General features: G+C 40.1%; 1 protein-coding gene across 3 annotated transcripts; it reads left to right on the forward strand.

The window, feature by feature from the left end:
* Positions 1–16,375: 16,375 nt before the first annotated feature.
* Positions 16,376–59,192, forward strand: KCNJ15 (potassium inwardly rectifying channel subfamily J member 15). 3 transcript variants are annotated; one of them, XM_032200409.1, is made up of 2 exons: positions 16,376–16,427; positions 57,159–59,192. In XM_032200409.1, the coding sequence occupies exon 2, from the start codon at positions 57,175–57,177 to the stop codon at positions 58,300–58,302; it is 1,128 nt and encodes a 375-aa protein (XP_032056300.1). In that variant the 5' UTR covers positions 16,376–16,427; positions 57,159–57,174; the 3' UTR covers positions 58,303–59,192. The 3 variants fall into 3 exon arrangements, with proteins under 3 accessions (XP_032056300.1, XP_032056310.1, XP_032056292.1); XM_032200419.1 differs by lacking the exon at positions 16,376–16,427 and adding an exon at positions 22,176–22,264; XM_032200401.1 differs by lacking the exon at positions 16,376–16,427 and adding an exon at positions 56,746–56,784.
* Positions 59,193–72,089: the final 12,897 nt, after the last annotated feature.

Here is a 72,089-nt window from a genome sequence, read left to right on the forward strand (position 1 = left end):
GGTAAACAGTGCTATCCAAGCACTCTGGGTAAACTGTCTTAAATTACTGCTTTTGCTTTGATATAAGTAACCTTTTCTCTCTGACAAGAACTCTGTCAGTGATTCCAACAGCAGTTCAGATCCTGTCAAGCCTGGAGCAGTAAGCAAAGCAGCAGCTGGGTGGTTTACATAATATTTTTATTCTCAGTCTTCTTCAAGTACATAAATACACTGAGAAGAGAGCACAGTCAATTGATCTTATTTATCAGGTAGAAAAGCAATTTGTAATGAGCAGGGAATTCAGGGGGAGGAGGAATATGAGACTATTGAAAATGATTGTAAGTTTTACTTCACTTGAGTCAGGTTTGATAAGAGCGTTATCAGAGTACTGTTGATAAATGCCACTGGCTTCAAAGTCATGTTCTGTTTCCTGCAACTAAGAAATGGAAGTTATATTTTTAAATCTGAACAATGTTGTCTGCATACAGATGTGTGGCTGATGGAGTCTGTTGATTCTTTACTTACCCCATCTGGTTAGCCCTTACTGTCCTAGTCAGTTGCAGTACAACTGCACAGGTATAATTCAGTATGGAAAGAAACAGTGTTAGTTCCTCATCTGTGGTATGGCAATTTTTCAAGCCTCTATTTCATATAGCTGTGTACAAAGTCATGGAACTGCATCAACATGTGCTGGCATTGTGTAGGACAGCTTCTGGGCCATATTCTGACCTCTGTCATACTGCAATGAGAAATAAGTATACTGGGACATGCAAATGGTCCTGTTGATACTTCTGTGTTTTTTCTGGTCACTGCAGAGTGTATTTGTGCATAGAAGATATACATTATATGCATGCCCTTGTGCCTGTGTAGTTCTTCCATAATAAATTCTTAAGAATGGATGCAAAGAATACCCTTATCCTCCAGCTACAGGTCAGTGCAGAAGGAGGGAGTATTTGTGGAAATGATGGGTTCTTCTGCCTCTAGATGATTTGACTAAAAAGGTAAGAGAAAAAGGTCATTAAACAAAATACGAATCTTTCAACTCCACAAGATTACACAGACTTTTGTGCTTCCTATAGAAAGAGAAATCAGTGGCTTGCTTTTAGAATAAAAATAATAGAAATACTTCATCTGTTTGACCACTACCAAGCAAGCAGAGCAGAGGGGGATATTGGGAGGTCCAGATGCCACTTTCCTTTCCCTGTTCTGCATACCATGTGTCATTTCAGGTAGTGTTTACTATGACAGAAATGGAATAGCAGTGCTTTAAGACCCTCTTCTCACCAGAAATCCTCAGGAACCTCAGCCCTGTAGCTTCTAAACAGGAATTTCTCTAGATCATACCCAGTAGCTGAAGTTCTTAATAAAACCTCACCTCTGTATGTATATCTGTATGATGAATTATAAACATTTCATGATAAAATATGCCACCCTTTTTCTTATTGCATAGAAGTCTGCTCCTGGTAAGAACAGCAGACTCCCAGTTTTGTTGTTGCTTTTTCCAAATTCTAGTAAACCAATGGAAATTTAAGCTGCGAACTGTACATCCAACAGCACAGCAGATCCAGGTGATTAATTATTCTGTTGGTGCTAGATAATGAGGAGGGACAGCTGTTTTAAATACAATATAGCTATTACAGCATGTCTGGCCAGCTAGCCAGATTTGCAAATCTCAGAGGGAAATACATTGGAAGCTGCTAAGGTGAGTTGGGTATAGCTCTGTCTATACTTACCTATAATGAACTGTCAAATAGTCTGTGTGCTACAGCATATAAAATTCATTTCCCTTTACAACAGCCTGCTAGCCAGAATTTAATCTTTAATTGGAAGGTAATTATAAATCATTATAATTGTAAGGAAATTATACTAGAAGTTCAGGCTACACATGAAAACAATCCCTTTGAATCCACCTTGAGTGTCACTCCTACTACATACTTATGTCTTCTCACAACCCCTTCTACAATATCAAATCTGTCTGGTGTATTTTATTTAGATTACTGGCCATGTTCTTTTTATAGATGCTGGATTGCTACTAATAAACTACTAATAAAAAATTTTTGAGCAAACTTGCTCTGTGTAGAACCATACATGCCATGGTTCCATACATGGATCATGGATCCGTAAGTGAAGATGAGTAAGTCTTGATTTACCAGGGTGTCGTGGTTCCGCTCGAGTGGGCAGCCGAGCTCCACCACAGCCGCTCTCTCACTCCCCCTCCTCAAAGAGGAATGGGGAGAAAATATGTGAAAAGGGCTCAAGGATTGAGATAAGGACGAGAAAATCACGCAATAATTATTGTAACGGGCAAAACAGACTCGGCATAAGGAGATAGTAAGATTTATTGCCTACAACTAACAAGCGAGAGAAGTGAGAAAACAAAGGAAAAAAAAACCAAAAGCACCTTCCCCCCCCATCCACCCTCTTCCACCTCCTCCCCCCGAGCGGCGCAGGGGAACGGGGAATGGGGGTTATGGTCAGTCTACAGCACTTCTTCTCTGCCGCTCCTTCTCGGTCACTCTCGTCCCCTGTGCTGTGGGGTCCCACCCACGGGATGCAGTCCTTGATGAACTGATCCGGCGTGGGCTTCCCACAGGCAGCAGCTCTTCCAGAACTGCTCCAGATATGGGTCCGTACCACGGGGTCCATCCCTCAGGAGAAAACTGCTCCAACCTGGCTCCCCTACGGGCAGCAGCTCCTGCCAGATCACCTGCTCCTGCGTGGTCTCCTCTCCACGGGCTACAGGTCCGGCCCGGAATCTGCTCCGGCAGGGGTCTTCCACAGGCGGCAGCCTCCGTCGGTGCAGGGCCACCTGCTCCACCGTGGTCTCCTCCACGGGCTGCAGCGTGGAACCCTGCTCCACCGTGGTACTCCATGGGCTGCAGGGGGACATCCTGCTTCACCATGGTCCTCACCACAGGCCGCAGGGGACTTCTGCTCCGGCGCCTGGAGCACCTCTCCCCCTCCTTCTACACTGACCTTGGTGCAAGGCTGTTCTCCCACTCCCTTGACTCTCCCGGCTGCTGTGTGGCACAGCGTTTTTTCCCTGTCTTAAATATGCTCTCACAGAGGCGCAAAACAACATCGCTTATTGGCTCAGATCTGGAAAACAATGGGGCCCTTCCCAAACATGGGGCAGCTTCTAGATCTTTCTCACAGAAACCACCCCTATGGCTCCCTGTTACCAAAACCTTGCCACGTAAACCCACTACACAGGGCAGCTTGAAACTAATCATGTTCTGTGTTTGGTGAATTCACTTTGCCCAGTTTATTTTGACATAAAGTAGGCATCTGACTCTACCAACCAGAGGGGAGGTAACTATGCCTTAATAGAAACGGTTCCCTGAGGAACAGAGCAATGACGAATATGAGTCAGGAGCTGTCTTGCAGCATAGTGCCCAAACCTTCCCTTTGCAATAATGCATGACACCCCTTCATGTACTTTGGTTTCTTAGAAAGCAGTAGCTGCTCAATGTGACTTTGATCTCTGTGGTTAACCAGACACAAGTGTAAACCTTTCTAAACCCAGCACCCTGCTTCCCAATCACATATATTTATTTTTTTCTTTCTCCCATGGGTTGGTAGTGCTCTGGGCATTGGAAGACAAAAGAAAGATTAAACTGGGTCAAGCCCTTTTTTCAGCATTGCATATGATTTATTTGACCACAGCACCTGTGAAGACATGCCTACCTCTTCACTAGACCAAGCCCTTAGTGTGGGAATTTAGAGAGAATACTTGATTCTCTTTGTTTAGACAACTGTGACCAGATGGATGTCTAATGCTTGCATCTTAAAAACATGGGCCTTTGCTGTATGACATATTTCAGTTAGCTGTACAGCTTTTTAACACAGACTGAAAATACATGGATATTCAGGGGATTATAACACTTGTTTGCAAACCTAGAGCAAATCTATCAGAGCTTTCATCCAAACATCTATGGGTTTAGCATCAATTACTTCAGAAGTAATGAATAAGCAGCAAATAAAAGACAGCCCCATTACATAGACAGAAATAATCTTTTGGCAATACAAGTGGATTTGGGAGTAGTACCATAAATATGCTGGACCAGATCATTAGATTAGAGATGGTTCTTTACAGAACAATGCAGAAGGTTGAATATTGAATGGTCTTGTTTACAGTCTTCCTTCCAGAAGCTTATGACTCATTTTGGAGGGAAATAGATTAATCTTAGAGCAACAAGAAACAGAATGTTGAATTACTAACAGTGCCTGTTTCACCTTAGGTAAAGATATTTCGTAATTCAGAGATGGGGATTAGCACAGGGATTAGCATTCTTTTAAGAGGTATAATCAGGTGTGGTTTATTTATTTTCTTTTACTATGAATCATCAGCTATGTCTTTCTCCTTCTCCATTTAGATCACTAAATTAGGTGGAGTGGGTTTCCCCCTGGAGTTCTCTGTCCACATTGCCTCTGGAAAGAGCCCAGGTCACCAATTTACGCTGTTAGAAGGATATTTTAGGTACCATAAATCTCAGCATGATATGGACTGAGAGGAGAAATTATTAGCTTTTGTTGCTTACACTCTGTTAGGATGCAGATACATCTAAATGATCCACCTTTTCAAAATGTCCCTCCTGTCTGTGCTCTATTCTGTAAATGAAGACTTGATGATTAGCACCAATGCAAACTAGGTGTATGTTGTGTTGAATTCTACTTTTTAGTCTCATTTCCTGGCATGTGAACACATAGGTGAGCTCTAAAACAAATGATACCATAAAAAGAAGCAGATGCTTCAGAAATGATGGCCTTAATCTTTATTTGTTCTCTACTTCTACTGTTTCCAGATAGCTAAATTGGAATTTCTCAAGTGTCTTGAAATCCTGAAAACACATGCTGCAGTCACATTGTTTCATTTAAATTTTCACATAATCTTTAGATTTCTGTTACTTATCTTCCTGTCTGTTAGTTATATCTGATAGCTTCAACCAGCTGTCCCCAGTGCTGGCAAATATACTAAATAAGTTATATGCCTTATTTTAGCAAGCTCCCTTGTTTGTAGCTTATGTACCTCATGCAAAATACTTTGTTATGGTCCTAATACTGTGAGATTTAATCAGGAGTTGGTCTAAGAAGGGTTGTAGCATGGATGGAGCAGCACATGCTGGGAAGGACAGCCAGAATTTCTAAATTCTTTACTCCTGATTTATATCACATTGGACAAGCTCCTTAATAAAAGGCACAATGTGTTAATTTTAGGGGTCAGCCTGCTATCAGACTGCTCTTTGGAAGGAACATTTGGGATTTTGCTTGAGAAACAGTGAGCTTATCATCAGGATCTTAGTGTCCTGAGGTTTGTATTTGTCCACCCTTGCTTTTCAGATCCAGGATTTGGGTCAGGAGCTTTTAGTGTCTGCATCTTTACCTTCATCTGTAGAGTAGAATAAGTAGGATATAGGAATCTGTTTCTTTCCAGGTGAATGTGAGATGGAATACAAATCTATCTCATTTCTGGAATTTGTTCAACAAGAAAGTGAAACTGAAATGTGTGTTTAAGGAGAAACCACTGTGAATATAGAAGCAGCAGAAGAAGGAAGGTAATAACTGAGGGTGTACACATACAACTTGCCAGAACCATGCCCCTAGTCTCTATTTCAGTGGTCCCAAAGCCCTGCTTGCGTTCTTCCGTTCTCAGGACAGGAGATCCTAAGAAATCAAGTGAGTTCACACAACTCCTGCATTGGTGTATGAGGTTAGTATTTTCCACCATTTGTAAAGTCGACAAGATTTCAAAGGTGTTCTGGTTGTTTAAGTACCTAGAAGTTCAGACATTCATTTTCTCTTATACATTCCCTGAACACTTTCATCTACAAAATATGATAAAAATGTAACATCTCAATGCCCTCTGTTTCCAATTATGTGGAAAAAAGCATAACTCTTAGGGAGAAACTTCAACATTTCATTCCTGGACATAATGTGAATCTACAATTGAGTGAAAATGAAAATTAAAGACAGGTTTTTTTTTCTTTTTCAACTGGTTGTAATAATCATTCATCTATGAAAGTACCATTCAACACTAAGTTACTGTAAAAGTTATCTGGTAATGAAAACTTTATTTCTTTATATGTGTATTTTTTAATATCTGAGATAGTTGACTGTCATAAGAAGTCTCACTTTGGAGTAAATGTAATATTCATATTAATTTCTAAATATATATATATATCTTAAAAATGCTATTTGACTTTTAAATCAATATGTTATTTTGCAGGAGCACAGCCTCACGGCCTTACTGATTAATCCAGATTTGCCCACTTGTTAAAAGCAACATTTAAAATAATTAAATAGCTTACTGTTTCTCCATTTTTTTTCCCAATGTATTATTTGCACTTCTTTAAACAATGAAGATTAAGTGGAAACCTTAAGTAATAAGTATTATTCATTGTCCCTCTGTCTAAAGCTGAAATTGTCACCCTGAGTTTTCACTCTCCAGGCTGTGATTTAGCATGTCATTTAAGTATGTTGCTAACAACATACTTTAAAAATATGCACTAAATTATTAGTTTATTTAAATTATTATATCCTCACTAACTCTGGGCTCCATGTGGGAGGGACTATTGAAGAATTCTAACAAGTTCTCATCAAAGAAAATTACAAACTTATTCTAATTTCAATTTATATATAAATAATGGTAGAAGAATAAGGAAAGTGAGGTTGATCCTTCACCACCTAGGAAAATCACAAATTCTTCATCATTCAGACGCAATTTTTCTAAAACCATTGGCTGGCTATAAGTTTTGATGAAATTGTGACATGCAGCCCAGATAAAAGGGGTGAGAAAAAACTGAAAAGTATTACTTGAGAATTTTTAGTGTGTGTGTGTGGGGGGGAAGTGACAAAAACTCTCAACAGGTGTTCAGTCCATTAAAAAAAAAAAGCACTTAATAAATGCTTAAATCAGGGAAGGGAGCTTCCCTATTGATGAGAAATTTTTTGCTAAATTCAGTAACATAAATTCAGCATAGCAGTGGGAGTCCACTGAGCAGTAGAACAAACACTTTGTCTAGTATGCAGACAGTAAACAGAAACACCTCTGAAGACATGACCCTAGTCAATCTTGTCCCCCTCCTAATATCATTAATCTGTTCCTTACTGATTTGGGGAAATACAAGCATTTGTTAAAGAGATTGACATATTCATTCATCAGAACATGCAACTGCCAGACATGCTCTGGGATAAATCTGGTTCACTGAACATCCAGAAGATGGCATAGACGTTGCAAGCCTCATGCAGGGAAGCCTTTAAATGCTGTTACATAGGGGGAAAAATAACTCCACCTAGCTTACCTTGTATGCAGCAAGGCTACCTCAGCAAATACTGGTTTCCAGAGAATAGAGACAAAGTTCTAATAACCAGTTTGTGAGGAAAGGTGTAAGGACCTTGACCAGCAGAGTTATGGGCAGTGACAGGGAGAGGGTGTAGCTTCTTGCAAAGTCTGGAGCCTACAGTCAGCAAGGGGCATCAAATTGCCTGGGTTGGCTGCAAGATGCAGAAGGGGCTACAGCAAAGTTTAAGGTGCCTGTAAATAAAGCACAGAGGTAGGAGGGTCTGCTTGCCTATCTATAGCTTCACAAGGGAAAGGCTTTGAAAAGGAAGGGTATTTCTTTGGATGTTATTAAGATGCTATGAATGTGGATTATGTTTTAATAATGGGTATTATAAAATTAACTTGGATATTATTGAGTGTGTTGCTACTATTCCTCTTGAGTTGGCAAGGACATGGAACAGGTATATATTTTTACCTTTTCTAGTCTCTGATATTCAGCAAAGTAAAAAAAAAAAAATAAATAAAAATAAAAAATCTGAGTGACTCCTGTGGTATTTTTATAAATGTAGAACTAGCATAGAGGCAGAATTACCTATTGCCTATAGATAGACAAAGATAATCTTTGACTAAAAGAACATACAGAATGATAGTAATTATACACAGTAGATTACTGATAACATAATACTGCAGACTGTGACTTGTCACACTTTTGCTGTGCTGTTCAAAATGTAGGAAAACATGGGTCACACATCAAAATTGAAAGCAGTGTTGTTGACAGCTTACAGACAAGAAAGACACTGATGAATCCTAAGACATCCCAAAGTCCTGAAAAGGTCTTGCTTTCTGCCATTGCAGGGTCTGTTCTCACACCAGAAGGACATTCATACTGTGAATGGGGTGGGAAAGTGTTGGAATTAAAAAAAAAAAAATTTGTAGGAAAATTCTGCTTGTTCTAACATGGTCCATTGAGTGGCTCTTGCACATGTAAGAAACATTTCTTTAATAGAACCATCCTGGGGAAAGATATCTGTGAAGACATGACAAGAGGCAATTGTTTTGAAAATTACAACAATTATTAATATGACTAAATTTAACCCCCCCTTTTTTTTTTTTTTTTTGAAAACCGTGTTAAGAATTAATCTGAATCATCAGGGAAAAGGTGCAATTTTGTCAACTCTTCCATGCATCATTCTTTGTATTGGACCAGGACTGGACACCCACCTCTGTAGTCCTCAGGTTGAGACATGACTCAGAAACCTTGAAAGAAAGCAAAGATGGAGCTTTCACTTCTCTGAGTAGTAACTGAGACTTCTGTCTCTCATGCTTTTTATGTACAAACATAAGTGTAGCTCCCTGTTTTGTGTAAGAATGGGAGAAATAAGTAAATGAGACATGGGTTAGTAAGTAAGAGACTGGACTACAAAACTGGAAAACTGCTTTCTGCTTTGATACCAGTGGCTGTATAGGAGCACAGACCAGTCACCCAGAGCTGGAGTCATACAGCAAGACAAGTACAGCAAACTTAAGGTTTTCCCAAAGACCCTTTGGGAAGAGTCCATTTCCTTCCCAATGTAATTTGGGAAATTGAAGACCACTCTTAGAAAAACTGTCATTTCTTACATAAATACTCCCGTGCTACTTCAAGATCTTGAGAAGTCTTGACAGCTCTGTGTACTTATCCCATGGCTAAGCTCTGTTGGCATTCACAAGTGGGCTGTTTCCCTGCTCATCTCACTTGTGAATTCCTTGATCCCACAGGCCTTCCTACTGCACCCCTCTCATACTGGGCTCCAGCTAGTATGTGGCTGCCAAGAAGGAACTCCTTTTGTAGCCAATAGCTCAAGGTCACCCACAATGAAACATTTCATTTGGGATGGTCCACTGGAAAATTGGAAAACACTAGGAAATTTAAACTTTCGCCACAGAAATAATGTTGTTGTCAGAAAATTACCAACCAGTTTTCCTGACGAATGATAAAGATGCTTAGACCTCAATCTTTGTTATGACCTGTAGCACTTTCTGTGGTAAATAATTAAAAATACTGCTTGGTGGAAGAGAAGCCACTATGTTTAAAGTGAAAACTATAGTTTCTGTGAAGAATAAAAAAGAAAAAAACAGACATCATTCCCCCCTCTCCCCCCAAGCTTTTTAGTAGCATATCTCCTGTTCTGAAATATGATTTCAGAATATGAAAATATGATTTCCTTTTTTTTTTTTTTTAATTTTTTTTTTATTTTATCCAGAATTTTTATGTATAAAAGTCTCCTCAGTACATTATCTTGGAGCTAGTATTAAATTGAAGGCCAATAAATTAAAGAAGTATTTATGAAACAAAGCTTAATTAATGGCCACATCCCAGCAAATCACAGAATGTCTTCCAAGTAAATATATCTGGCCTTATAAAAGTCTTGGGATGAGATATAGCATTCCTTGGCACATTCTGGCTTAGACCAATTTTTGTGTATTTTCTTTGGTGTGTAAAGCTTGATTAACTGAGAGGAGCATGGATCCTCTCAAAAAAGGTCTTTACAACCTTTTTTCTCTAATATCTGTTGGTTGACTTGTTATATTAAAGATTCAACTAAGTGTCACTTTAGAGCTCTCCTTAATCATGCCTTTCAGACAAACTATAGATAAACTACACATATGCAAAATATCTCCATGAAGACATTCAAATAGTTCTGACACGAGCATGGTAGAAGTCTTACAGATTCAAGACAAGAATAACTGTATTTGCTCTGCTTTTTTGACAACAAGTGTACAACTGATTTGCTATAACATGAAGGACAATTGGAAATAACCTTGTGAAGAACCAGGTCTGAAGCACAGTCACAATATCTGTGTAGCGGGGCCTGTCTGGCTATGCCTTTGAAAAAAGGAATGAGGGTATATGAGTTAGAAAAAGAAGCAGTGAGGAAAAATGTAGAGGTAAGTTCTTCCACAGCCTCTGAAAGAAGTTATCGAAGTGCTAAATGTCAGCAAAATGATTTCAGCACCACCGCTAGTACATTTACCACTGAATTGTACAAGCTGAAAGCTTTGGTTTCTTCAATGACCAGAACACACAGAGAAATAAATGGGAATACAGGTCAGCAAGATTTATTTCAGACAGGGGGTTGGCTGTCTATCTGAGGACAAGTTTGAGAATCAGAAGTTCCTGGGGCCAGTCACAATTCCTTCTGTGGTCTGGCTGTGTGAGGGGACATGACACCAACAAGGAACTTGGGCAGGTTTGGTTGCCCAGCCTTTAACTGTCTATTGCCACACTGGCCGTTGGAGCTGTGAGGGTAAATTTGCTGAAGCTTATACAGTACTTTATGCAGCAAATAATTATCACTGCTATCCAGTAGTTTTGTGGAAATGAAAATAACCATGTCAACAGTTAGCTGTTTTGTAACTGAACATTTTTTGCTGAGTTCTTATGCCTCAGTGCTCAGTTAGTTAATCACAAATCACCAGTAGACTTATTTTTTAATGTTATAAAAGTACTTAGTTTTGGCTTTCTGCCTCTCTGTAGACTAGAGATTTCTGTCTGAAATGACACCTCAATTCATTTGCTTCCTGAGACACTTTTTTGCGCTTGTATTTTAATTTCCCCATTGCTTGTAAGACTCACCAGTAAGCACTCTATCCAAAAAGTTTGACACTGATTTCTCCTCAGACTCAGGATCTGAATTTTAACTTTTTTGGAATTTAAACACAACCTCTTCCTCAATCAGTCTTCAAGATTAAAATACTGACTATTAACTCAATGCAGAGTTTTAAAATGCATGCATTATTCCAATCACGTAACACAGATATGGCTTGATACATTTTAAACTTTGGCAAAGCATAAGAATTTTATGTTTAATGCTTGCCAAAATGCTGCATATACTCATCTGATTGAAAGCTGGATGCTGTTTGCCCTTTGAAGTCATTTATTGTTATAAATCAAACCACTGACTCTTGGTTTCTAAACAAAGAAGGAATCACTGATATTCAGCCATTTCCAGTGCAATGGTTGGAATAGCCAGATGATGACCCTGGGAGTCTGTGTATATAGGTTAAGAGTTGGATACTATAGAAGGCAGGCAGCTGAACAAATGGGACTGCAACCTCAAAGGGCAGCAAGCAAGAGAAAGCACAGAGATTGCCCCAGGAGTAGTTCAGAAAGGTAATTCTCTTAGAAAAATGGTCATGGTGGTAAAGGACTAGTCAGGGGGTGCCATCACCCATACTGGCATTTTAGATCAGCTCAGGAGGGTGCTGCCGAAGGCAGTTGTTTTCTCTACTTTTACAGGAGTCTTATGGCACTTGCTCCATGGGCCCACACTAAGGCTAGTTTGAAGTTTAGCTCCCTGACAGTATGGGTAGAGATAGCCAGGTCCATTGCATGGACAATTTAATGCTCTTTATCTGCTCCTGTTTGGCCTTTCTGCTTGTGCAGCCTACTCTGGTGCTATTCCGGGTACACGAAGGATAGAAAGTTCAACCAAAATAAGTCCTTCACTGTCCAGCTGAGGCCTTTTGTGGACTTCCCTTTCCCATAACACACTGTCCCTTCTTAATTTCTGCTTGCTGCTGATGTGAGCAACCTGGCCTGGTGGTGCCCATGCAGTCCTGTGCATGGGTCTATGACTCAGTGTTGGAGCTGCACCCTGCCACCCACTGTGTGTAGCCTCTGACCTAGCCACTTGGGCCTCTGCTAGGAAAAGCAAACCTGGTTTGAGCATGTATTTATTAATACAGTCTTTTGGCTCCCATGAAACACATCTAAATGTGTAGCTCTCATTCCACTTTGACTTGAAGTCTTTGCTGGAAGTAAAAGACTCAGACCTGCAAAACTGACAAAGCTACCCTTAAAATCTTGCTTATGGCAAAAGGAAAGCATACTTTATGTAGAAATAAAATCACAAATTTATTGAAGGCCTAAGAAACTAATCATTACTAGTCCATATTTAATTGTTACAGAAAGAGATACTCAATACAGCTTATAGCCTGTGACTAGCAAAGGCAGTACTGTCATACAGGACTACAGAAGAGTCAGGTGAGCTCAGAGTCTCTTGAAAGTGCTCAGCACTATCTGTGCTAAAAGGTGGGGAAGGAAAAAATCTCCAGTGGTAGTGGATACATGGCCATCTTTCTCTCATGCAACAATGAGAAGAAGCAGGATATGTTAATTCACTGGCATGACAAGGTTTTTTCTTTTTTTTTTTTTCTTTTTTTTTTTTTTTAACAGAGAGAAAATAAAGGGCTTTTGAAGATTATTGGAGCAGCTTGCTAACACCAGGGGAAGAAGGGCTTCAAGCGTCTCTCTTTAAACCCTGCTAGCTTTTCTCATACAAAGATCACTGCGAGTACACAGGGTTTGTGCAGGGCAGCCTCAAGTCTTTAGAGACAGCACAGAGAAATAGCAATAGAGATAGAATAGGTCAGTTGAAAGGGACCTTCAAAGATCATCGAATCCAATTGCCTAACCATTTCAGGGCTAACCTAAAGTTTAAGCATGTTATTGAGGTTATTGTCCAAATGCCTCTTGAACATTGACAGACATGGGGCATCAACCACCTTGCTAGGAAGCTTGTTCCAGTGCTTCCTAATGCACTCACAGGAAAGAAATATTTCCCCCTCACAATAAAGGTATGTTATCTAATGTCCAGTCTGAGCCTCCCCTGGTGCAGCTGTGTGCCATTCCCACATATCCTGTCATTAGTGACCAGGGAGCAAAGACTAGCACCTCCCTCTCTACTTCACCTTCTCAGGGACTTGCTCAAGTTTAATGCTGAATCAATATTTCAACTGGTTGAAAGTCTACAGCTCTTCTTGGAACTTTTTTTTTTTTTCTACAGGAAGCTCCTTTGGCTGGACTGGGTTGACTCACTGATCCCTGAATGCAATTGTGCTTATTTGCAGTCAAAGAATGTAAAAATCACCAGTCAAGAGGGCACAATATGAATGATCATTCATATTGAGTGAGTTACACTAAAATAGAACAGAACCTGTATTAAATTCAGCTTCCTTGGGGGAAAACTAAAAGAGAGGGCTGTGAGATGAAGCTATGGACTACAGGGGCCAGAGGAGGATTCCTTGGTAGGAAATACAGATGAACAGGCCCAGAAATTAATGATTCCCTTCAGAAGAAAAGTCATGAAAATCATACTATTAAGAAGGAACTGACAGAAACTAAAAGGAGGCTCCTGAGTACAGAAGTACTTCTGATTGTCATTCAGGAGTAAAAAGTAATAAGCACAACATGTCACAAATCAAGGTGATTTGACATTTTTGATATCAATGCCTATTTTGATACAGACAGAATTTAGATTAAGATGCAATGGACTTAGGGTCTGTTAAAATGTATTAGAATGGAAGACGGATTATGTTTCTAAAGGCAAAATAGACTGTACTTTGTTGGTGCCATATATAACTATATATACAGTTATAAATACAGAAACTCACCCCTTAGAATGGATGGTAGAAGAGGTAGCAGATGTCTGTCTCACTAAGTTTATTTTTAACCTGTCGATGATGTTTCTTACTTCATGAATTATTGTACTTTCTTATCATGCGAGAACACTGTTCTGTTTTTATTTTTATTTTATTTTTTCCAGTTTACATGATATATCAGGCCTGGCTGAAAAACTTTACTGTACCTATACGGTAAATTATTAGTGCCAGGCTTCTAACAATCAGCTTGTGTGCTCAGGTATGGTACAAGTGTAGTCAGGCCCTTAGAGGGTTCTTCCTTCACACTCCTCTTTGGCAATTGCACACTGAGAAAGGGCAAATAGCTTGCAATCACAAACTGAATTTAAGAATACTTTAAAAACTCCAGTACAGTCACATTAAGGAAAGCTTACGGAGAGTACACAAGTGTAACCTGAAAGAAGAAATCTCCCAAAGCAGTACTGTAGACTGCAGGGAACTTTAGCTGTCTATAAAATAGATGGTAAGTGGAAGAGAAAAAGCTCCAAGTCTGTGAAAATGGCCAGTCAAACCACCCAGGTGACTTTACCTGGGACCCCTCTGGTCCTGCCTTAGGCAGGAAAATAGAAAAGCCAGGCAACTTTATGCAGCCATCACTAAAATATCTTGTTTCATTAGTTACCTTGGACCTTGTCAAAGAGCACCAAGTTCCACAGCCTGGGGATAGCATCTCCTGAGGAAAAACATTGGGCTCTTTTAAGGTTTGCTGGCCTGTGCTTTTACTCTGAGGATCAAACAGCTGCTGATGATCCTGAGTAGCATCCACTTCATGAAATGTAACTGAAATTTTTATTTTATTGGGTCTGCACATGGCACCTGAAATTTCTTCATATTGCCTTGGCATAGAATGTGCGTAGAGTATCCATATCTTGAGATATGGCAGGTTGGAAGGAGCCCAACTGCAGCTTCTGTCCAATACTCCTTCTTTGGAGATAGATGACTATTACTGTGAGCAGAGGGAAAAACCATCTTTACTACCCAGAGCCCTTCCTCCTCCTTTTCACAGTCCACAGCTTTTCACTGAGCCAGATTCACTTCTTTCCTATTTAGCTTCAAGATGGGGAACTATGCCTCTCTGTGTTTCCTACAGCCACCTTCCCCTCCCTCTGGTATGCTATGGCTTAACACTCTTAGTTTCTAATGTACATAAAAGATAGGAACAAACAGGCAAAATTTGTCAGGAATCATAAGCTGTATTTATCCTTCTCACATGGTGGCTGATACTGGCATTGAGATTACAGCTCTGCATTGATTGTCCAGATAAAGAAGACCTACCGGCCTTGAATTCCTTACAAATTACCTCCTGGAAAATGTTACACAATTTAAAATAATCCTAACGGTTTTCTGTATCTCAGGTTCTGAAAGCCCACCATTGATCCAGACAGGAGAATCCCTTAGGCATTGCATATGGGAGGTAAAAAAAGCATAAACATTTTTTAACTAAAGATCTCTAAATCCTTTTTACTTTCCATGTGCTAAAAAGGGTAAAAAGAAAAAAAAGTTTCTTCCTGCCTTGTTTTTTTATGCCCCGGTGTGCAAACACATACATCAGTTACTCCAGGCACAAGTTAAAAGAGGGATTGAAAATACAAAACCTTTAATGGATGTCTAGACTCAGAATCACTCCCAACACCTTAATATTATTGCCCATGTATGGGAACAAGATTGGTATGCCCACATTCATTCAGCAGCACATTCCTCCACATTTTCTCTTATTTGTTTTACTCCACACAAATGAAGCTCTCTAGCCACTTTACAGACATATAATTAGACAATTCCCTACCCTGTAAGGCATTTTATGTGGAGATGTCTCAAAAGACATAGGACTGAGGCATGATTTTTATAGAAAGAAAAAAAAAAAACACACAATTGACCACAAAGAACAAATTAAAGTAATAGTTAAAAAATGAACTGCTAATTCAACCACATTTTCAATGGAAAATTCATATTACAATGAAAACACCAGCATACTTCTTTCTCCATTGTGAGTTTAACTTGGAATGTCACCACGGCTTTAAAACTGGATGAAAAGCAAAGAGTTTTGGAGTGAGAATTTCTAGCATCTGTTTTGCTATGGCAGTGCTACAAGTTAAAAAAAAAAAACCAAAACAAAACAAAACAAAAAAAACTTGTGTTAAAAGATAGCTGAGGATGTTTGGCTCAGCATTCTGACCTTGATCTTCATGTTGATACTACAGAAATACAGAAATCTGATCACTCTATCCTCTACCCTAATACATTTTTTTCTTAGCTCAAGCTGTTCTTTCACACTTTCTAATAATTTCTGGTATTACTGAGAGACATATCCATGCACCCAGTATGACAGTCAGGTCTTGCTTTTTTACAAAAGGTTACAGGATGTATGGTTTGAAAGCTTTCATATTAAATGAAAATTATGCTACAGTTTAAACTGACAATTACAATCCCTAACTCTCTTGCCTAGTGTTAATTCATTCTGAGATAAAGGACTCTTTCAGCACCTTCTGCCACAGTGGTGCTTGCTCACCACTGAATTGAATGACATTCCATTCAGTCCCTATGATAATGGGAAGATCCTGATGGCTTGATTCATGGACGCATCCCACTGAAAGAGCCATTGGAGAGGATTTGTCCCCACAGATTTATAAGAAGCTAGTCAGATCCTCAGTTAACCTCTGGACCTGAAGAAGGATGTCAGAACTGTGAAGGCAATTACTACCTAAAGGTAGGAATTCATCCGAGCTTAATGACTCCCTCAGTGTGCTTTTTCAGGATTTTGCTCATCAAGAACAGTTAAAAAATAACCAGAATACAGTTCATATGTAATAGGAAACTAACTGATGCGTTAAACAATGTTCTTGAGTCAAAGAATATGATAACACGGTGGCTTCCACTGCATCATGGACAGATTTTATATTTGCAGACTGTAGGTTATCTGACAAATAAGGATTGCATCTTTGTCCTTGTGATAAGAGAATCGACTGTTCACATGCTTTCACTCAGGTTTTACTATTGGATTAATGTCTTCCAAAAGACTAACAAGAGTAACTAACAAGTTTTACATAAGAAATGGGTAATTTTTGAAGTGACTGGGGAGCAAACTTATCTGGTGATCCATAATTTCAACTGTTCATACAATACTGATCTGTTTGGATCAACTCATCTGATTGACATCTCTGCTTGTGCACCTGGCTAATGTATTCCTGTGGTAAACAACCAAACAGTGAGTTCCTGCCTAGACTAATCATGCAATAGATAATTTCTGTATCTATGCCACCTCAAGGTTAATATTCATGTCAGTGTGTATTGGAGATACTTATTACACACTGACAAAATCACACTCCCTCACAAGATGAGCTTGTGATGCCTTAATTTATCATATGGTAATTTTCTTTTCAACAGCCAGCTTGTGCAGGAGGGTGGAAGCCCAGGTTTGGTGCTTCCCCAGGCAGACTGCTTTTGCATGGTCTGGGCCTAACCCCAATGGGAGCCTTGCGTGACTGAGGATATCCATTCAGGTGTCCCACCTCTTGGTGGAGAGAAAGTAACAGCTGATAGTTGGTCAAACTATAGGTACCATCTCCAAACAGTGCAAAAGGCTGGACTAGTTCCCACAAAGAAAGCATATCTGTCCTCGGAAGAAGTCTGCAAAAAGGTTCTTTTGAGTGCCTGTGTTCCCAAGGGTTAAATTTTGGATACAGGCTTGCTTTCATAGTTTCCTATTAGCTAGATCTAAGTGGAACATGTTTTGGACACCTAAAGCACACTGTACATGAGGCCATAAATTACACTTTTGAATTTCACTTGAGCCAAACACCTAAAATCTGGTAGTCTGGTGCCGTCCGAGTCCCTTACTGGAGTCACACCTGAATAGAATCATAGAATCATTTAGTTTGGAAGAGATCTTCGAGATCATCTGGTCCAACCATCACTCTACTACTAATATCACCCACTAAGCCATGTCCCTAAGCACCAGGTCCAACATTTCCTTGAACAAACACTCCAGGGACTGTGATGCCACCACCTACCCAGGCAACCCGTTCCAATGCCTAACTACCCTTTCTGAGAAGAAATGTCTCCTAATTTCTAACGTAAACCTTCTCTGGTGCAACATGAGGCCATTCCCTCTAGTTCTATCATTAGTTATCTGTGCAAAGAGGCTCCCCACACCTTCCGTTAAGGTAGTTGTAGAGACACTCATGCAATCCTTGAGAATTGGCAACAGAGCTCTTTATCGCTGGGACATCTTGCAGGTGAACCTGCGGGATGTCCATGGTATTTGGTGGCTCCGAGCTAATGCTTGGGATGAAGGCTGTGCGATGAGTAGGGAGCTCACCGGGCACTCCTGTGATGCTATTGGTGTGCTCGCATGGCAGAGGGCGAAGACATGCTGCGGTAGTCAGAGGTCTGGTCTGGCTGAGGTGGATCCAATTCCATTGGTTCCTCCACATCTTCTGGTGGATCTGGCCCCATGGGCTCCATGGTGTTTGGCAGAAGGATAAGCCATCCCTTGCCTGGAACTGCCCAAATGGGATGCCTTCCATCTGGAATGTTCTCAGGCCAGGGTGCCAAAACAGGGGCTCGCCCAGTTCCATGCCTAGGTCCCATGCTACTGTCCAGTTCATTTCCATGCCTGGGTTTGACACTGCCATCTGTTTTACAGCCATGGCTGGGTCCCACACTGTGTTCTGGATGACAGGCACTTCTCTGCTCCACGCGGCTGTCCAGCTGACGCTCCTGCCTTCGCCCCATGCCACCATTGTGCCAATGGGAAGGCCTCAGCCCCCTGTCGCTGTATGGCTGAGGAGGCAGCCTGTTCCCTGTGTCATTGTGGTGCCACTGGTACTGCCTGTAAGTGTCTGTGGGCTGTGTGCCAGAGGTCCCTTGGGCACTGGTGTCTGTTGTGATGCAGGTGCTACCCCTCTGCCCACGACACTTCTCATTCTCGTTAGGTGTACTCCTTCTCGGTGCTTCCTTGGACTGCATCGCTGTCCTCTCACACTGAGGAGGCCTGTCACTCACCTTGCTGCCACACAAGTTGGCTGTCAAAGTGCCTAGAAGCTCAGCAAATGTGGGCCAGCTGCAGGGGTCCTGAGGGGCCCGGAGCAAAGGTGGGGCAGTGGTGGCCACTGTGACCTCAACAACCTGATGTGGCCCATGCATGGCTAAAGGCAGCTGTGTTGGGAGCAGCCTGGAAGATGCCCTCACGTGCCCTCACCTCCCATCCTGTGCCTTGGGTTTATTTTTAACACTGGTTTTGAGGTAATTTCATTCTATCCTTTATGGAAAAGAACAGAAGCAAGATGTATCTTCAGCTCTAATTCCCATGGGCACTTAATGCATGTGCTTTCTGGTGTAAGCAGGTTGGTGCACACAGAAGTTACCACATACTAGAATTGCTGTTTTGCAATCAAAATAATAATAATAAAGAATAGGATGGTACCTACCTCACAATGCTACTTGTAATAACAGAAAATTACTAAGATACATAAACTCAGTCCTAATATAAGAAATTGGCCATCTGTAATTGCTTACATACTACTATTTTGAATCATCATATAATCGTTAAGGTTGGAAGAGACCTTTAAGATGGCCTAGGAATGACAGGTGCATCCCATCAGGGCCCATAGATTTGTGAGTGTCTAGCTTGCCTAAATAATCTCTAACCCAATCCTCTTCAAATAGGGGAAAGTTTTTTTCTCTCCAGATTTTTTCTCTTGTTTCTTGTCTTGGCATTGAGTGAGGGCTAGCCTTAGCAGTGAAGACTGAAAGAAAGAAGACATTCAGTAACTCTGCCCTCTCCATATTTGCCGTCACCAAGGCACCCACCTCATTTAGCAGCACACACACATTTTTGCTAGTCTTCCTTTTGCTGATGATGAATCTGAAGAAGCCTAAATTTATCTCTTAAATTTATCTCTTAAATTTATCTCTTGCTAAATTTAATTCTAACCAGGTCTTAGGCTTCCTCATTGCATCCCTGCACTCTCTTCCTATATTCCTATATTCCACACAAGTGGTCTGTCCCTTCTTCCACATCATGTATGCTTTCTTCTTCTGTTTAAGTTTTCCCAAGAGCTCCTTGCCCATACACACAGGTCTCCAGTCCTCCTTGCTCAGCTTCTTTCTCTGAGCTTGGAGGAAGTGGTACATGAATATTAGCCAGGTCTCCTGTGCCCCCTTTCCCTCTAGGACCATGTCCCAGGGGATTCCTCCAATTAAGTCCCTGAATAGGTCAAAGTTAGATCTCTTGAAATCCAGGGGTGAAGTCCTACTTTTTGCCCTGCTTCCTCCTTGCAGGATCTTGAACTCCAACGTCTCAGAAATTGCTGCAGCTCATCTGGAGATCAGGGCTTCCTGTTCTTGTCTTGTTGCTTTACCCATGTTGTACTAGACTGTACAACAGGGTGCTGATAAGGGCTGTTCTGAAGTCTCTGACATTAGCAACAAGCACAATAGTGTTTTGGCTGAAATGGAAAAATAGGTGCCTATCTACAAATTAAAGCTAGTCAAATGACTGACTTTTAGCATGGGGCTTTCTTTTCCGAGGAAAACAGTGCAAAGGCAGGTGTTCCCCAAATTTTGTTGTGAGATGTAAGTGTGAGAGACTTAATTTTCCCCATCTCTGCACATTTAGACATTTTTTTTCCTCACAGAGACTGGGCAAAACAATAACTGAGTCATCAAAATCCTGTGTAGAAGATATAACAGAAGGATCACAAAGAGAGATTATCCTTAAGCAGTATCTGTGGTTGCCTTGTGGTGTGATAATCTCCCACCACTCCTTGCCCTCATACCCAGCATTTATTCTAACCTGGATGCCCAGAAGTGATTGCCAGGATGTCTGTGGCATCTTGCTTGCATCTGCCTGGGGAAGATTATCACAAGTGCCAAAGGAGGAAGGAGAAGGAAACCTATATAAACATGTACTGCATGAAATTCTGCAGTTGTCATGCTTTGACTTTGACCTTAGCTCCTATTCATTTCACTCATATCTCCCTAACCATGTCTGAAAGTGGTTTTGCTGCCAAACTCTCTTTTTAAATTTTTATTATTTTTCCTACTGCTGAGATGAAAATCAGCATACATCAATGCAGACACTAATAGGCTTTCATATAGATATTCTGCTTAATGTAACTTGAGGCACAAAATCTTGAAACTTAACCAAATTCCAAATTCTGCTGGCTCTGGCAGACCGCAAGCTCCCTGCCTGTCTTTCCTAGAAGTAGACTCAGTTTCAATAGATTGAAGTTGCAAAGATCATAATTTGGTTAAATTTAACACCTGAAAAACACAGATATTTCACATTTGAGTTTTCAAGTATTACGCACGCCATTGCATTTCCATAGAACTGTAAACACTGATTAGGTGTTTCCAACAAAAACATCCATGCTTATTCATTTTTAGGATCAGCTTTGACTATTGCAGTGTATTGAAAGAAAGGTGAGTGTTCATCTCAGTTCAGATAACTGGGTAGTAGGATACATCTCTGTTGGACAGCCAGTAAGCTCTGAGAGAGTGTACTAGAAGGGCTTGAGTCCAGCATCCTTTTGAGGAACCATGTTCCTGTGTATCTGTGTATATGCAGGTCTGTGCACAGGTGTGGGAGTGGGGAGTTTACTCCAATGTATAAAATTATGGACATTGTATGGATTTATTTTTTTTGTTCTCTTTACTATAATTTCTGTGGTAAATTGTTAGTCCATTTAATTTACAGTACTAATTTACAGAACTCATAAGTAATGCCAATGATATATTTCACTAATCCAGACAGATCAAAAATAAAGAGATACAATGTTCTTGGAATTTTAATATCAAGGATAAAAAAACTAAAACTTTACAAAGAATCAACATTATACACGACTCATTCTTTATGTATTTAATTTATCTGCTTAGTACAGAGGCAGCATCTGTTTTCAGTGAGTTGCAGCTTTTTTTTTTTTTTTTTTTTTCTCCCCAACTCAGCAGCTGGGATAAATGAAATAGTCAAAGACCAATTTAACAGTTTCAGGGCCACAAGTCTGCTGGAATGAGGGAAACAGAGGACAGTTGAGGAGGACAGTGACAGGAGGAATTGTAACCTCCAGATGTCCCCATAATAACTTCCAGGCATACAGTCTCATAATGTGTTATGCATTATGCTCCACAGTAGACTGCTCTATCTCTGACAAGTTTCTCACTGTGCTGCTAATTCTTCTATTACCCCTTCCCTCCCACATGGCTGCAGAGAGGAGATGAGTGAAGGAGAGGTTCGTCTGAACCCACTGCACTTCACCAATGCTGGCAGCTCACAACCAGACATGGGCCACAATGTTACGATAGGAATAAACCTGCCTAGCTCTGCTCTGTAACTGGAGAGCCAAGCATTTTGGCCTCAAGTCACGTTCTTAAGCTTCTCCCTGGATTCCAGCTTCCAAAATACCAAAGTATAAATTCTCTTCTTTCTTCTTTGCTCTCCGGCTCACCACCTCAACCTTCTCCAGCAGCTGAGAGCAAAAAAGCTACAGGAGCAATAGGGAACGAGTCCGGCTAGAAGAAATGACAGAGCTGGGCAGAACAAAGGTGAGATGAGCTTCTCAGCACTCAGCAGCTGACTGCCGATGCAATCAGGAGATGCCTTCAAGAAGAGGAGACCCTGATTGCTGAGTAAGACAAGGAGGAGGGACCAAGAGTAAATGGACTGGTATGGAAAGGTATTTGTGGGTGCATGGCTGAGTGGAGAGAGAGAGGGGCTGGAATGACTGTCAAGGAGTAGTGTAATGAGTTTAAATTTACTTTAGTCTAATTAAGAAAATTGTGTTTTTAATCAACCCAATTTAAATATTCAAGCTTTTACCACACTTGTCCTGACTAGAATTGGTACTATTATGACTGGGATAACCAAGTTTCTCTGTGCAAGTACCCTTTGTAGTCTTGCATTCTCTATTAGAGTGTCTGAACCTTTCTTACACTTAGGTTACTTCATACTGCTAGAGAGATATAAAAACAGATGAATGGAATTGAGAATAACACCCAAGATATTCTTCATTTCCTGCTTTCAATGGCTGTATGACTCTATGGAGCACTTGCTACTGGCTTTCACCTTAGAGGGTGTTATTTGCTTTAGTCATGTCACATTTAAGTGGAGTCAAAGTGTCTGTCTGACTTCCTACAACCCAGTTACTCTACCCATCACATCCACACTATGAACCAGACCCTGAAGGGTGCAGCTGGTCCCCAGCAAGAGGATCCCTCTGCAAGAAGCGGGAACACTTTGGATGAGATGCCATGCATAAATGCAAGATGATAGTGCTGATAGCATTCACTACCTTGTAGTTATGCATTGCAGGGGTCGGAGATGACTGAATGATCTCTGAAACAGTATTTGCAGTAACAGCTTTGCACAAAGAAGTCGCTTAGAGATAAAGTGGCAGTTAATTCAAAACAGAATTTCAGACTTAACTTTGCCTTTTTCCCCGTCTTTGAGGGAAATGAGAGGTGACACAATTGGATTAGATACACATTTTAGGCTTTTCAGAAAACAGGATATTATTTACCAAAAAGATTGTAATAGTTCCAAGCTGATAAATACAGTACATTGTTTTTGGCATGCATATCAATTCTTAAAACAAATATTATTTACAAGAAATTTTGTAGAAGCTTCTTTAGACTTTCCACAGTCTATTAGGTAAATATGGGCTTTGTAGCACTATAGGAAAATGTACATTTTTACAGAAGCTTTTTAAAGTTTGGCAACACCATCCAGCCCAACCCTCTTTATTTTATAACAAAGCTCTTGAGGTTCATTTTTTATGACTCAGTTGCCAAAGTCCACAAAACTTGTCCTACTCTTAACATGATGGTAAAAAAGTGAGGGAGATAGAGACATACTTTGATTGGCAAATGAGTCAGAAGCAGAGATGTAAAAATGAGAGTGTCTGAAGTGAATTAGCTCCAGAAACCTGGGAGGAGCAAAGGACCCCTTCTTTCTCCAGCACCATGGTATCTGGGGTCACAGGAGTTGAAGATGTGTCTGGTCTACCACAGCAAGTGTGAACAGATCACTTGTAGAAAGCACCTCTGCTCCCATGTGCACACATACACACAAAATACATATACTATCTAGCATGAGTGTGTATATACAAATTTATGTTTTACACACAGGTGCATATCTCAATGCAGATATAGATATACGTATATATGGATAGATATATAGATATAGACTACAGTTAATTTAATTGGCTTTCATTTCAGAAACCGCTGGCAGCAAGTACAGTAGTTCTTCTGAAATGGACCACTTCTCTTGGCCCTCTTTTTCTAGCAGCCAGCTAGTTTCATCTTTGCTGAAGCTCTGTGAAATGCTTTATTTACTGTGGAACTACAAATCAGGAAGGATTCACCTGCTTTGGAGTGTGTGCCCAAAACCAGAACTGGCAGGACATCTTGTAATGTGCTGAGTCCAAATGCTGTCTTGCCAATGCTGGAATTAAATTGTCTCACTCCGTTTTGATAGCTCCAGATTCCTGGAGATTCAACTTATTGGAAATCCAGAGTGATTTCCATGGGTTAGGCCTGATGGCCAAGCTCCATAAAAATCGGAGTGGCTCACAGTGTTCTTCTGGACAGAGTGGGTGCCTTTTTGGCCAGCCTGTTTTGTCCAGAAAGATGGAAAGCCACGTCAGGACCCACTGAATAGCCAGGACCAGACGTTGACTGTTGAGTATTGTCCTTTTGCTGTCCAAAGTGAGCAGGTCTTCAGAAATCAGATGGGAAATCAGAGCTGTCCTCAGAGGCAAACTCAGGTGTGTGGCTCTCTGAGCTACCTGCTTGCAGTCTGTGTCCCTCATCTACACCTGGCTCAGTAGCAACTTGTTCACATTATTTGGTGGAAACCTTATAGATTCACTCAATATAGAGTGCTTTTCTGCTTCTGTTCTCCTGTGCAAAGCACCTCCAACTTCCTGTGTCCAACAAGTACAGGACTATTCTAAAGGATAGCTCTTGGAAGTAGTCCTCTAGGGCATTTTTGGGTGACATTGTAGGTTACTGATTTGCAATGATGAAGAAATCTCACTACAGATCATCTGGGAAATATTCAAGGAAGCAATACAAAAAAAATAAAGGAAGTTATTGGACAGTACACATAGTTAAAAGCAGTATAGACAAGCAATAAACCAGGGCAATGTTGGGAAAATGTAAACAATCAAATTCTAAAGGAAAAAAAGAAGTGAAAGTATCTTGCAGAAAATTAACAAATCACTCCAAGACTGGATAGGCAGAGAAAGATCTAAATGAGGATCCTGAAAATGAGGCACAAAAGCAGTATGCTAAAGGTGAATTTTGGTGGAAATACAGTTGGGCCAATAATAGCAGCAATTAAAAAAAAAAAAAAAAAAAAAAGTGAACCATATACCACAGAAGTGTGGAGTGAAGTAGTATGGAGGGAATATTTTGAAGCCTGCTGTAAAGAGGTTTAGAAGCTTGCAGAAGCTTCTGAAATGCAGAAACAGTAGACGTGCTTGAATGGGCATTAACTCAGTTTCTTCATCAGGAAACTCTGTTCCAAGAAAGAGTTAAAAGCAGATGTCCTGCATGAAGAGATAAATAGCACAACTGGCCTTTTAGAATCTGGAAGAACAAATTCTACCAAGGCAGCAAAAAAATCTACAAAGGTATACTGGAGCAAGTGGAGGTATGAGGTAGCTGAATAAAGAAAATTGCTGTGTGAACCCTGAGGAAAAGAGTTACTTTCATTCCAAGCAATCCAGAGGTATAAGTTCATTGTCCTGATGAAATCAATTGTCAACAGGCTGCAGATAGCTGCAGAGTAGGTGGAAGATAGAGCATGACTTCAAATCAGGGTATGTTGCAGTGTTCCAGATATCTACTCCAGCAGTACTGGGAAAATTATGGAGAGTTGAGACAAAAGAGTGTCATTGTTTCTTCTGGATTTATCATGGCATTCAACTGAGGTATGTTACGAGAAGTAGAAGAGTCACAGAGAGTTCTACATAAATGCACTGATAAAAGCTGTTCTTGAAATACTGCACAACAGTGCCAAAAGGATTTATGGGGGTTAAGCAATTACTTCAGATAAAAAAATAGTGAATGACAAAAGAAAGTGAATTCAACATCCCTCTTTTTGCTTTTAATCAGGTATTACATATAGTGGATGTATTAGAGAACAAAGGCACTGTTTGCCTGGCATTAAGGTCCATATACAGGTGCAATTGCATATCTGACAGATATTCTCATATACCATACAAAACTAGAGGAATTATTTGTCAGTGATTGTCACATAGATAATTTAGTTGCAGCTTGAAAAAGAAGGTTATAGAACAAGCAGATTATTTTGCATACCTTGTAAGCTTTGTTTTTTGCTAGGCATTTTGTTGTGCTTGGGATTTAAAAGTATTGCATTAAAGAGTAATATTTAGTGTCAAATAGCATGTATCCAGACAGCACATGAACAGTATGACTTTATAGACTGAATAACATAGTCAACAAAAGTAGATAAACAGACACAAAAGGGCTGAAACTGGAACAAGAGCAGATGTAAAGTGAAATCATTTGAAGACAAATGAAGAAACTGGAAGGAGTACAGAAGGTGAAATCAAAGCATGGGAACAGCTAAACCTGAAAAGATTATGATGGTGGGAATAGCGCAGAAATCAAACAGATAACAGAATGTCAGAGATAGTCATGCAAATGCAGTCAAGGTCAGTTCAAAAAGAAGCGGACTGAACTGGTTGGTCTGAATAGGTTCAGTGAAGTGGGCTGGTGCCTTGTGCAGGGAAGTAGTTAAACTGGACTCCGTGGAGGAACTAGCAGCAATGCTGTTCAGTTCCTGGTGTCTGCTGAGGTTCTGGAAGATGTAGGAAAAGAAGGCATATAAAGAAATCATGACAGATTCCCTGCAAAAATGCTGATGCATTAATTAAACCTTCAGTGTAACTTGTCTTTGATCATGTCTGTGTTTTACTGAAGCCATCCTATTTGCTTCTAGAAAACCTATTTCATATTTTCATGCAGTTTGTGCCTTGAAATCTGTGGTTGAAATCCCTGTAAGACCAGTCCATAGGAGATGAACTGAGATCTGAATATTAATGAACTACTCAGCAGTGTTAAAAGATCATATTGCAACCAAATTTTCTCTGCCTGCCACTTGGCAACAAATAAAGCTGCAGGCTGTGGAGTGTGCATTCTCATGGACTAGGACTACTGAAACAGATATATTTGCACTCCCAGAGACCTTAGGACAGCTCTAGTCTTTACTGTGGCCTATAGGGAGACTGGCTTTTCCTGTTGGTACAGTATCTTTCAGACATATTTTCTATGAATGATAAAATCAGGAGAATGCGTGAGGCTATATAAGGCCACCTGGGTGCTGTCTTAATAGTAGACATGGGCTTTTGTTTCAGAATTGTCTTTGGCTTTCAGTGCCGTTAATCATTTATGTTCTCATGCACAGTCTGTGGTCTTTAAAACCCTGAGAGAGCATCTTCAAGCACTGATGCCTGCAATTCAGTATCAATATCTACATTTTAACACTCCTACAAATAGGCTGCTTTTGAGAAATGCAGAGAATCTAATGCACTTGGTACCAACTTACCTAACCTTTTAGGAAACCAGCTAACTTATGGCAGTGGGTAGAAATACACATCCTTTTACTTCTTAACAAATAGCTTGAGAAAAGCAAGTATGCCGAGCAGGAGATACTCAAAGTGACAAAATAGATTGTTTCCTGTTATGTTGCCATGTTTTGAAAGCCTTACCTAACAGTAGTCAATAGTTGTCTCTGTAACACAGGAGTTCCTGGACTCTAACTTTCAGATATGAATATGATAGTGTCAACAATTCTCATTAAAAGAAGATTTTGCTCATTTTGGTATCTCCCCATTCAATCTCTCTTCTCTTTATCTGTTGCCATTTGCAAGCCTTAACAACCAAAACTTGCAAGCATTAACATCAGGAGAGCTCTGAATTGTTTTCCATTCTTCTAATTTTCTACTTTACATGATGGATGGTAGGATTTATTGTAGCTCAGAGGAACAAAGCAGTTGCTATATAATCTGCCCCAGGCAAGCTGTCGTGACAGCAGCCAAAAAGTAATAGCTGTGGTCCCTGAAAAGATTTTGCTTAGGCTTTATGAAAGAATTCACCTTTGGGGCAGGTAGCAAGAATGGAAAAATGCAGCCCCAAAGGTCAGCATTTTGCAATGCTTATGGTATATGAAAATAGGAGGTTACAATGGAAACTATGGTGAAATCACAGCAACAATGGGTGTGGACAGCACTCCTGTGCCATCTTCTTGTCTTGAAGCAATTATTTTCTTCCAGTGCAATATCATGGAATTATATGTCTTGCTCTCAAAGCTGAGTTCAGTAGATAAATTATGACTACTCTGCTTTCTACAAAATTTCATCTTAAAATTGAGTCTGTTTAGCACTGTCTGGACAAATGTTTGCACTTTGCTCTTGGAAAACGATTTCCCTCATCTTTTTTTGTAGTATAGATGCCAAGATCTATGTTGGAGAGAATAAGCTTGGGGATAGTCTTTGTACATACAACTCTGTACCTCAAACTCTGTACCCTTCCCTTTATTACCCTCTTTTGTGCACTTCCAGTAGTGTTGTAGGTTCTGTCAACCTCAATAGTTGTCTGTAGGCTCAACTCATAATCCCCTTTGATAAAATCTGGCAAACCACACATTTCAGTTCTTTTCAGTTAGCCAAAAGTTATTTTCCAGGAAGACTTATTTAAATGCACAAAAAGACTCTTTTAATTTGGCCTGCCTTTTTCATACTGTTTCCTGAGAGGTCATCTAGTCTGGGCATCCGAAGCTGGTAATAGTACTGCCATATTTTTGTCCCAGATAGTTCCAAGTTTGTACAGCTCAAAGAATTTCAGTAAGAGGAAGTCCAGAATGGGTATTCTCACAGGGCCCTTCTTGCTGCTCATGAAAATAAAATTCCAAGTAAATAAATAAATAAATAAATAAATAATTCTGAAGTTGCTGCAAAGGGGATTTCCATTAAAACATTTCTGAGTTTCAAAGGTGAGGAAAAAACTAACCCAGCTGCTGGATTCTAACCCAGACTAAGAAATGCGTTTGACCATTAGAGATTGTGTCCCTATGGAGGAGAATTCACAGTGGGCTTTCTAGATTCAGTGACCCTAAGTAACTGAAACCTGACTGGGAGAGATTTCTCTTCCCCTTTCTGTTGTCTGAGATGTGATCTTGAAGATATGTGATGGGACATAACAATGGTATGTCAAACATGTGAGTTTTTCTTTGGCTGAGGAGTGTTCTTCATGCCATAGAAAACACATCAATGGAAGGAAGGGATCCAATGGCTGAAAAGCTGTGGCTTTCCAACATTCCCCAGAAGGATTTCTGGTCATCAGAGTGGCTCTAACTGTAACTACTAAAATTCATACATCCCAGAATCATGGCTTGAGGAGAAGCCACAGGGATACCAGGGGGATTGACCATCCTGGATGATGTGGAGGAAAATGTTAGATCAGAGGAAGTATCTTCCTTTTCTAGTGGTCAATGGTTCTTGCCACTGACTGCTTTCAGCTCTGCTTCTCCCAGAATTCCCTGGAGAAACCATTCTGGACCATCACCCTTGGTCATCTCTTATGCCAGAAATCCTGCCTGTAGCTGAGGACAATTTCCAGAATTGAGTGCTGCAGAGCATTCTTCTCCATGACTGTGGACTTGTTCCTATTGCAACAAAACCAGTGTTATATTAGAGTGACCTGTAGAGCTGTCTCCTCTCACTCTTATAGGAAGGAGTATGGAAGTGGTACAGAAAGCATCGTTGCCTGCTGGGGTACTACCAGCAATATGAGCAGATTATTCCCACAGAGAGATTTAAGTGTCCTGCTGGCTCACAAAGCAGCAAACCAAACATGCACCCACCACAGAATATCAGAAAGCAAAGACACATGGCTGGGTTCCAGGAATCTGAGGTGAATTTTGGCTGATCCTGACATCTTGACCAGACTGAGAATTTAAAATAAATAAATAAATAAATAGATCCCTCTTGGATCTGAAGCCCGTTTTCATTTTCACTCTGGTGTGCGGAAAGTCAGTTTGAATTTGAATTCCTGCTTATGAATCTGTCCCGTCTCTGGGCTAGAACCAAAACCGGAGGAGGCTCATTTCCAGAGTCAGGGAGAATGCAGCCAAAAGTGCATGGGAATGAGTGGCTTTTCTCATGGGGTGCTTTTTTCTCCAGAGCTTTTTACCACCTGGTCATTCTTTTGACATCTTGGGCGGTAAAGTAGTATGTCTGTACTTCTGCCATCAAGAAGCAACACCTCTGGTCAGAAGCTTAAATGTTGAAGATCAGGTTCACCATCAAAATTCTCTCTCTACCCTGACAGCAGCATTGCTGAGGCTTTGAAATCCTGAGCCAGTCAGATGAAGAACACCTTCCCTAATGTGAACAGATAAGCCACATCTCAGCAATTGCTCTGTTTACAAAGCCAAGTTATTTGAGCTGAAGTTGAAGCTTTTGAAAGCACTAACTGCTGCGGCAACACGGTTTCCAAGAAGGTCACTGCTTGCTTCATTGAGAACAGAGCTGGGCTCTTCTCAGCCAGATCCTTCCGTGTGAAATTCGTCAAGTGGAATAAAATCCCATTCCAATTATATGCTTTTCATGTGTGTAAATTTCCCTTAGGAACAACACTGTCAGCCACAGCCTTTCATAATGCAAAGAACATATGGTGGAGGGCTTGTACACAAACCACTGCTTTAAACTATGGCAGGCTAGGTAATGTGCTGTGAATTCCTTGGTACAGCCACTGTTGCAATGTCAACAAGGGGGTGACAAAAGAAAGAAGAAAGAAAAATATCAATCAAGGATCCTACCAATGCACACATGCAGTGAGAACATGGGTAATGATATCTTTGGAGTGGGAAGTTTCACGTGCCTGTTTGCATCAACATGCTTGGAGAACTGCATTTCCTAAAACACCTTCAGGTCCAAAATGTTAACTAATTTTGGAGGAATATGTGTAATAAATTCTATTTTATCAAGAACTCAGTGAATAAGCAGATGAAAGGTTTGATTCACAGTTTAGAGTTAGTTACAAGTAAATACTCTAATGCACACCAGAAAAATACCCAAAAAAGGAGACTATTTTAAAACAATTAAAGTAAACATACAGTAAAGAAAGTGCAAAGTTCTTACATGGAGGGTTTCTCTGTGTTTAAAAAGATCTAGTTTTGGATTAAATTTGATTTCATGTATTCAAGTGTTGTGGTTTGGAAAGTATATATTTCTATTTCCATGCAAGAAAGTCAGTAAAGTTTTAGCTGTAGGGGATCTTCTAATAAGGCTATAAGAAAATAAATTTTGTGTTACTTTCTTACTTTTTAAATTAAATTCTTTTGTGTGCACAGCAATGTATATATTTTTACCAGTTTTTAGCAGATGAATTTTAATTCTGGAGGTGTGTCATACTGAATGACTAGGTATAATTCAAATAATGTTTGAGAAAATGGTATTTGGGCTTAGTTCTGCATTGTGTGCTACGTTTTGTTAGCATGATATGAATAGTTTCTGCTGCATAAGTTTTATAGTATTTGCTTTCAAATCAAGACAGATTTTGAAGTAATGAGCCCATAGACAATTTAAGCAGCATTCCAACCAGTTTATTGTTAACACTTCTATTAAATGAAGGCCTTGGTATTTTTGATGTAATTTTTCAAAAGCCTGTAATAAAAATATAAAAAATAACTTGTGTAGATTAAGGTGGAAAGCCAGCTGGTACATGCAGAAAATGTTAACTTCCAATAGTTTAGAACTGAAACAGAAAATAAGTGTTTGAAATTGCTGCAGAATGAGGAGTGCCATGAATCATGGCAGAATGCTTCTGGCCTTGAGCCATCAGAACTGAACACTTTACCAAATTGTTTTGATTTGGAAGGTGCATTAAAAATAAACGCATTATTACAAGAGGTAATTTTTTGTGCTTTTCCTCCCTATCTTTACTTTAATTGTCATGAAATGCCTATAAGGTTTGCCTGTTCCATTATATCAATATTACAGTGGGAGTCTGCGTACTGAGGGACCACATATGCCATAATGTTAAGCACCAGTGTGATTTCTCTGGAAGCTGTGCTCCTTGGTCCTTATGAAGATCTGGACTAGGGAGACAAGTATTAGCTTTACACAAATATTTAGGTGCATAAAAGTACAAAGAGGTGTTTAGTTGTTCTTAGGTGATGTGTCTGCTCAGGACATCTTGAATTTATTTTGTGCAAGGTTCATTTCTAGTCTGGTGTCTGGTTTTATATAACAACACGTTTTTCTGTACAGCAACTTTTGCTCAGACAGATAGTGATAGGACAAGGGGGAATGTTTTTAAAGTAAATGAGGGGAGATTTATACTAGATGTTAGGAAGAAATTCTTTACTGTGGGGATGGTGAGGCACTGGAACAGGTTGCACAGAAAAGCTGTGGATGCCCCATCCCTGGAGATGTTAAAAGCCAGTTTGGATGAGGCTTTGGGCAACCTGGTCTAGTGGGTGGCATCCCTGCCCATGGCAGGGGGTTGGAACTAGTTGATCTGTATGGTCTCTTCCAACACAGTGTATTGATTCTGTGATTCTTTGATTATTTATATGATGCATGTGATGTTGTTTTTTTTTTTTTTTATGTCATGAATTTGGAGTTCACAACAACTGCATTTTTTTTATTTTCTTGATGCTGAGAAAAATAGCTAATACTTGAAGTGTCACTGTGATTTTTCCTTATGCCTGATGGGCACATCCTTATGCCTCGAGGACACTGAACACTTGAGAAGTCCAGAGCCCTTTTTCAGTAAAATAATCGACTTTTGGATTCAAGATAAATGGGAGTAACAGGTCTGATGTGTAGGACTAACTTTTTCTACCCGGGATTCTAGTTTTATTGTCTCTTTTCCTAACTTCACTGTACACAAAGCCAACATAAGAGCTGAAAATGCCCTGAGCAAACCTCTTATCTTTTGGGACATCCTGCTCGGCCTTATTGATCAAATAAGTTTGGATACGTATTTCAACTTATCTAATCCAAACTTTTGAACACTTACCTCTTATTACTATAAGGCCCAGGCTTATGGACTTTAGTACTGAGGTAAAACTGAGGAAACAACATGTGAGTTTACACATTTTGGAGGGTGTAAACTAACAAACGAACTTCTCCAGGGGTTTCGCTTGCCTAAGCAACAGTGTGGGAACAACCCAGGAGCCTGTGGTCACCCAAGGAGAAATGAAGCTTGTTTAAAATATTTTGCTTGTAACAAAGGGCATGTAAGAGCTGAGCACAGGCAGCTATTGCCAGGCAGCTAGGTTATGGCAACCTGTGTTCTGTTTTTCCTCTCCCCTTCTGGATGCTTGCTGGTAAGGGACAGCACACTTAAAGCAGAAGGAAAATGGGGAATGAGAAGTTGAAAGACTACTTCTTATGCCCATGAGCAGTGAGATCAATTCAGTCATCTCCTGAAGCTTCACCATAGCTTCCTGGGAGAGAGGTTTTGTATTTGTCATTTCCTCTTAAGATCCCCAGTCTCTCATGAGCTCTCTGTTAAATGAATGGAAAACTATGTTCAAAGAAAGGTATTGCCATTTTCAAGTCAAATGTGCAAAACTGAGAAATGCATACACGACTTAAATTTCATCTCTTTGTCCCACTGCTCTGTCTTCTGGAATGTGATAGGGATCCATGGGGTATTAGCAAAACAGCACAGTAATTAAAACCTGAACTGTGGTGTGTTTGCACAAAGTGTGAAAAGCTTCATTCTGAGCATATCCCAGTATTGCCCTCTCCTAACGATCCCTTACACTATAGCTGATTTCACACACACCATGTTGCTGTGGATGCTGATTTGGGAGATGTGTGGGACTAGCACATTAGAGTATCCATAATCAGTTATGATTTGTGCAGGTTCCCAGTCTTTGCCAGAAGAAAAAGAAAGTTGTGCTTGGGGAGTTTTAATAATGCAAATTCAGTTACAGTTAAACAAAATTTAATTGGATGGTGAAAAATAATTTCTAGTATAGGTGCTTCATCCATGACGTTTTAGAGGGCTCTGCAAATAGAAGAGCCTATCTGAAAGCAGAAAAAGATATTCACAAGCATTTATTTTATAATGAAAACTGATAGGAGCTGTTGCCATCTCCCTCATAGTAAATATAGAGAAAGAGATACCAGTGCAACAGGTTCATGGATTTGGGGAACAATCCAAGTCGTGTGAAATTCTTTAGTCTCTGGCAAAGAAAAAAAATCACATCTAACTGTTGTCTTTTTAAATGCAAAACAGCTGCTGCCTACTGGCACTGCCTGAATGCCTACATACTTTACCACATGAAGGCAGAATTCCAGCCTCCAGTTTCCTATGGTTGCATATCATGACATTATTCATGGCTGTTAATGAAATTTAAATGTCTCTTTACTGATTCTGCTGAGGAAAGGAAAGCTTTTGCTTTTGTTAATATCTTCTCTATGAATCTGAGATGGGAAGGATTTTGTTTGTAAACCACTCACCCTATGCTGATCTCCTTACCCCTGAGCAAAAAGAAGTGAGGGCAACCCAGCAACAGCTGGGCCATGGGATGTCTTTGTGAGTGATGCGGAACTACAGGTGTGCTGGACCAGCTTGTTGAGATATGTAATTCCTGGAAGCAGTATCTCTGGGAATATGGGCACAGAATGGTATCCAAGGACAACCATTGAACTCTGGCATGGTACCAAATGTAGTGTACAGGCTTTGTGATCGGAAAACCCTCACATCTCTTCCTCTCTGTGTTAAAGGTATCCAACTTTCCCCCAATCCTATCAGAACTACCTGTGTTTTCTATATCTAGAATGTAAGAGCTTTCCCCCAAATCAATCTGCTATGTGTTTTTAGCATCTGATTTTATATGAGCAGAAAGACACTGAAGCCAACCCAGAATAAGTCATCAAAGAGGAAGAGTGTAGTGGCTAAACAGACTGGAAACTTTGGTGGTCAGGGATTTCAACTGCATCCGTGGCTGCTACAGCTCAGTGTGTTACAGCCATGGTACAAATGTATTTCAGATGAGTTTCAAACTCTCTTTTGCCAGCAGGAAAAGGGTAATCAATAATGTTGACTTTTAATTCTTACTCTTTTCTTAACGTTATACAACCACTTGTAACCTTATTTATTTAGGCAATAAGGCCTTTAAGGGACTTTGATCAGCTTGGCTAAAGTTTCTTCAAAGATTAACTGACGTTCTGTAAAAGTACATCAGTTTCCTCTTAAGCAGGTATTTGCTTACCACATAACTGGGTGTTGAGTGCTATGTAGTTATAAGGTTTGCCGGGCTCAGCTGTAGATTTCCTTAAGACATACTGCTGACATCACTGAGTCTCCTCTCAGACTTTTTTTTTCCTCTCTCTCTTTCCCCCTCCCTCCCTCTCCTCCCTCTCTCTCTCCAGTCTCTTTATTCAGGTAATTCCAACTCAGACTTATTCCAACTTGTTTTTGACTGACAGTGAGGGAAGGGAGACTCTCTGAGGGTTTTTTTTTTTTTTTTTTTTTTTTTTTTAAGCCGTGTACATGTGCTTTATTGAAAAGACATCCAACCTTTTACAAAAAAACAGATTGTTTGACTTGTCATGACGATAACATCTAGTAAGGAATCTGAACATTGCTCTTTTACAGGTAAGAGGTATTTGTCAAAAATGCATACATGCTTTACAGTATTTTGGAAACTGCGGAACTGCAAGCTAATGAGTAGGTTATTTTCCTATTTCTTTCTTATTTTAGTAATTTAAGGATTTAGAAACTGTCTGTAAAAGAAAAATCTGTTTATAAGCTTATTCCTTCTTGTGAACTTTGAGATACAGCAGTTTAACGATGATACGGCAAAAGCTGTCATGGTTTGGTCTTTCCACTGGTGCAAACTAATGAATGTGAGGTTTGTAATGTGTGTGGCTGATATTTTTGTGTGCTGGGGAGGGGGACAAATCCTGGATCTAACTTTGTAAATGTATGCTTTTACAAAAAAAAAAAAAAAAAGTAGAGACTTTCTTAAAGAAACATATAGCACTATGTGGGCTCTTAAAGACATGTCTTTCAGTCACTTGCTCATTTTTCAGTGCAGAAATCAGTTTTACTTGACATACTGGGGAAACTTGCTTAGAACTTTATCCAGTCCCTGTTACCTATCTGTATAAGAAAAGGTTATGTAAGTTTTCTGTGGTAGGTATAAGGAATGTAAACATGTCTGAGTTGGAGAACATTATGCATTTTCTTCCAACTTTTGCATGCGTCTTCACATTACTTGTTTACAACAGGTTTGGCTTATCCTCAGTAATCAGAGTCTGAGCTGTAGTGCAAATTCCCTTCTCCTTCAGTGTAGCTTGTTTTTGCCTCCCTTTTTATTTTCTCATAGAGATCATGCTTTAAAGAGATTTACAGATAAGTGTTTTTTTTTTTTTTTTTTTTTTTTTCTCTCTCCATGACATGTTGACTGCAAAAAGGAACAAAGCTGGCTTTTCTTTGTAAACCAGGAGTGTCTACATTACTTTTCAACTAACCATGTTTCTTCACTTGCCTTTAGCTGTATTGCAGATAGAAGCATTGCTAGGGTCTTTCTGAACACAGTGCCCGAGTACCTATCTTCCAAGTCTTTTGACTCTATTCTCCAGTGATATTGTTAGCTGTGATTTCTTCTTTCAAAACTGGAAGGGAAAGGGGGCAACATGCTATTACAGAAACATCTTCTTTATTTCCTTTGTTATAAAATGTCACTATGCTCTCTGCACTCTCTAATAACCATTTTATGGAAGGGGGGAAACAAGCCTGAAAAGTAACTTAGTGCAGCTGGTTGTACAGTACAAACTGGCATTGCTTTTGTAGAGTGGAGTGTAGACGAGACCAAAAACTTCCCCAAGAATTTCACCCTGGTAAATGAGGCATGGCCTAGAGACAAAAACAGCAGCAGATGACTTGGGCTTCAGTCTTCCAGTGTACATACAATACTTCAGTTCTGTTACTTTTTATAGAGTTTCAAATGAAAACAAACAGTTCTTTTTTATCCTGGCTCTTCATGTAATGAAACAAACAAGTCATCAACCCACAGCCCTGATTGGAGCTGAAATTTCTATTTGTCCAGATTTCATTAAAGCAGTCTGGAATATTATTCTCTCCTCCTCTCCTGTTTCTTTCTCCTAAGACACACAGTTCACACGGACAGGCTGTGTTCTTTGGGAACAGGTAGAGACCAAAGCTGTGAAGTACCAGATGGTACTCTTGTGATGGGCCAAGAAAAACAGAAACTTAACTGTTATGCATGCTTAACCTCAGAAAGTTTTGAAATAAATTTTGATTCTCTTTGCTTCCAGGAAAACCAAAACTGATTATAGGATAACTTTTTTTTTTTTTTTTTTTTTTTCAATTTATGAAGGGAAAAACTTTGTTGGCTCTCCTATGTATATAAACATTAGAAGAAAAAAAAATATTGGCTGGAACATCAAACAGTTAAAATCAAACATTTCAGTCCAAACAAATTCATTAAATGTTAAATGTAAAATGTTTGAAAGCTACCTTCCTGCTAAGCTGTCCCTAACTCCTTGGAAATGACTTACCTGAATGAGTTACTACAGGCTTGAGGCTCTCTTTAGCACTCAATATATTTGTTTCATTAACATGGTAAATAGCTTGGCATTAAGCATGTACTTGCTCTTGGAATAAACAGGGCACAGTTCAAACAGGCAGCTCTCTTGTATTGGTTGTAAATTAATTGAACTGCCTGCTCATTCTAAATCTATTTGTCCTGAATGGTGTGAAATGTACATGGATAGCAGCCAAAATCAGTGGATACATTACTAATTGGACTGGAGGAAGGAAGAAAAATGGCAAGTAGTAACCACAACATCTTGCTCACCTCCTAAGAGTATGAAATCGTCTTTGTATGACTAGCAAAGCAACCCCTGAGGTTCATGGGAAGTTAGGGGTCATGATTAGGCAGAAAGGGAACAAGAAACAACATGAGTGCTTCAAATATTATCACCCTTTTGGAAAAATATATCTGCAGTCATTTTTACCTGAGGGGAGAAAAGTTTTTGGCAAATCCCATCTTCCAACAGAGTCCTTTACAGTCCCTGGGCTGTCTATGGTGAAAGGCTGAAACCAGACTTCTGGGACATAGGTTGGACCCATCATGTATCTCAGGGAAGTATCATGGTGATATGCAGAATTTGTCTGTCTGCTGGACACCCTTGGTGATACTGAAGAGCCTTGCAAGTTTTTAGTCACCAAGGCTTGAGAAGTCCCTTGGCCTCCACACTCAGGAGATCTGTCCCACTTTGCAGGTGTCAGTGGCCAGTGACACCATCCTTCCGTTTTACAGTGATTCATTTTGATCTATACATTTGATACTCAAAAATCCCCTGCCCTCCCTGTGTTGTGTCTTCCGAGGTATAGGAGACGGCTGCCTTTCTGTTGCTTCCCAGGAGGGCTTTTTGTTTAAGAGATGTCTTTATTCCACTAGGTTCAAACTAGCCCCTGAAATTTGACCTTCAGGGCATACTGCATTTTAGCTGGCTCTTAAGGTGGAGAAGTCTAAAGCTTGGGAACTGAATCTTAGTAGCTTTTAAAACCTCATTTGACTCCTTCCTGGTTTGTTTTTCTCATGGAGATTGTCAGCTAGATTTGTCCACGCTTAGAGATACTAGGTATGCCACCTTTCTTTTGTAAATCAAAAGTGATAAAGTAAAATAAGTTTTAACTGGAACAATAGTATGGCCTGATTAGATTAATTTAATCTCCATTTCTTTAACTGAGGTGATTCACTCTTAGTTAGACCATAGTTTACAGGATACCTCTGTAGTTCTACACTTTGAACTTTTCCTTATCTAATAATTAAATTAGCACTTTTGGATTGAGGCAATATGATAAATATGTTTGTCTGTTGAAAAAATTACTGTAATCAGGAATGAAGCAATATAGGAAATGGTACACATATTTAGATGACTTAACAGGTACATTATTGGCATAAAATGATGAAGAGGTGAAAATTTAGTATGATGAAAATGCCCCCTTTTCCTTACTTGGATTGCACAGTCTGACAATAAACAAACAAACAAACAGACAAAATGAAATATTTGTTTGAAAAGTTTTGATCATTAAGTAAACTTTCCAAGGGAAATTTCAACCAAAACACGTTTCTGTATATTTCTGATCATCTGTAACATGTTCCCTAAATGCCCCTTTGTTTTGTGCCTAGTGATTATCCTACTCAAAGTTTCCTGCCCTTGTTCCTGCCCTTACTCTTGCTAACTTACATGCCAGCTGTCCTCTTCTGAACCCCCCTCTTGCCTCTCACCCAAGCAAACAGGCTTCAGTTTCCTGCTGCCTTATCCAGCAATAATGTTTCCTGAAAGTTTCCTTCCTCAAACATTTAAACACCAAACCTATCAACAGTCCCCTCTCTCCACAATAAACAGCCAAACTACAGCTAGCGCAGCAATGGGTAAAAGGTGTGCTTTCTGCAGCTTTCACAGCATTTGAGCAAGGCTGGGCTTATTTCAAACACTGAAGGTAATCAGCACATTTGAGGAGGTGTAGGGGTGATACAGAACACTTGCAAATATGATTCATTTTATTAGGCAAATGACAAAACATTATTGAACATGCAAAAGCCTAAGATGAAAAAAAGAGTCTTTTAAGACTGCATTTTATTTTATTACTGCATTGGGCCTCATTAACAGGCACACTTAGTGGCCTCTGTGGTACATGGTGGTTGGTCTCTTGCCTGTTCCTGGTTTTCTGTTTTTAAATTATAACCCCTCTTTAACTAAGACTAGGTAGAAAGGCTTCTGTCATAAGGGACTCCATATATGAGTTATAAATTAGCATAGTGAACATCAGCTCATGGGTGCTGGCCTTCAATACGTGGACTACACGTTGTGAAATATGCTAAGTAAAAGGTGTGAAAATCTCTTGTCAAGGCATAAAAAAGAGTCAAAGACTGAAATATCCTGAAGTGTAAAATGCTTCCAGAAGACTAGAGGTGAATGAACACAACTTAGGCAGGTGTGGGAAAAATAACAATGCAATTTATATCTATGTATAATGGGCAAACAAAAGGTTTCAGGTCTGGTTCTTGTTTGCACTGTGCCTTTTAATACTGCTATGAGAATCGTAGAGGTTCTTCAGATGGTGGCATCTCACCATGAGCTCCAAGTTAAGATTTTTTTGTTTTTATTTGTGAGACAGATTTCAACAAGCAAAATTCAGATAATTATGTTGTACTTCAGTTAGATTTTTACAGGTCTAAGGGTCTGTCATACTGCCAGGAATCCTAATAATGTATCTTATTTTTCCTCCTACCTTTGCTCTTCTTGAGTTAGTTCTGTCAACAAGCTTAAGGCTACAAACCTCACTCACTTTCCTCAGTACAGGCCACAACATTATGGGTGCTTCACCCCACGTTTTAAGGAGTGCCTGGTCCAGTTAATTCCTGGTCTGTTCTATTGTTGCAGCTACATATAATATGTACATATACACATACACATATGTACATGTATATATACACACATACATACATATATTTGGAAGAAGAATATCTGAAATTTAGTGTTGATTTCTTTTTCTGTTAGAATGAAATGACCAAAGTTGGGCCTTGACCATGACTCAGAATAGTATTTATTGGTAGTAAATCTCCCTCCCCTAGGTAAGGTCTCAGGTGATAAGGAACATATAATATTTCAAGACTATTTTATAATGTTTATGTGCCAAGGTCCAAGAAAACAGTCCAGCAGAATGATCCCAGTGACGCATCCTCCTACTGCATCTAGGTGCAGGGTTCTGCCTTTGCAGATGCATTTCTGGTTTGCAAATAGTTAAAACGTAAGGAGTGTGTGAGTGTGTGTGTGTGTGGGGGGGGTCTTTAAATGCTACATTACTTGTTTAGATCTTGTAAATAATGATTAGGCAATCAAGGAAAAGCTTTTGCTTCTGATTAATCTAAATGATCTTAGGAAACTTTTGAACCACCCATGCTGCTGAATAAAGACTGAAAGTGTCACAGAAGTCAATAACCTTTGTGTTCTCACTAGAAACTGATTTAGGCATGTTACTAATAATACTATATGAACTTAAACACTAACACTGGAATCCACAAAATTCTTTGGATGAGGATCAGATTCCCATTCCCCAGCTTCAGAAGAAAACAATGGTCAAAATTTCATAATTTGCTGTGTTCCCAAAACTGCATGTGCTATTAACAGAAATAAATTAGCCCTATTCTTCAGCTTTGCTCACCTGAACACATGACATGTCACTGAATGGCTCTGGCTTAGTCTTCTTTTCTTCTTCAGCTGATTACTAGTTCTGTCTTGCTGAATGGGCTTTTAGGCATGGTGAAAAGCAGGGGCAGACTTGATCAGCACTGTGAAAAGAGGAACCTTTGAAGGAAGCAGCGGTGAAAAAGATGCAGGACATTAGTGGGTGTGAAAAAGCAGAGCTGAATTAAATGTGGGATATAGATTGTTTGCAAGGAGACCCAGACATCATTTTTGGAGGTGTGTATGTAAAAACATTACATACATCTCCTCTGAAGCACAAGCAGAATGATTCTGTACTTTGGTAAGTATTGTGGTGACAGTGTATATGTTGATGACATGGACAAGCAACTTGACATATGATGAGAATGTCATTGGCAAGAACCTGTAAAACAGAGCTGACATATTCCTATGCCTTGTTTTAGTTTGCTTTTGGATAGTTTGCTTTTTACAGAAGAACCTTGTTCGTCTAGTGCAGTAAATATTATACATTCTTTTATGATAACTAAACTATATGTATGATGGAAAAGTACACCAAGTTATTTAATTTTACATTGGGTTCCACACCACACATCTGTCATAGGATTTGACCTGAAAGTTTTCATCAGTATGAGTCAAATTGACATATATTTCTTTAGTATATTCTGTCTTAAGGTATATACATATGTGATACAATTTACATATGTAAGCCTGGTGCTACCAGGAAGTGTGTCACGTACACTGGAACAGTTGATTTCCATACAAGCAATAAAAATGCCACCTCTCAGAAACACTGGACTTGATATGCGAGTGCAAGGATAAGGTAAATCTCAGCTGTCTAAAAGTTAGAGATCTGGTCTCAGATCTTCAGGCACTGCATGGAGATGGGCATGTCCAGGAATAGAGAAAGAGGGATAGACTTGCTGGGTGGAGGTGTCAAGCTCTTTCAATTGTTTCTAGTAATTTAGAGGACTAACTAGACAGAAATCTTTTAGATTTCTAAAGTGAACAGAGAGGAATTCAGAACTATCAAATCAAAACTACTGTCTCACATTGAGGTTTCTAGTTATCTCAAATTCCCAGGCAAATTTTAAGAAAAACAAATATCCAAATTTCTTTCAGACAAAACTTACTGGTAGATAAAGAAGAAACATCCTAGGCCTCACAAGCAGGGTAGTCAGAGCCTTCCTGAAGAAGGGGTGCCTCCAAGAAAACAAATAATTTATCAATACTGATGCAGAACATATCTTATAATCTGGCCATGTTATTTATCATCATGCTGTAGGTCAACAATATGCTTTGCAGTGAACAAAGAACAGGAAAACTTTAGATCTGCTTAAAATGTTTCCAAATCTAACAGCAAGTGAGGCATGATGCAACACAGATGTGTTACTTGCTAGGTGAACATAATGACTAGCAGATGTTTGTTAAAGCTGAAATGTGTCTCAAAGCAGGTGTATTTTCTTGACTTGTTTGGAAGGTGGTGGTGGGGAAATTTCATATATGTCAAATGGGAAGCTGGTCTGGCATGTAATAAGAAGTGCCTGAAACATGAAGGGAACAAAAAATCCCAATGAACAAACATTCATAAGACACAGCAGTGAGTTATCAAGAAAGAACAGAAGAAAACAAAGTTATGAATACTAGGGCAGTAGTTGTGGAAAGGTTAGGGCACAAGCTTTATGGGTATGAAGTAAAGAGATGTTTCTGTGAATTAAGTGGAAAATTACGGTAGAAATATTAGAAAGGAAATACAATTTTTACTCTAGAAGTTTGAGTGACTTGTTCCTGAGACAGATGAGAAGGACTATGAACAAGAGATTCATTGGGAAATGGCTAATTAAAGAACTGAAATTCTGGTTGACTGATATGAAGAAAAGGTAGATTTTGGAGATGCTATGGCATCAAGCTGCCTACAGACAAGGTGTCTGAACTGTACGATGAGTGGACTAGAAGAAGCACTCTCAAGGCAGTACATGGGTTTTGGGAAAGAATGGGTGTGACAGGATTTTACCAGGGCAGTGAAAGGAGTTTTCAGTATTGCTATTAAGCTGTCAGCTGCCTAGTGGAATAACAGTCTCTGAGACTTTCTAGCAATGCCATATCCTAACTTCATTTGAAACATGCTGCTGCAATTTGATATAGTCATAATCTGAATTAGCTACTTTTTGCAATCACTTATCTTCAACAATTACCTGCTAAATGTGAATTCTAGTCAGTAGTGCTAAAATGACACACAAGTGTCTGCTGGGTCTGGTTACACAGTGTTTTACAAAGAAAATTGTGTCTTTTTAAAATTAAATATTACAGGAAAAGTACAGGAGGTTAGAGATCAAAAAGTTTGATTCTCCACTGAATGAATGATCTCTTATGGGAAATGTAGTTGATTTCCTCATACCCCGGTTGTTCTTTATGCCTGGACTCTTCAGCCAGGCTATATTTCCATTGATGTATCAAGCCTTGTAACAGGGAGACAGAAAGAAACTGGGGAATGGTGGTATTTTTGTTCCCATAAATCAGGCTGCTTGGAAAACATCAAAGCAATTTCTGAAATTCATAGCATCTGGAAAACCTACAAAAACACAAGGTAGAAGTTGCTGAATATTGTAGACTTTTAAAAATAAGTTTGCGGTATTCTGAATGTCATAGGAAACTATTCCCAACAGAACATGAACAATGTCCCATTCAGTGTAATTACTTCAGCGATCAAAGTTAGACTTTCCCAGGTTTCCAACTGTAAAAGATTGTTGAGCTTTTGAGATGATACGGGATCATAAAGGAACAGTCATAAAGATAAGGTATGTGTAAATAAACAAGCAAAATAACCTCCTTTGAGAATAAGGAAATATAGTGACTTTGAAAACCAGCATGAGCTTTTTCTCTTGTTTGTGCACATTATCACTGTGTTGTGTTTTTTTTTCAGCATGTTGTAATTTAGCACCACAAAGGTTTCATGGAGATTCCCAAGAAGCTATAAGACAAAGGAAAATGACTTGTGAATTACACATTTAAATCCTCAGAGCTCAACAGTGCAGCCTGGCATTGCTTCTGCTGTCTTCGGCTAGGATGGACTGTAGTTCATTGCACAAGTTTCACTTGTCACTGAAGCAGCCCAGAACACCAGCTGGCCTTTCCAGTTACAGAAGAGTGGGATTTTTCAGCCAAAAGTCTTATGGACTGAAAATACACATTTAGGTCAGATGTAAGATTTAGTGCATTCATGTTAACAAGATAAGGTAGCTTAGACTGAAGAAGTCTGAAAACAATTTTGAAAAGTATAAAATTTTATTTTGACTTTGTAGAAGATAGATATTATGGTCTTTCATTTCAAGCAAGGCCTTGTTTCTCACCTGAGTTAAATTGGACATACACACATATCTATACAAACATAAAATCAAAATAACAGGTTTTGGTTTGGTGTGAACAAATAGTGTCTTCAGTCCAGAACAGCATTTTTATTATTATTGTTATTTTTTTTATTTGGCTTTTCTTTTGGTTCAATCTCAGTTAATTTTTTGTTTGTTTTGATTTTTTTGGCTTGGCGGGAAAATTGCAAAATACTGATGTGCACCAGTACTTTCATGCTATTTCCTCTCTTTCAGAAGCCACAGTCTCTGCTGCAGACTGAGGGGTCTGTGTCATGGAAATTGGCAGGGACCGAATAATTTGGGAAAGCAATAAGGAAAACAAATATTCTTTTCCCTCTGATCACTTTTGAGTTTATCTGCAAGACATACAATCTAGGACTAAGTAACCTCCTAGTCTACCAGCTTAGGAAACATCATTTTCTTTAAAAAAATATATATAGTTGTTATTTATTTATTTATTTTCAGTATAACAGTGACAGTAAGGTTCTGGACAATGATAACATTTTCTTTGCAGGAAGGCTAAATAAGGCTAAATATTTAACCGAGTTTAATTTCAGTTCAGTTCCGTCCCAACTAAGGGATACAAACAGTCCATGTATTTAAATCCACAGGATAATTTCAGCTTAATTTGGTAGGTGAGCAGATGCTTCAAAAATGATATTCCAACAGGCTTTATGAAACTAGGTGGGTTACTAAGCCAGAGAGACTTTATTAATGCCTTTATTGAGAAGAAATCAAGGGGGACCAACCTTAATTGGACATCAGAGAATATACATGGAGGACAGTGCCATACGAAAGGCTTTGCATAGTGCTTGCATGTTATTACAGCCCTGGGGCTCACCCTGCAGATGCAACACAGGGAAGGTACAGGGCTTTGCTGGCCCCTTCCCCACGTCCTGGTAGCTCTCACCACCCCATGAGCTACAACTGTGGCCCTTGTAGGATGGAAAACATAGGCAGGAGTAGAAAGGTGGGGGTCCTGCAGTCTTCTCTCTACGAGGATATTACCAGTGAGAAGAGGAGCCCTTTGGTCTCAGCCTACCACCTTTCACCAAGATACTCAAGGCCTGAAATACCATACTAAATGGAGTGTAGAATGATACAGCTGAAAACTATAATTTCCATATAAAACTCCCTAATGTTTCTCACTATAAAACTTTGATTTTTTTTCATCCCTCTCATAAAATATCAATGCATTGAAGAGCGCTACTGGAGCACTTCATATAAACAAAATAGAGACTACTTTTACCTTATCACTGTTAATACTTAAATCTCCTTAGCACTCCACATTTACAGAGTCCCAAGGAAGCAGTGGGGATCAGACCCCCACGTACCTCCATCCAAGTGTGGAAACAGTATTTCCAAGGATGCTAGGAATCTCATGTCTTTGCTCTGAAATAACAGGTATAACTAAATTCCTCTAGAGGCCTTTCCTCCATCTCCTTTACCCGCCCTCCCCCTCCTCCCCCCAAAATGTGCAGAAGTGGAAAAAAGGGTATTTTTCCATTCAGTGCATGGAGAGTATGAAAGCTTGGCACACAAGTGAGCTATGTACTGGAATTTGGGTGGGTCTAGGAAAAAGCACAGACTTCAGTGGAAAACATATATGGGTGTGTGTATGTGTGTGTGTGTGTATGAGAAAAAGCCTTTAAACCTTAAATTAACCACATCCGTGGATTGGTTGGGGAAAAAAAAAAAATAAAAGAGAGAGGGAAAAAATTGCCGTGAAATAAAACTCTTAGACATTACTGAAAATAAGCAGCCCTCCACCAATATGAAATTTGAAAGTGCCACTGGTGTTTTTAATTTGGCCCAGACCACTTCGAAGCAGCAGGTGAAAGCCTCTGGTTTATACACCAATGCAGTGTTCTGAGGATGTTTGGGACCCCTGTGACCATTTCTGTCAGTCCTGGGCTCTGAGACCACCCTCAGCAAGGCTGGTGAGGAGGCAGTGCTTGCTCAGGGGCAGCTGCAGATTCAGGATGGGAATGTGGCCGGGAATGGGGATGGGGTGTGTGAGCCGCTGGGCAACACCAGTAGTGTTCCAGGGATGGTGCTGTGTCCATTTGGGCATTGCGTTGGCAAAGCTCAAGGGAAACTTGACTGAGCAAAGACTTTACTCCAAGACCATATCCACAGGTTGTGATTACTGGTCATTGTGGATATCACATTGTGACGTGACATTCTTCTGTGTCACCATCTAGAGATTTTATTAAAGGAAATAGTAACACTAAGACAAACATATGCTAATGAAGAGGCATTCAATACTGACTCTAAATACATCAAAATCTCTCACATCAATATTTCACATTTGCAACTGCTAGTGATTTACAGAATAACCACCACATTTATGAAAATATACATACCATGAAATATTATTTTAAACAGTAGATATGACCCTGTGATTTCTATGTAAGTGCACATATATTTTTTCCTGTGAAATAGTATAAGTCCTAATTTTATTGGACAGAACTGATTTTTCTTTTCAGCATTTAAAAGTTGTAATGTTTAGTTTTTTGTTAAATATCTATCAAAAAAATCATTTTAAATCAAGTAAAACTTGTTTTCCTTATATCTGATATAAACAACTAGGGGAAATGGGTACTTCATGGAATATAAAATCTTTGTAGTGCAGAAAGAATGGAGTAGAAATGAACAGCTTTGAAGCTGTTGTGTACCTCAAAGAGAAAGCTGGACAGACTTACTATGTAATTCACAACAAAGTAATTCATTATCAAAAAATAATCAAGTAGTCTGTATGTATGTCTGCTGTGCCAGCACCGTCATTTGTGCTTTGCCTATGAGAGAAAGACATCCAACTTAAAAATCATTAGGTTAGGTTGAGGGAGGTAGGTACTTTGTTTCACAGGCTGTATTTTGCTAGCATGAAAGAAGAGTCACTTTTTTTGAAAACTTTTTCTACTGTATGAACTTGTTCACACAGGTAGGGCAATTCTTAACCAAATAGCTTCTTGAGAAAATCAGCTTGTAACAAGTTTTAAGATGAAACCATGACAAACCCATCCCTCTTTCTTGGAAATGTGCTTTGCACTATTACAAAAATCACAAGGCCAAATTCATTTGTATGTCCTGGTCCTTCAGAGATCAGACATAAATCTGGCTTAGTTAACAGGTTACTCTGTATTTATTACTACTCTGCATAGATGAAGTAGGACAAAGCAGCTACACAGTACAGGAAGAGAAACGCAGAAATGGTCACAGATAGTTTGCTATAACTGGGTCCATCGTCCTGCTGGGTCAAGGTGGGCTATTTCTCCAATTAGATTCTGTCCATATCAGGCACAAGATTAGAGAAATTTCTTCAATATAATGACCTGTAGGTGCAATGCTTTTTTTCCCTTGCTGGTTTCTTTGCCTTTTGCAGGCAGCCCTACCAAGATTATCAACAGCATGGATATTTTTATATATTTAAAAGAAGCAGATTTATTATACTTTTTTTTTTTTTTTTAATGGAAAATTCTTTGCATAGACTGATATTTAAGTTTTGAAATTTAATGACTGTATAGAGATGGAAAATTACAAGCGTTCATTTCACGAGTGTCTGCAATTGTGTACATACAGTGAGATGTTTATGAGGTACTAAGGTTGTTCCTCCAACAGCGTAATTTCTCATTGTATGGGCTAAAGGACTGCTGTGGTTTACAAGAAATGCAGCTTTCATATGTAGAGGTCACATGAAAAAAAATCTGCCATAGCAGAAGCCTGACATGCTGCAGGGAGCCTCACCTCCCTGCCACACCTACGCTAAGCTATGAGAGCTGTGGTGTGCAATGACTAATTGAAAAACAAAACCCAACTTGACTGGGATACAGTGCAATGAACTGGCATCACAGATGGTAATTAAAAAGAGAGCTGCTGAGCCGCTGGATGAATTCATACGGTACAGTTGAAATGGAGGTAGGAGCCGATTCCCCTGCTCGTCAGAGTGAGACAAAGCTGGTGCTGGGACTTGGTGTCCCAAGTTGCATTTGAGACTCCAAGTATCTGTAGTCCAAGAAAGGAACCAGAGGCACAAACTACTCTGAATGATTTTAAATATCCCCCTGCTGCCTGATAAATACCTTTAATGCACCAGCTGTGGTAGATGAAAAACAGATAGAAGTGGCTCTGGTGAAAGGCAGACTGAAGACGTTTTAGCTAGCTTTTGTGAACAATCAGAAGAATGTTGACTTTCCCCCCTGCTTCTTGCATAACCATGACTAGGCACATTGCTACTTGCTTTCAGCCACCTGCTGACAATTAAATTAAAAATCTACAGTAATAGTGTGCTTATGGTTTTGGTTGCTTGTTTGTTTGTAAATGAGACCAGATTTTTATTAGATTAAGAAATGAATTGAGAGAAAAACAAACACACACACACACACAAAACAAACACAAAAAAAAATAGACAAGCTTTCTGTCCCACAAACCCTTCCTCAGGTCTGAAACAAAACCAGCAAATTTCAAACCACCTGCAGGTTGGCAGGTCAGTTGCTGTGAGTTCAACTTTACAAATATTACTATCAATCAATGGCTGAGTAGGCATTTGTCAACGTGTGAAGCAGTGGGTGAGTACTAGTGAGGTTAAAATCAAGGTGTTGCCCTTTACGTGCTGTGAAAGAGGAGAAAACTAGGACATAACCAGCACAGAGTGGGCAGGGAATAACAGTCCTGGCAAACTTAGGTGGTAGCCCAGTCCTGTACTTTTGTTCTCTGCATTGGCCTGAAAGGGGACTCCCTTCTTTGTAAGCCTGGTCAGAATTTTCAATGTGAATAGTAGATGGGTTCAGGCTCGTAGTTTTCTATACACTTCTAAAAGTCACCACCATGTGACTAAAATACTACAAGGAAACACAGCCACTCTTGATTGTGTACAGAAACATGAAACAGCCTTGGCACATGAGCTTATGCAGTGACATTACACCTAGGTGACTGATACCACGCCTGAGGGCAAGCAGCTAAACCACCTGAAATCTGAGATAGGAGCAGAGCAGTCTCTCTGGGTGCCTTTCTGCTGATTTCCCTGGCTACCAAGCACATAGGAGCATGCTCTAGCCAGGTGGCCTCTCAGAAGGGAAGGGCAGCAGGAGCTGTCAGAGAGCATATACTCATAGGAGCCAAAGCAGTTGTCTTTGGACAAGCCGGTTCCCAAAAAAGGAATTAAATACTTAAGTAGGACTTAGGTAGGCCTTAGTTGACTAAGTCAAAAAGTATTTTGCAGAAAATCTTTGCCCAGCTTCTGTCTTGAGCTGGAAGTGCTTGAAGTGTGCAGGTGCCTCTGTTTCTGGCCCTCATTTTGAAGGGCGCCCAACAGTTATGAGTTCAGGCATGTCACTAAGTGCCCTGTGGGACACCAAATGTCTCAGTGTTTATCTTGTGTCTAGGCAAGATGAGCCAGAAATGAGGCATTCCTTGGCTTGACTTCAACCTCCTCCCAGCATGTCCCCTCCTCTTCTTCTCCCCACTCCCTCCTGCACAGCAAGGCTCCCCGCACTGCATGGCTTCTGCCATTTGTATTCCAAAATGTGACCATTGAAGGAGGTGGAGGTGAGACTCATCCCCATGCCTGGGGTGAATCATTCCCACATTTTCACCCTTGTAGGGGAGTTTGCTAATAAGGAACTAGGGAGATGGGTAGACTACTCTTCCTAATTAAGCTACACCACTGCATGGATGAGGATTTGTAAGGACAGAAAGCAAGAAGGCATCAAGACCACTCTGTGGTCAAGCTGTTAGGGCGCTCAGCTGGCAATGGAGAGTGTAAGCTTCAGTGTCTGCACCAAAGAATGCTTATGTTGCTTCTGGACTCCTGAAGAAAAAGACACACAAACTGCTTTAACATAGGTGTAGAAACACCCCAAAGCATATAGTCTTGGCAGTGACTTTGGAAATGGCTATTTTGTTTTGATTGATACATGAAGTAAACAAATTAATAAGAATGTGTGTTTGCTTGTGACCAGTCTTGACAAAAGCCTCAGCCCAAACAGATGAGGCCTTGCAAAAGTTGAAGTCCTTGAAAATGGAACCATGTAATAGAGAGGTCAAGAGTAGTTGCTGTGAACCTGAAGTAAGATATCTGTAAAACATAAACCAGGGTACAGTCTTGTGAGAAACAACTCTGCTGACCATCTACACACATCTCTGGTGTTGTGGTAAGTATAACTAGTTTGAATCTTTTGATTCATAGAGAGCAGGAAAGAGGAGAAGAATGGGCTATTTCTCAAAATGGAGGAAAATAAGATAACGAGACATAACCTCATGGAAAAGAGAAATATTTCAGGGAGAAAGTAGGACAGGACCTTGCTACTAAAAGCCCCTGAAAGCATCCTAGAAAACAGGACAGCTATAGCTATTAGGGTTTCTGAAGTTCTAGTCCTGGTGCTAGTATTGACTGCTACTGCTGAGTGGGATAAGACATCACTCCCATCCTCTCTTTAGTTCATCTTCTCCACTGTGGTGTTGCTGAGATGCTTACCTGTGTCAGTGGCCTAATGTGAGGAGTAACTAATGTTTTTACAGTTGATCAAAGAGGTCAATGATGTAGCACGGAATTAGTGAGTATGAGTGTGATAAATATAATGCAATAATAATGCTCCTGTCAGCCTTTCAGGTAGTTCTGGCACCCAGCTCCTCAGAAATGGAAAGGACAGGCTCCCAGAGTCTGTTTAGACTTGTCCATGTAGAAAGAGCCAGGTAAGATTTGCACAGTAATAACAGGGAAAGGGTTAGTGGGTAGGAAAAGCATCACACTGGAGGCAGGTTTTGAATGCTAAACTGTGCTAATGAAGTGTTTGAAAAAGGAAAGTTTGAAGTGGAAGTATACAGCAAGGGAGACATTCTAAAGTATTGAATATTTCACTACTGAAGAAAAGACATTCTTAAAAATGAAAGAGCAGAACAGGTTTCTGGTATCTCTCTTTTCCAACAGCAGTGTATTAACCGTATAACCAAAGAGAAAAACAAAATAAATAAGAGTTTCAGAAATGGATCAGTTTACTTACTTCTTTCTGAAAGAAGACTTTGGTGCACATGAAGGTTTCCAGAAAGAAGGCTGTGCACAGCCAAGTCCCCTGTTTATCTGCAGAACCCATGGCAGAGGCTGGAGAGCAGATTTTAGAAAGGACTGACAGACAGCTCACTAGCAGTGTGCTAGCTGTTCAGAAGCTAGCGGTATGTGCTTTTTCTCCACTTAGCGGCCTGATCCAGAGACCTGTGAAATCACTGGGAGTTTCTCTATTAACCTCAATAAGCTTTGAGTCATCTCTTGCCTTCTCACTGCCTACTTGGTTGTTTTCCTATTTGCTTGCATCAGTGTAGTTTCCAAGGCTCATCTGCGTAAATCAATAGTTACTGCAAAGCCTTACATCCTGCCCTTGGAAGGAACAAGATTCCTGTACAAATCTCTCTCAGAAACAATGTACCATGATTCTTCTCCAGCTTTAGTTCATCTTTCATGGCCAGATGTCAGGCAGGCAGCCTAGGAGAGACAAAGATGGATTTGGGTTTTCACTTTCTTAAATACCGGTCTGTCAATGGCTGCCCTGGCCGTGCTGTGAGCGGTGAAAAGCATGCTGCTAACTCCCACACAACACCACTCACCCTGACCTCCAGTACAATCAGGTCTGCAGCCCTCTGGCCCCCGGCCAGACTCTGCTGTGCCACCACTGTCACCTGCTCCTGAGTGTCACCATCCACAGGGCTGCCCTACACTGATGGGTGGCTGTGAGGAGAGGTGGGGAGCTAAATATACAGTCTGAGGAGCTGATTTGGACTTGAGGGTGTATTTACAGTTCTCAGGGCTTGGTCCTCTCTTGAAAGAATATGAAATTGTGTTAATTTGTTTTTAAAAGGCAGCATAGTTCACAGTGTGACCAAATCCTGACCTAACACCACTAACTCTCTACTACACAAATAAATGTTGGTTAGTCTAAGAGCTGAAGGACTCTTTGTTGAAGGATCCAGGCTAGCAGTGTCCAGCTGTATGACTGCATGCAGCAACTGGTAGTGGAGATGAAGATTCCTTTTGCACCCATTGCTTCTGTCCCTGTCCTTTTGTCCTCTAATTTTATATCCCATAAATCAGACACAGAGCAGGATTCTGATGGCTTGTAAGCACACAGCACAGCCTGGTGCCTCCAAGAGCCTGGATAGCCCAAAGGAAGGTGTTCATGCTAGGCAGAGCACTGAGAATTCAGGAAGGACTTTTATGACCTACTGAACCACATCAAACTTAAGAAAGATCTAAAGACTGTAAGACTGTATAGTTCTTTTCAATGTTTTCTTTCCTGACCATTTTTTTGTTTGTTTGATTTTTTATTATATATATATATATTATTTTATTTTATTCCACGCCTGTTAATGGCTTATGCTGGTTGAAAAAACAGTTCAAGTTTTGCCCCTGTGTCAAAGTGGTAGTGAAGTGTATAGGGGTGTGAAGGGGTTGTTCAAGTGGAAAAGCATATCTGATTTGAAAACAAGAAAACATCTGAGGCCATTTGAACAAGTCATGCTCTCATACACTTTTAATCAATTACGTCTGCCAGAAGAGATCTTGCACAAGCAAATCTGGCTTCATGCAACAGGAACATTTTTGTGTGTATGCAAACTGGCTTCAAATTCTTGATAATGTGGTCTCTGGAAGCAGTGTTAATGTACTTGTTATATCCCTGGCTGCTGGAATTACCTTAAGATCAAGGTATTCAGGGTTGTTGGTTTGGTATGTAGCTCTAAATTTTATTGATTTTGTCTGTGCTAAACTCCTTTACCAGCATGTGCTCCAATGGGGAGTCTCCTTTGACTGTTCCAAAGGGCTCGTGAAGAAAGGAGGTAATTCATAGGATATTAGAGTGCTAGACAAACCTGAGACTACTTTATTTTCTTCCCTCTTGAAGTATCTGTTTCCTTTGCTGTACTTTAGTTCACTTTTATTTGCAGTTACAGTTTGTGTTTTTTGTTTGTTTGTTTTTTGTTGTTGTTTGTTTTTTATTTTAAGTAATAAAGAATACTTCAGCGGTAGAAAATCAATTAAATATCAGACAAAAGATGTTCTCTTGATGTAAAAATATGTACTACTATTATTTTTCAGGCTTGTTTGTTTGTATTAACTTACCACAGTAGATATGTTTTCTGTTTTAGAGGGAAAGATAGGGAGGAAATAAAATAAAATAAAATAAAATAAAATAAAATAAAATAAAATAAAATAAAATAAAATAAAATAAAATAAAATAAAATAAAATAAAATAAAATAAAATAAAATCTTTCTGCTGGGGATTGTTGGGTAATAGAATATCTGAGGTGCCTATGGAAGGTATGGGGTCGTAAATAGTTATGCAGGTGTTATAATATATGTTTTATACATACAAACACCCATGAAAAGTTTATTCTGGTATACTGCACTGGTCAATTCACTCAAGAAGCAGTGGGGAAGTGGAGGGCAGGGGATAAATCTCCTTGGAAGCCTGGTTTTATTCCAATGGTGGTTGCATCAGAATTTCTTCCCCCAGGTAACTCCTGCTGGCTGCAGTGGTAAGGGCAGGGAGCAGGGGCAGTGCTGCTGTGAGGCAGTGTGACAGATCTTCTTTTCCCGTATCAGCGTGGCAAAGAAGGGAAGTATTTCTGCAGGGAAAGGAAACCAACATGAATTTCCCAGGGGAGGAAAAGAGCACTAGAAGAATTTAGGATCACACAGGAAAAAGTGATGTAAGAGAAAAAATGGGAAGTAAAAACAACAAAAAATACCCTACAACCAAAAAAAGCACCAGAAATTGGCTGGGATCCATTTCAGGAAATCACTGCAAAGCCAAGTAGCTTTGTCACATACAGAAATACAGTTCGGGGAGGATATGGAAGATGACAGAGAAGCTCTTATACAGCCATACTCTAACAGCTCTGTCATGATGTCCCTACATATGGAGACTAATTTTACAAATGGAGACACTAGAGATGCACCGTGAGAAATGTATTTGGTTATGAGCTGAAACAGTCTGGTACATGCCAGACATTGCCTTGGGCTGCAGCAAAGCCACACTTCTTGGGTTAAGCATGTCCTGGTAAATTCTGCAGCTGTCCTTTTGTTGAGGTAGACCAGGGAAGATGTTGTGCCTTGCAATTACCTTTCTACCTCCCGTCTTGTGGAAGGAACTGTTTTACTACAGCACTTTGGTACATCTGTGATGTTAGGTACCCTTCACCAGATCTGGAAATGTGGCAGTGTGCAATGTCAGGTTTTTCCCTAGTCAGGGCTCCCAGACAAGGAGCAACTCATTTCAGGGAAAAGAAGAGGAAGAGGCAAGAAATCTTACCAGGCCATCATATGAATTGAAACTATAGGTCTTACTGGTGCTGCAGATAAATGGTACAGTGTATCTGCACCAAGTCTGGTACACCAAGGAAGTTTCAGTGCCACAACACAAGTGAGGCAGACCTGATCTGCTCAGCATGCCCAATGCACCTTTCATATGCAAGCCCATATTTCCCTGCACCTTACATATGCACCTTACATATGCAAGCCCAGGACGTGATAGAGCCATGGCAAGTGCCAAGTGCCCATGTGCCCTTTGTCTTTAGCTACCCTTGACCCTAGCCAGGGATCTCTTCTTTCTGCAAAGACCATGAGCACTATTCCTGAGACATCAGCTCAAGCCCACCAGCTGGAGTACTGAGGAGGGATGGTGTAGCTTTGGCTGCCTCCATCCTAGTAGCCACCAGAGAAGGAGGAGCTGGCAGCCTTGGGGAGTATGCTCCCAAGAGCAGGTGTTCAGGTAGGCTGAGAAGGGATATGTATTCCCAGCACTATATTGGAGAGGCCAGCCATCCCCTGCCCTAGCAATCTGTGGCATAGAAATTTAGACTGAGAATGTAATGTTTAGGTCTGGAGCTAATGGCTAAGGCAAAGTGTTCTTGGGAGGAAGAGGCAAACTTATTTTAAGACAGATTTTTACATATGTTTGATATCTACGGCTTACCCAGGGTAAGGTTCAGTGTGGGGAATGAGGCCTCTTCACAAAACAGCATGTGTTTTCCTAAAAAGCTTCCCATCAGAGGTTACATGTATTTACCGCACACTGACAGTACTGCCTGATTTTGATTTTGCCTAAAGAGCAGTTGCTTGTATGCTCCTTCCCACCCTTACCCCCCCCCTCCCCTCCCACCCCCCACCATTTCCTCCCGTTGTTCTTTTTCAGATCACTTGAAGGTTTTTTCCTGTTTATTATCCGGACATGCTGTGCACTGTGTGTTGATTTGACTGTCATATAAGGAATCTCCTACTGGGATCATTGATATCATTGATACATTCCTTTCTTATAGATACAGATATATATATACATGGCAATGGCACTTAGAAGAGAAAAGTTGGTGGTTAAACCAAAATTGGAATGAGCTACAGGTGTTAATGGGGGTTAAGTTTTATTACCCTTTCCCAGAAAACCTGCAACACTGTGATGGGTATAGTCATAAACAAAAATTCTCTTTAATTAACATAGCAGGAAAGGTACTTCAGTGAGCAATCACACTGATGTCCTGGGCTGGCACATGTGTGTACCACGAATATATCTTGTATTTCCTGCAAATTTCTTTTAAGTAGTTTTAAGGAAGATGTTCTTTTTTTATTTTTTTTTAATTTTTTATTTTTTTATTTTTTTGGTGGTTCACAAAAACGAATCACTTACTTAAGGAGCTTTTTGAGGAAAACAATGGAACAAAACAATGCTTTTTGTATGACCTGCCAAAGCACAAAGGATGCATGGGATGTTTTTTTTCTTTGTTGCTTTTTTTTTCAGCAGGAAGTTTTGTTGTTGGAAACGAGTATAACATGCACTGTCCTTGCTCTATGTAACCACTGTCTAGTCCTGCAAGCCGGGTCTTGTTACTTGCCTCATCAAGCTGGCACAGGCACCGTACTGCTTCACTCTGTGGGCTTTGTTCCGTCCTGAGTGTCCACACACTTACTCTCCATCCGGACCAATGAACAGTAAACAAACTTCAGAAGTCAGGTGGTCCAATGATTGCTGGGTTCGCACAGGTCAGGGCCCACAGCTAAGAATGCTGACTTTGTGAATCGCCTCCTTTTTTTTCCTTAGACTGCTTAAAGTCAGAGTGCTATACAGTACAAACAGCTTCGAAGCGTTTTTAGGTGTAAATATTCCTTTCCGAAACTCAACTTTGATGTGTTCAGGTCTGCTTTGTTTCCCTGTAGATCAGTTGTAGATTCGCAACAAAGAGCCAGATCCGATTGAGTAAATCACTTGTGGAAGTTAATTGTTCACAGTGAAAGCTGGTCTGGCTCATTTTGCCTCTGTCACAGGAAGAGACAGAAGTGGTGTACTGGATCTGCGTTCTAAACCAAGCACTGACGCGACTTTAATTTTGATCAGATGTCTCTCTTCAGGGCACTAAAGAAAACCTTTGCAGTAGTCAAAAAGAGCCTCTTCTCTAGAGAAACGTAAGAAAAAAATAATGTATTTTACAGAAATAAAGTACTAATATAAAATTTCAGCTTGGTCAAATTTCTTTTGCAGGCTATCATAAAAGAAACCTACTTCTCCATATTTGGCAGTCACCAGAATCAAGGAATGTTTTGTTTTCTTTTGTTTTCTGGGGAAAAAAAAAAAATATATATATATATATATATATCAAATTATTTTTAATGTCAGATATTGTACGATGGTAGCTTTATATTTCAGCTGTTTTTATTCACTACTGCTGTGTTTATATTATGTTTGTACCTTCTATCCATCAACATTTTTAAATGCTTTTCAGAAACAGTTATGTGTTTTGATTTCTTTAAGTAACAGTCTTCTGTTCTTCTCTCCTTAGGACTGAAGCAGTGAGAATGGAAGCCACACAGATTAATATGTCCCGTGTCCCACTGGTTAACGGAGGCATCGACACCGCACTCAAAGCACACAAACCCCGTGTGATGTCCAAAAGCGGTCACAGCAATGTGCGGATAGACAAAGTTGATGGCATTTACCTACTCTACCTTCAAGATTTGTGGACTACAGTTATAGACATGAAGTGGAGGTACAAACTCACCTTATTTGCTGCTACTTTTGTTATGACCTGGTTCCTTTTTGGAGTTATCTACTATGCCATTGCATTCCTTCATGGCGATTTAGAAATAAACAAGTTCACCCCGAAGAGGGAGCCATGTGTCAAGAATGTAGACTCTCTTACGGGGGCATTCCTCTTCTCTCTGGAGTCACAGACGACCATTGGCTATGGATTTCGTTTCATTACAGAGGAGTGTCCGCATGCCATTTTCTTGCTTGTGGCCCAACTGGTCATCACCACCTTGATTGAAATCTTCATTACAGGTACCTTTCTGGCCAAAATTGCAAGACCTAAAAAAAGGGCAGAGACTATTAAGTTCAGCCACTGTGCTGTCATTACTAAACACAACGGAGAACTTTGCTTGGTGATCAGAGTAGCAAATATGAGGAAGAGCCTTCTGATACAGTGTCAGCTGTCTGGGAAGCTTCTTCAGACATATGAAACCAAAGAAGGGGAGAGAATCCTGTTGAATCAAGCCAGTGTCAAGTTCAATGTTGACTCCTCTTCAGAAAGTCCATTTCTCATTCTGCCTTTAACTTTCTACCATATTTTGGATGAAAGCAGCCCTTTAAGAGATCTCACACCTCAAAATCTCAAGGAGAAGGACTTTGAGCTTGTGGTGCTCCTGAATGCCACAGTGGAGTCCACCAGTGCCGTCTGTCAAAGTAGAACTTCCTACATCCCGGAGGAGATCCACTGGGGTTATGAATTCGTGCCTGTGGTTTCCCTCTCTCCAAATGGAAAGTATGTTGCAGATTTCAGTCAGTTTGAGAAGATTAGGAGAAGCACAGATTCTTCTTTTTATAGTATGGACTCTGAAAAACAAAAATTAGAGGAGAAATACAGGCAGGAGGATCAAAGAGAGAGGGAACTGAGAACAATGTTGTTACAGCAGAGTAATGTTTAATTGAGTGGACAAACTATCCTGATTAATCCTTTCTGCAAACTGAGAAAACATTCTTTCTGTGCTGTATGTCTGTTATAAAGCCAGCAATGAAGTCCTTTTCAGAAAATAGCTTTGGTGTAGAGTAAACCTATCCCTTTGTTTGGATGAGTTGTTAATCAAGTATTTTGTAATTAGGTGGGATTTCTTTGTTCATGATCTTGACTTAGCGAAGTTGGATTTGTATTAAGTCTCTGCTTTATACCACCACTAAAAGCAGACACATCACTTTCTGTTTGGAAAGTGAAACTGGATGCACTGTGCTGATTCCTACAAATATTTATTTGACTTGGTTTTACTGTGAATGCATTCACAGAGATGGCACACCGTACGGCTAAAAGAAAATATGCTCTGTTAAAATATGTATATTTAAAATATGTATATTCTTGTACCAGTTATTACCTTTGTGGAAATTTCTGGCATGGAAAATAAGTTGATTGGAGAGACAAACTGTTAACTGTGGGAAAAGCCTGCAGGGAAGTGATAAACTCCTTCTGAAATCTTAAAGGAAGGTGACAGAGTAGTTGTGCTGGGTGGTGGGGAAGGGAGCTCTCCCTCTGTTTCTGCTACACACAACCTGTTTTTTGATCGCTCACTTTTTAAAACCTTGTTAATGGCTGATTTATGTATAATAGCAAAAAAAGGGGAGATGAGGGCGAGCTAAACAAAATCATAACAGTAATCAACTAAGGTTAAAGCTGACTTTGAGACACCTGTTTTTTATTCAATGTAAATAGTTTATAACAGCAGCATAACAATACATTTCTACAGATTGCTTGCTTTGCTATAGACCATATTTAATTTGGTTAAAAGAAAGCTGTATAATGTCTGTAGACAATATTTACTTTTTTCTGGCAACCATAAAGGACAAGCATTCCTTTCATCCATTTCATTTTTGGTCTATTAAAACCATTCCATTAATAAAGGAATTTAATTTGAACAGCTCCTGATCTCTTTGTGGCACAGGGAGAGGGTGTGGTACTTTGGAGATGTTGAAAGAGCTGAATGCTTGGCATATGCAGCTACATTCAGCACACAAACAAGGAACTCAGCACATCACTACAGTGGTCAGATAAAGGGGAGCAAACCAGGTAGCAGCGGTGTCCATATAACATACCAGTTATGTGTAGGTCAGCTTCTTAATGAGAATTAGATATTTTTTTTTCTGATTTGTACCACTTTGTCAACCTCATGAGTTCTAGAGGATTTACTTCTCTAAAGCTCTGGCAAATAAAAGCTGTATTAAGTATGATTTTGGGGTCTGAGGTCCATGTCTTGGCCTGAGAGCCACCAAGGCCTGCAGTGATGAAAGAACTTGTTATCATCATACTTACTGTTATTGGGCCTAGCTTTGCAGCCCTGTACGGCTTGGTGGAATCTGCAATACAGTATGCTAAACTATAAGTGAATTTAGTTTGATTCTGAAAGAAGCACTCGGCAAGTTGAGCGCAGACCTACCCATGACACCAAAAGTGAATGCCAAGGAGGGAATGTAGACTGTGGGAATACTGGGGGTGTGGGGAGGTGGTGGGAAGAGGTGAGGCTGAATAAGAGGCTTAAAACTCTCCTGTACCTAAATGGTTAGCTGTCTTTTTGTGAGAAGTCAAAGATCCAGGTACTTGCCTGAAAAGAGAGACTTAACCCATAGTGAAAAAGGTTCCCTACCTACCATGATTCAAGCAAGTTTTCTCAAATCATTGTAATCGCAGGGCCTGCCTAGCATTTTTGGAATTTCCAGGTGATACTGTGCAGTGCTGTCATACGAGTTTTCATTTGCAACGATCTATAGAGGATGATAACATTTCAATTATTAATTGTTCATTTTCAATTTTCTTTCATTTTGTCTGATTGCTTGTTTTTTTGGCAGGAACTGTGATTATTCAGTGAAGTTTTGTACTCACTCTGTAGACCTCAGGTTCATGTCCTACAACTCAAATAACACTGCTCTGGGATGTTCTGAGGTGAAAGTGTGCAGGCATCTTCACTCTTCTTCTGCCAAATCTTAGACTCCATAGTTCAACAATCAAATATCTACTCTAATTCTTTCTTATCTGGGTAAGATCATATCACAGTTACACAGTCACTTCTAAAGTCATTCTCCAAACAGTGACTTTAGAACAGATTTCACCAACAACAAGAGAGCTGGACCCTCTCCAGGAGTACGTGATGAACTGAACTGATCCCCTCCCTCCCATTCTATCCCCACCCATGGAAACAGACCTGGCAATTTGTGTCTTCCAGGAGAGCATTCCATCCATTTCAATAACTTTTTTTTTTTTTTTTTTTTTTTTCGTAATTGCACTTTCTTGGTTGTATCTTAAAAAAAACAAAACAAAACAAAACACTAATGTCTTGAAACCTGCAGTGGACACATTTGTCAAGTCCCAAGGAGCCTGCATATTTCTGGATTGTCATATCTAGGAAGTCCTGTGGCTATCCAGTTGCAACAATGCAGTTGTGTGGGAACTTCTGGGGCAGCCAATTAGAAGACCAGGCTGCTCCAGGCTTAAACAGATACAAAGCAGTAATTTTTTAGGATTTGAACTTGTTGACCTAAGGAAGCAGGTAGGGACTTATGTCCCTGTGTACACCAATCACAGACTACAGTTGTTGGGATCACTAGTCTGATCCAGTCATTAAGTTATACTGAAGGAAATAGTCATCATGAGCAAAAGTGTTGGAAAGAAGTATTACATCACAGAAGTGATTCTCTCTGAACTTCCAGTCCTACTAAACTGTAATTAAAAAAAAGGAAAGGAAAGGAAAGGAAAGGAAAGGAAAGGAAAGGAAAGGAAAGGAAAGGAAAGGAAAGGAAAGGAAAGGAAAGGAAAGGAAAGGAAAGGAAAGGAAAGGAAAGGAAAGGAAAGGAAAGGAAAGGAAAGGAAAGGAAAGGAAAGGAAAGGAAAGGAAAGAGAAAAGAAGAAGAAAAAAAGAAAAGAAAAGAAAAGAAAAGAAAAGAAAAGAAAAGAAAAGAAAAGAAAAGAAAAGAAAAGAAAAGAAAAGAAAAGAAAAGAAAAGAAAAGAAAAGAAAAGAAAAGAAAAGAAAAGAAAAGAAAAGAAAAGAAAAGAAAAGAAACTTTTGATAACGTGAATCCAACCTTCATCAGGTAGTGAGAGACTGCAATAGTATCACATATATAATATGTGATATACACTGTCATTCACTGCAGCTTCAGAACACTGTCTTACTCTGCAATGAGCTGCACTTCTCCTTCCTGCTTTCATGTAAGCTTAATTTCCATTTGTAGTGGGTTTACGTGGCAAGGTTTTGGTAGCAGGGAGCCATAGGGGTGGTTTCTGTGAGAAAGATCTAGAAGCTGCCCCATGTTTGGGAAGGGCCCCATTGTTTTCCAGATCCGAGCCAATAAGCGATGTTGTTTTGCGCCTCTGTGAGAGCATATTTAAGACAGGGAAAAAACGCTGCGCCACACAGCAGCCGGGAGAGTCAAGGGAGTGGGAGAACAGCCTTGCACCAAGGTCAGTGTAGAAGGAGGGGGAGAGGTGCTCCAGGCGCCGGAGCAGAAGTCCCCTGCGGCCTGTGGTGAGGACCATGGTGAAGCAGGATGTCCCCCTGCAGCCCATGGAGTACCACGGTGGAGCAGGGTTCCACGCTGCAGCCCGTGGAGGAGACCACGGTGGAGCAGGTGGCCCTGCACCGATGGAGGCTGCCGTCTGTGGAAGACCCCTGCCGGAGCAGATTCCGGGCCGGACCTGTAGCCCGTGGAGAGGAGACCACGCAGGAGCAGGTGATCTGGCAGGAGCTGCTGCCCGTAGGGGAGCCAGGTTGGAGCAGTTTTCTCCTGAGGGATGGACCCCGTGGTACGGACCCATATCTGGAGCAGTTCTGGAAGAGCTGCTGCCTGTGGGAAGCCCACGCCGGATCAGTTCATCAAGGACTGCATCCCGTGGGTGGGACCCCACAGCACAGGGGACAAGAGTGACCGAGAAGGAGCGGCAGAGAAGAAGTGCTGTAGACTGACCATAACCCCCATTCCCCGTTCCCCTGCGCCGCTCGGGGGGAGGAGGTGGAAAAGGGTGGATGGGGGGGGAAGGTGCTTTTGGTTTTTTTTTTCCTTTGTTTTCTCACTTCTCTCGCTTGTTAGTTGTAGGCAATAAATCTTACTATCTCCTTATGCCGAGTCTGTTTTGCCCGTTACAATAATTATTGCGTGATTTTCTCGTCCTTATCTCAATCCTTGAGCCCTTTTCACATATTTTCTCCCCATTCCTCTTTGAGGAGGGGGAGTGAGAGAGCGGCTGTGGTGGAGCTCGGCTGCCCACTCGAGCGGAACCATGACACCATTGCCCTATCTAAAATTAAGGACAGAGCAGAAACTACCTTGGCACAACATGTTTAGCTGCAGAGTACTGAACTGCCACAGAGAAATGTCGTAACGTGGATCTGATATAAATCACCAACAAAACCACCACTTCTCACTGCCTGTGGTCAGTTCTTCCAGTTGTGTAAGCACCACTGTGGTGACTTACCTCGGCTGAGGACTAAAAGGATGGAGAACCAAAAAGCAAAGCTACCATGGTCATCATAAAGCTGCGTTACACATAAGTAAAGGCTTTTCTGCCCACTTGGTGATTGAGGGCATGAGAGCCTTCATGTCTTCTGGTTGCTTGTTTCTATGGCTTTGTGGGTAGAGCACTCACAGCTCCAGTAGGGCAGATCCCTACAGATCCAGCAGCAACATCTTCTCATTGCTCTCCCTGTCTCACAAACTGAAGATATTGCTTTGGGATCTGCTGAGCTGGATGATTATGCTAGTTTCTCAAATGTACTAACTCTATAAACAAGTCCAAATTAAACCTGAATCTAAACTTTCGGGACCTAAAGAAAGTGGTAGAGACCCATGCTCTGTGTGCCCTAAGAGCATGGGCACACCCTTTGAAGTAAATCCTTCATTCCAGGCACTGTATAGTTTAGAAGAAAATACTCATGGTAAGTTAAATATATACATATATTAATTTACTGAGGAATACAATATGTTTATATTTCTTTTGCTCATGTGTTATCAGTGAACAGAACATCATTTTTAGAGTCACTTTAATTATTTGAACTTGTACAGACCACATCTGAATGGGAACATATTTCAGCTCAAGGGCTGTTTCTGAACTATTTGCTTTGGCTGTGGCTTCAATACTTCAATGTTGTTTTTTTTTTTTTTCTTTCTTTCTGTGGAAGTAGGTGATTGAAGACACATAATTTCACTTCTGCTGCTTCCTTGCAGTGATTTAGAAAGGGAAAAAATGAACCCCTAGAGACTGCAGGCTGACTATACCAGAGTCAGATCCACCATTCTTCACAAGTATTTCATTTCATCTTCCAAAATGATGCCAGTGTTTGTGGAAAGCCAAAAATATGACAGGGGGAGAAGGTGTGGAATAAAGGTCTCTGGAAAAACATGGTTCTCCTATTTTCTGAATAGAGGTAGCAGGGCAAATAGCTATTAGGTCTTAAAGACAGAAGTAGGAGAATGCAGAATGGAAAAACAGAAAGAAAAGAAACACCAAACACTTATGCACAGTCACACTCACCAGTACAACCAAATATTTGCCACTTCCATAGGATAGCAGGTGAATAAAAAAAACAAACCAAACCAAACCAAACCAAACCAACAAAAAACCCACCTCTCCAGTTTGCTGAGGTGACACAAGGGACTGGGAAAAGTGAATGCGGGTTTTGTGTTTGAACAAAAGTTCCTGATGACTTCTGAAGGTGTTTTGTTTGCTCAGTGTTAGTCTGATCTTGCAAGAGAACAGGTAAGACTCTTTGATGATTCTATCAAATCCATAATGTAGGGAAGCTTGAAAAGGCATAGTGTATGCTGTAGCTCTTGCTTACATACACTGGCTGCAAAACGGTCATGTCCCAGTCACCCCTGTGTTGCTGGGATTACATAAATAATGTTTTCCTAACTTGGCTGCTCAGCCTCCAGCAGATACTCTCTTCAAATATTAGATTACCAGAGCAGAGCCCTTTCAATGCAATAGGTACTGGTTGAACATCCTGTACCTAAATGGCTTGAAAGGGCTTTTGGAGTCCTTCCAGAATGTCATATATTCTCTCAGCAAAGACTGTTCAGAGCTGTCCTGTCCTGTTAGCACATAGTACACACAGCAAAACAATGTAATTCCACAAGTAGCACAGTGCACATATGTGTTTTGCATCTCCTCATAACAGTAAATTGTACACTGATCGCTGTGCACCTTGCTATACCACATTAAGTATCAAATTCATTCCTTCTATACTATCCCCTGTAAATGTTTATCCAGAAAAAATATGACATGATAACTGACATTAATGGTATTGAGGAGAGGAAAACTCTTTAGGACACAGGATTTATGACTCTGACAGCCACATTGTCTTGAATCTTTTGCATGGAACTAAGACTGCTGCTCTATCTGCCTGCTCTGCTTCTTTGCTCAGGATCAGCATCCTCAGGATCAACAGCAGAATGGAGCAGTGTGTGGCACTACTGTGGCTCCAGCTGAGATTCAAATGTGTGGCAGGCTCTGATGACACCAAAACCAGCACATGGAGATAAGCTGATGTTAAGATCCTGGACTGTGGGGGTACAAGACGTGCTCTGTTTTGATGACTTTCATCACACCAAAAGTGTCTGATGGGGTCATCAACTCAGAGCTGTCTTCAGCCACCATCACTCTATACCTGGGCTTTCTTGGGAAAACACCAGTCTTGAAGTAAAACACAGTCATCTGATTTACTCTTTGTTAAAAAGGGACAAGATATTTGAGGAAAAGATTTAATGGGGTCAAATGACTCCAGTACTCATTAATTGTTTTTGCACTACAAATTGTTCACCTCCCATAGATCTATTTCAACGTCTTCTCCCTTTTCCTGCTCATATTAAGCATCTAATTATCTGGTGCTGGTTAGGATTACAATTATTTATTTTTCCTTTACAACAAAGACATGTACTTGAATCATAAGCAGAGTAAGATTTCACTTAACAGCTGTGGTTAAACAACAATTCTCAAGTTAGGGAATTGTTATTCATTCCTTACCCAATGAAATTGGTAAAATGGTCTGTGAAATGTACCCTTCACTCTGCTCCAAAATAAGAAATATCTCAAAATAAATACCAAAGTCCAAGATCTGGAATGAATTAGGTGAATCATGCTAAATGGCCAATCTTGCTAGTTATTGGAAAAAAACAGATTGTTATTTTCAGAAGAAAGTTATTGTAAATGCTACCCTGATGGTAGGCAAATTTTAGTAGCCTATGAAAGATTCTTGTTGCAAGTCAGAGAAGGTTTTCACGTAAAGCTTTAGATATACAGCTGCTTTCCTGTGCAAAATAAAGGTATAGGCAATGTTCATTTCCAAAGTGTGTCTGACTAATATTCATGTGACAGAATTGCTATCTCACTTCAGCCCTGAAACAGGACTGCTAGGCACCCAGGGGAGGTCAGAATGGTTAAGCGTAATTTTAAGTGAGGTCCCCATGTTTCTCTCTACACTCCCCCCCCCCCCCCCCCCCCCCCCATTCTGTGAATTCATTTTGAGAGGATCTATTCTGCAAATCCAGTGCCCAGAAACAGCAGTGAATAATAAACTACATCCCTACCAGCTCTGTATGAACACAAAGCATCTATAAAAGTGGAAGAATTGCGTGCATATTGTGACAGCTTATGGCTGGCAAAAAAAATAGGGAAATGTTTACCAAATGACAGGCAAGAAAGAGAGGAACAGATAAACACCATCTCTAAACATTTAATGCTTCGGAACTGAGACTCACTTTTCTCTTCAAATTAGCTGCATCTAAATGTAAAGCATTCTTTTTCTTTTTCTTTTTCTTTTTCTTTTTCTTTTTCTTTTTCTTTTTCTTTTTCTTTTTCTTTTTCTTTTTCTTTTTCTTTTTCTTTTTCTTTTTCTTTTTCTTTTTCTTTTTCTTTTTCTTTTTCTTTTTCTTTTTCTTTTTCTTTTTCTTTTTCTTTTTCTTTTTCTTTTCCTTCCTTCCTTCCTTCCTTCCTTCCTTCCTTCCTTCCTTCCTTCCTTCCTTCCTTCCTCCTTTCCTTCTCTCTTTCCTCCTTCTTTCCTTCTCCTTTTCCTTCCTTCCTTCTTTCCCCTAGAAAATTGCCCTAAACCATATTTTGACCTATACCTGGATAAATAAAACAGCTAGCTGATCTTTTCTCCTTCAATCAAGTTCCTTAAAAGGTAGAACAGCAGCTCAAAATTTATTTGGAGTAATAAGACATTTACAAGCAGTGATCCAGGCAAAAATGATTGAATCTTTCAGATGATATTTTGAAAATGTTTAGCAGGCTGCAAAGCATCTAGTTATGAAGCACTGATTGCTTGATCCTGGCAATTATATTTAGACTAAGCTTGCACACCCAGGCAGATCTTTAGTTCTATGAGGAAAACCTAGCTGAATTTATTCCTGGATAGACTACTCCCAGTTCTATAGAAAAAGAGGGCCTGTCTACACATGGAGGAGTTATTCCAGCACAGTCATTTAACAGCTCCAAGTAACTCCGTCCAGAACAATAGTACACGTGGATGCTGGGAGACTGAAATGTGAGTGTCTTTCCCTGCATCAACTTAACTGACTTTCATGACCACTTCCATCAGAAAGCAAAAAGAAATAATCACATTGCCACATGACTTACTCCATTTTACCACACTCCCATTTTAAATTTACAGCTTCTCTTATTCCAGATGCATTTATTCTCATGTGCAGACAAGTCCCAGACTGTGAGGAATGGCTCCAGTTTCACTCATGGAAGTAGTCCTTCCCAGGAATTCTTTCTGGGTGTTAATGTCACTGAAATCCAGAGGCCAAATTCTTGGCTCCATACTTCACCTTTCTGCAGCATTCTGGCGTTGCAAAGAGGCCATAAAGCTGATCCAAGAAGCCAGCTGAACCTTTTCTCTGGCACAGAGAGGAGCATCATGAAGACCAGGCTATTTCCACTGGAAAAATGAGTCTCATTTTGTTCAAGAAATGAATGTGCTGTAATGAAATTTTACAACCCCCCATAATAAGCCCATTATCGAGATTGTGACAAAACATGAAAAAGCTTTAAACTTCCAGTAGTTTCATGCTAACCCACAAGAACTGTGGCCAGCCCTAATTTTGTTTTGCAATGGTAAGTTGGTGTCAGATTCAGGTTTATTTAAACATTATACTTTATAACCATAAATTTAGATTTTTAACTGGAATTTGAACTTAGATTTCATTGCTAATCCATGATCAGTTATAGAACTGGTGTTTCACAAGTTCGTCTATGGATTTTCATATTCTGAAAGGGTCTATTTTAAACCTGCCATCTCAGATCAACATCCCATTTCAGGCTGAAATTCAGTTTCAATCACAATTAGGTCACATTAGGTATGTAAATCTTTTTAAAACATCTGATGCTCCCTGAGACATAGCATATGTCAGATTTTCTATCATATCCTCTTATCACCCAGGAGATAGTTGAAGTTCACACCGATATTCATCCATCAAGATAAACACCGCTGTTACCAGCAAATTTTTTATTCTCCTCAGTTCTTGTGATCAAACTGTGCTGCCACTCGTGCCTGTTAGCATACCCTCTCTTGTCATTTTTCTATATGTCTACTCAGTCTCTCTCTCTCCTTGGCTTACTTCTCTCACACAGATTTGTTGTGCTGAGATGGACAAATCAAAACCATCTCTCTCAGCCTGCCAATAGGGTAGGTGGACTGCAGGTGCTGAGGCTTGTGGCTTGGTCTCCAGGACTAGAATGAGCCACCCAGTGATGTATCCTGAACTTGTCCAGAGATATGATCTGAGATGCCTCACCAAGTCATTGGGAAGCACTTTGTGCTTCATTGGACTTCTCGGACTTCTACATTTCTTCAGTTATGTGATGTTTGGAGTCATTGCATGGCTCACATGTACCTTCCCCACCCAGATTTGACAGCATTTGACAAGAGCAAGCTCTGCAACTAAACACTACTAACCCATGGTTAAAATGCATGATCATGCTCTCTGTCATTCTTCTCCTGCCTAACTTCTGCCAGAGAGCTTTCTTAGGAAAATTATCTTCACAGCTAGGGTTAGAGAGCAGACAGCAGGTTATGGATATGTAAGACTATAACCACATCTTTTCCAGTGAAGCTTCGTCTAAAACAGCCTCAATTTTCAGGCAGCTACTACAGAGCAATGTGCTGAGGTGATGGGATAAAATGCTGGAAGGAATTAAACTGCAAGCAAACAGAGGGGCTGGACACTACTTGGAAATATTCTAACTGTGAAGAGACCAGCTCCGAATGCAGCCCTAGGATACAGAAATAGAGTACTCACTGCTAGGGATGCATTGCCAGTCCTACTCCTGGGTCAGTACGTGTCATGACACTGAATGTGTATGTACATGGTGCTCTGCAGTATAACTAATCCAGTTGGCAAAACACATGGTACATCAGGCATGATCCAAAGTCCCTTGAAGTCAAGGGCCCTTTCCATTGACTTGAAAGGACTCTGGATCTGCACTGCAGGGACGGCAAGCCAAGCTCACTGCTGGAACAAATGATGACAACACCATGGAAGCCAATGTAACTCTGTTTGCTTGCGCCAACAATGAATCTGGCCTATAAACTTTGTTCTGCAAGGATCGGAGGCTGCATAATTCATTCAGTGGTTCAGAGTGTAAATTAAATTTTCATGGCCATGAGCATATCAGCCATGTTATATACCCAATTACATTTTGACTGTGTAAGATTGTTCTTTTCCACAATCATTTATTTAAATGTTCTCTCTTTGCCGTTGTTGAAGCAGTCATGGTTTGCTTACATGTTCAGCCTCCTTATCTAAAATGCTGTTTAATCTTTGAAGCCTTCCTTTTCACACAGTAGCAATGTAATAAAATTGATTGTATGATTATGAGTCTGGTTCTCATTTACTACAGTGCTGATAGAGGAGAAATGAAATCACATGACTGGTAAAAGAACAGGGCGGAAACAAGTTTGGACATTACTGGTTCTAGTAAATGTAGCAGTGATTTTGAGTTGGCTCAATACTGACCATTTTCAGTTCAGATATTTGAATTCAGAGGAGACCTACAAAGCATTATATTTTGTCTTCTATCTTCTAGAAGGTCTTGGTGATAAATCCCTTGCTCAGTTATTCAAGCAAGCAAGACATGTGGGTTGTAATGACAACATTTATGATTGCAAGATCACACAGACAAAAATAATATATAGGACAGCATTATATAGAAGGACTTTTCTGTTTTGTTTTGTTTTGTTTTGATTTGTATTTGAGTCCCTAGAATGACTGATTTTTTTTATTATTATTATTTTATATTTTTTTTCTGGATTTGTTCATACTAGCAACCTGACAAATAGCCATCATGTGTGGATTGTGGCAAATGAAATCTTCCACAGATTTCCATCCCTTTTTGGCCAGCGGAATGAAAAGCCTTAATCCAGATAACAGATGTCAAGTGGGTTAGAGCTTTTTATGAGTGCATAAAACATATATGAAAAAAATATACATTACATGTTGGAAAAGGGAGGTAGTGGGTGGATTCAGGGCCCCAAGAGCACTTACAGGCCTTTTGTTAATATCAGTCTGGGCAGGAGGAATTTTGTGATAGTGGAGAATAATGGCATTTATGGGGAAGCAAATGAATATTTCACTATTTCATTTTTGTTTGTTAATTATAAACTCCACCAGTGATCAACAAAGAGGAAAAACCCTATTAAAAATCACTATTACACCTGCTCCCCAGTCCACTCTGGATATTTCTTCCCCTTTAGGCAGACAGCAGCCCCATAAATAGTTAATCTGGCATTTGGCAAATCTGAGGGATCTGTGGTGGTGGAAGGAACAAGTTAGTGATGGGTGGAAATCTCTAATAATGTTAATAAAAAGGTAGCCCAATTACTTTCTGTAAATGTGATCATTAGTATACTGGTAACAATTTAAGAGCTGTATAAGGAGCTATGCTAGAGTGATTATGTTTAATTAACACAGTCATTTATCAGACAGAAATGATTCAGCCTGGTGATTTCTCATTCATGCCTTCATGAGGAGGAATACTTATGCTCCAGTGTGGTTTTGCATCATTTCCTGTACTTCCCATTGTTTGAACAGGAACAAAGCCTTGATTTTTTTCTGCACATTGTAGTGCTTGGAACAGAGTTAGCTAAAATGTCAGAGCTATAAATGCTTACCTTTCAAAAATAGAAATGCTTTTGGACTACAAGAGTATTCATGATTACATTTGTCATAATATCATTCTATCCTGAAAAGGATAGACTTATGGGAGAATTATAAATCATGATAAAATCTGGCTCACCTGTGTGGTGAAGAGTGCTGTTAATATCTCTGTGCCCTGTGAGGTGGGCACTGTAGGTTGTGTGATGGTCACTTGTTCAGAAGCGCAAAGCACAAGAACAAATGGGTGGGGATTGTTCAGATATTGTACCAAATGTTAAATGTAATTTTAAAGTGTGCTCTTCAATGTGAATGTTTAGTCTCCCCAAATATAAGTTGAGGTTGTAGTAGTGACTTAATCCTGTCTGCAGTCTTCTGCTGAGTGATGTTCATGGGTGACATAAGCCCTCCAAGCAATTTTGGTCTGTGTGGCCTGCTGGCTCGGTGCACATGTGGGCTGTTGCTGCTGGCCCCCAGTGATTCCATCAAACAGCCAATTCAAGCCTTTACCTCTTCAGCCACAATCAGCTTTCTCCTAGCCTTGTTATTTTGTTCCAAGGGCAAGCATTACATTATATAGGCTTTAACAACGTCAGCAATTAGTTTTCAGGCTCAATGCAGCCCTCACAAGCCTTGCTAACAGTGATTTAATGAGACTGGTGAAGTCTCATTTGTTTAAGAAAAGCCCCCCAAGCATGGAGTGGCACTGGGAAATATCTTTCATGCCTGTGACCAGTCAGTTGGAATTTCTGATCTGCAGCTTCCTCACAGCTGCAGACACCCCTCCAAAATGGGTCTGTCTTGAGGTATTTATAACGTGTCTGTCACCAGGGTAGCCAAGCACCGCATGGAAACACGGCACCCAGGTTTGCAGCTGATGCAGCTCATCATTGCTCTGTTTCTCTTGCAGGTTCCAAACCCTGGCATGCCTCCCATGGCATCCTCTCCAACAGAGCTTGTTAGAAAAGCTTGTTCCTCCAAAAACTTCTTAACAGGATCCATGCATAAGCCTGGAACCTGCCCTGTACTGCAGTATACCCTCCAGAGAGGAGGCTTGTAGACAGGGCTTTAAGTTTTCTGTTGAAGAGTTTTGGCTACAGACTTCTGATGCTACACTGAAGAGCCACTTAGTGGTATTTACTTAGCCATTTAGCTGGATAGTATTTACACTAGCTCTCCTGACTCTTTCTGAATTACCTTTCAGTGTTTCGTGTCCCTAAAAATACTGAGCTTGGCAGGTGAATGCAGCAAGGATTCCAAACCAGTGTAGAGCATTGCACTTGGTCTTACAGAGTCATGAACTTTTTCCTTCTCTAATCTCCTTTCCAACCAGTTTTGAAGGTACTTCAACCTGAGCTAACAATCTAATAACCTAATCAACCATTTCCTTTCCTTTTTCTTTTTCTTTTGCTTTTCTTCTTCTTTTTCCTTTTCCTTTTTCTTTTTCTTTTTCAGTTTTCATCTTTTCCTTGTGTTCTGCCCAGTATTTACTTGAAGGGGAGTAATCTTATCTGAAAGATGAAGTTTATGCTCTTCAAAGTAAATATGTAGCTTGGACTGCTAGTAAATTATCTGTAAAGTAGCTGA

This window comes from Aythya fuligula, chromosome 1 (assembly GCF_009819795.1).
Source record: "Aythya fuligula isolate bAytFul2 chromosome 1, bAytFul2.pri, whole genome shotgun sequence".
Taxonomy (NCBI): Eukaryota; Metazoa; Chordata; class Aves; order Anseriformes; family Anatidae; genus Aythya; species Aythya fuligula.

What these genes read in the sequence shown, in the direction of transcription:
- KCNJ15 (XM_032200409.1), top strand. Translation starts at nt 57,175, where the DNA reads ATGGAAGCCACACAGATTAATATGTCCCGTGTCCCACTGGTTAACGGA.